This window comes from Oryx dammah, unplaced genomic scaffold (assembly GCF_014754425.2).
Source record: "Oryx dammah isolate SB20612 unplaced genomic scaffold, SCBI_Odam_1.1 HiC_scaffold_2, whole genome shotgun sequence".
Classification (NCBI taxonomy): domain Eukaryota; kingdom Metazoa; phylum Chordata; class Mammalia; order Artiodactyla; family Bovidae; genus Oryx; species Oryx dammah.
This window is the reverse complement of record NW_024070186.1, coordinates 114,899,682-114,971,770: the sequence shown is the minus strand read 5'-3', so window position 1 is coordinate 114,971,770 and position 72,089 is coordinate 114,899,682.

The following is a 72,089-nucleotide window of genomic DNA, read 5'->3' as shown; positions in this document are numbered from 1 at the left end:
AGCTCAGCTACCAGGGAAGCCCAGCTTGGTTTATAGGCTCTCCCAAATTTTAATGTAAGACTTGCCAGCTCATATGTGGCTATTAAAAATTTACCTGTTTACTCCATCGGGAAACAAGAGTTTATCCATTGTTTAGAAAAGTTTCTCTCTTGGTGAAAAATTTGTTTCTCCACCAATCATGCAAGCTAGCTAAGTTACCCTGGGAATGGAAATGGCCACAGGTACTACTCACCTTGAAAGGTCTTATTTACTTTAAGAAATTTATTTATTTGTACTTTTTATATAGTGCCAGACTTTAGGGTCCTTAAATATCCATTAAAAAATATCATTTCATCTTCTGTTTTCTCACTGGGAGAGTGATGGTCTTTTATGACTTTCTATGTGTAACTAGTAGGACTTGCCAGGTCAGTGGTTAAAAATTCACCTACCAATGCAGGGGCCTCAGGTGACACAGGTTTCTCCCTTGGGTTGGGAAGATCCCCTGGATAATGAAATGGCATCTCACTCCAGTATTCTTTTTTTTAATATAAATTCATTTATTTTAATTGGAGGCTAATCACTTTACAGTATTGTATTGGTTTTGCCATACATCAACATGAATCCGCCACGGGTGTACATGTGTTCCCCATCCTGAACCCCCCTTCCACCTCCCTCCCCATCCCATCCTTCTGGGTCGTCCCAGTGCACCAGCCCCGAGCATCCTGTATCATGCATTGAACCTGGACTGGTGATTCATTTCATATGATATTATACATGTTTCAATGCCATTCTCCCAAATCATCCCACCTTCTCCCTCTCCCACAGTGTCCAAAGGACTGTTCTATACATCTATGTCTCTTCTGCTGTCTCGCATACAGGGTTATCGTTACCATCTTTCTAAATTCCATATATATACCTTAGTATACTGTATTGGTGTTTTTCTTTCTGGCTTACTCTTGATAGAATAATCCCATGGACAGAGGAGCCTGGCAGGCTACAGTCTATGGGCTCACAATGAGTTGGACACGACTGAGCACACAGGCATGTGTAACCAACCAGTAGTGGAAGATCTATAATGTGCTTCCAAACACAAGATTTGATATGGTCAGAGAACATTGTTTCTCTTTATTTTCAAAACATTTTGTACTTTGCATGAGTGCTTCTTCTTATTTTCTAAGTTATTATTTACACTATGATTTCAAGTCCTTCTATTTCAGTCCTACAGTAGCCCATTCTGCATTTCTAGGTTAATGTAATGCCCCACTAATAATTTTCCTCTCCTGATGATTGGCATAGTTTATTTCAGAATTATTTACATTTTCCATATGCAAATAGAAATAAAAGAGTATCTAAAATTTTATGCATATGAAGTTGCATAAGTATCTTTCTTTGCACTTTTACTATTCATCTTTACAATATTCAAATATACTATATATTATTATACAATGGAGGCTGGCAATTTAGTGTATATTTATGTATTATAATATTCCTTTTAATCTGTTAATATGTTTCCTCTATACTTTAGTCACTTAAACAGCAAAAAGACAATGAAAATGTAGCGACTGGTCTTATTCCTCAGTACTTTTTCTCCTTGTATGCATAGAATTTTCTGATGTTGGAAGGCAGTAATTCCAAAGAACAATTAAATAGTGGATCTTGACTCACTAGAGTGATGAAAAAAAAAGTGTGAAAGTGAAAGTCATTCAGTCGTGTCCAACTCTTTGTGACCCCATGGTCTATACAGTCCATGGAATTCTCCAGTCCAGAATACTGGAGTGGGTAGCCTTTCCCTTCTCCAGGAGATCTTCCCAACCCCAGGATCAAACCCAGGTCTCCAGGATTGCAGGCAGATTCTTTACCAGGTGAGCTACAAGGGAAGCCCAAGAGTACTGGAGTGGGTAGCCTATCCTTTCCCCAGCAGATCTTTCTGACCCAGGAATTGAACTGGGGTCTCCTGCATTGCAGGAGGGTTCTTTACCAGCAAAGCTATCACAGAGTCCCTTAAATATAACTGAGTCAGTCTTGCTAGAATACTAGAATGGGTAGCCCTTCTCCAGGGGATCTTCCCACCCCAGGGACTGAACCCAGGTCTCCCGCATTATGGGCGGATTCTTTACCAGCTGAGCCATGAGGTGGTTTGTGTTTTCCAATATTGGATCTTAATTTCATGCTAAGTTGTACTTCTTGATTCAGTATCCAACAGCTAAATAATGGAGACCACCTAGTTGAAAGCATATAGTCAAAACCTGCAAACTGAATCAAAACCTCATATATGAGACAAAGATAAGTTATTTTTTAGGCAAAGTAAGTTATTGAGGAAAAATTTTATTTTTTAATAAGGAAGAAACAGTAAATTCTAAAGTGTGAAAAGTTGGAGGAAGAAAGAAATTGAGTGGAAGAAATCAAATAGACATTAAGTAAGTGTTAAGAGTGAGAGGGAAAACAGAAGTTAACTGAAAAGATGGTCAAAACTAGGTGATGAAAAGTTGATGTAAAATGCTTGGAACCCTAAACCAAACTTACTGGCATGCACTGGTGACCAATATCACATACACAAAAAATATACTTCACGTCTTTATTGCTAGCTGCTGCTTATAAGAGTTGTTTCACTGTTGTTCAAAGAAAATTCTCCCAATGTGTCCAAAGCATCCTATAATGGCTGAAATAATTACTTTGAAAATCAGAGTACTTGTGACTTCTGGTTGTATATCTTCCATGGTAAAAATAGATAAACCAGTGTGGTTCAAATTGATTGTATTTTTTAAAGAAGGAAAAAGCTCTCTCTGTAGAAGACTGCACAGACACAGGATTAACTACAATTCTAATGATCTTTCATAGATATTGTGTATGAAACTGTAGACTCAGATATTTTAAAAAAATAATAATATGTGTCATCTATACAGTTGATACCAAGATATACTATTTCCTTTCCACTTCATTTTTTGCGGTCATAAAATTAGGGTTGAATGGTACAAAGTTTGTATAAATAAAATAAGGAACAGAAAAAATGCACAACTACATACATATTGAATTTATCAATTTCCTGGCAAAAAGTCATGGCATTAAAACATTAAGACAACCATATACTTGAATTTCTTGCCCCTCCCAAATGAGATGACATTTATCGTCACTGATCTCAGTAAAAGAATTTTAAGCCAAAAAGTGTGGTCCACTCTGTCTAAAACCTCGTCTATGAAGAGACAGTGTAATAGACAAAGGGAAGAGACGTAGACACAAAAGGTGCAGTATAGGAGATATATAGTTTAGATATCATACAGTGAACTTTATAGTCTACTCTGTCCAAAACCTTGTTTGTGAAGAGAAAATGTAATAGACAAAGGGAAGATCTAGAATCAAAGAAGATGCAATATAGGAGATATATGGCTTAGATATCATATAGTGAACTTTATTTGACTTTAGTATTTCTTAAAACTGCCTTTGAAAACCAGAGGAAGAGGGTAACATTTGCCAAGTTTTATTATTGGATTAAAGATATACGCATTGATGGGCTATAGAACATGAAAAATCTGTAGCAGATATTATGCCATTTAATATTTAATGACCCTGTGAGTTGTTCATTATTCCCATGTCACAGATTAGAAAACTGAGGTTCACACTGAAAAGTGCTAGAGCCAGTTTTGAAGTCATACATTCCTGCTCACATCTTATATTCTTGCCACCATAATATGTGTCTTTCTATAAGTCTGTATAAAATTTCAAAGCAGGCTACAATTTTAATTCTATTCTATTCAGACTTATTAGAACTGGCTCTACATTAAGAAAGCTTATAGAAATTTTCTTGCTTAAATATATAGCTAATTGGTTGTATATAGTTCACGATTCTCAAATAGCTTAGAATTTTAAATTATTGAGTCATATTCCAAAATTGCTTTAAAATGATTCAGTATAACAGTGATTTATATTTAATATATTTCCTTCCAGATATGGAAAAATGTCTTCTTAGCTAGCTAACTCTTTTACATAAACCACAACAAGCAGATAAAAATTACCTAATAATTGTCCTAAATTGTTATAGGTTTGCTGAATTTAAAAAATCAGTATCGACAACTGGCAATTGTTCTAACATCTTAAAACTCTTAAATTAAAAACAACCTATGATCAGATGCATTCATATACTTTGTATTGTGTCCCTCACCCACAGGAACACCAGTCAAAGGGAAATAAATAATAGTGTTCTAAGCAGAAAGAAAAACATAAAAACAAAGCTCAAAAGTAAGGAAACTGTCTCAAGATTGTTTCATTTCCTAAAGTGTCAGCTGTCATATATTCTGATTGTCACCCTAATGCTGTCAAATAAATTTTGTCATTCAGATTCAAGCATTTAAATATTGGAAGAGTCCAGTGAATTTATCTATCTTTAGATTCATTTATCTTTACCCATATAAGAATTATTCACATTTTCAGATAAAATGCCAGTTTTACTATGTAATCAACTTTTTTCTGGTTTTATTTCATGAGTGGTATTATATTAGGAATTGGAGAAAGGAGAAAAGGGAATTTCACAGATGTTTCAGGATATTTTTAATAAGGCTTTGATTTAGAAATATTTTAATTAAAAAATGGTGCCAGTGAGGAGACTTAAATGCAGAATGTGTAAAAGGTTGTTCTGAAAATTATTGACACTTACTTGCAGGACAGGGAAGCCTTGTGCGCTGCAGTCCATGGAGTCACAAAGTCAGACACAACTGAGTTACTGAACAATACGCAGAGGGCCCAAGAATCCTCATTCTAGATTTCTATACATAATAGAAAGTTTAGAATCATCAGGAGCTAGGGTCTGCTTTGAGGAAATATATAATCTTATTAAGATCTCTTATAATCACTATTTTGCTGATGCTAATTTTTAATTTGATTGATATTTTTAATTCCTATCTTCACCACACTACACAATATAACAGATTATGTTATAGCCTGATAGAAATGATACAGGAAAAAAGTCTGGATTTCTCACATCCTCTGTAACTCTCTGAGTTTACTCAGTATTTCTTAATTTGATTAATGACTGTGACATGAGGTATACATGATATTGTATAAATATCATAATCACTAGATAGCTTTGAAGTTAATTTAACAAAACTGAGTTTCTATAAAAATTTGATAAAATATCGCTGTTTTTACAATTTAAGTGATCTTTCAAGTGTACATAATATTGAGTCCTATTTATGTAGGTTCTTTGTGGCAGTTATGTTTTAAAAATGAGCAATTTTCTAACAATAGAATTTGTTTTTCTAGAATAAGAAGTAGGAAAAGGAACTGATTTAAGTTATATGACTTCAAATTTGATGAAGTTAAATGATCAAAAGTTGATATTAGATTACAGTAAAGCATCTGTCTACAATGTTGGAGACCTGGGTTCGATCCCTGGGTCGGGAAGATCCGTTGGAGAAGGAAATGGCAATCCACTCCAGTGCTATTGCCTGGAAAATTCCGTAGACAGAGGAGCCTGATAGGTTGCAGTCCATGGGGTCACAAAGAGTTGGACACGACTGAGCGACTTCACTTTCACTTTCTTTATATTCATGATTCTTAGCAGAGAATTTACTTTACAATATCAGTGGTAATTTTATCATTGCAGAGACTTCTTCATGTATAATTTACCCAGGTTTTGCTTCAATTTAAAAACCAGTCCTCTAGTTGCATTTTCTGTGAAAAAGGAGAATGACTTCACAATAAAACTTCAGTTAAAAGGCAACTTTACACTTAAATAAAATTTTATTCTGATATTATAACAAATGTAAATAACATCTGATATTATTATTTATTCATTTCAATATTCTGGACCAACTCAGTACTTCTGTGTCACTTTCCATTCTTCTGATGTGGAATCAAAAAGTGTACATACTGCTGTACTTTTTTAAAACAGAAAAAAACCTTATTTTATAAGCCTGCTACACTTTTATATTTATATTATTTAAATTATTTTTGTATTCTGAGACAGCCTAAAGACAAGCTACATTTTGTTAGGTAAAATTAATGAGACAATTAAAACTTTTAAATAGCAGATTATGTAACTCCACTAGTTATATCGTAATTTTAGGTGTTATTTAGATATTTGAACAGTTAATTATTTAAAAACTTCTGAACTGTGGAACATCAATCCATTTTCACAAAATCTCATTTTAAAACCTTTTTCTATAATCAAGAATAGATCTGCTTAACCCCCCTTACCCCTCCTTACCCCCACTGCATAACGCCTTTTTGTATTTCTTTTTCTCTACCATCAGCATTTTGTTTTAAATTTGGCATGAGCTTATTGTCTTAACCACACACTCTCATGAAATAAAATCTTATTTCAAACCAGAGAACACAATATATAACACAGTATAACACAATACATTCCATTACTAAACGAAATCTCCAGATTAGTTTAGAATGGGGCATGTTTAATCATCTCTATATTCCAGGACATCCTGCTGTGATATAAACAGATATATTTTAAGTAGTAAAGAAGAGTTATACTTTCCTTTTGCTGTCATAAAAGCTTAACTTATTTTTACAAAATAGAAGACAAGTCATGAAGAAATATGTGACATCTTAAATATACTAAATTACTAATCTTCTGCTGGCCAGTTTATTCAGTACTCTCTGATGTGGAGTGAAGGTTTGAATCTCTTCCTTAAGAGAAACAGTGATCAAAATGATAGCTGGAGAGAAACATGTTATCACACCCACCACTTGCTCTTTCAAAAACACAGAAAGGGAAAAAGTTTCCTCACTCAAAACTTGCATTCGTTTTCAACTGCATAGACCCCCAAATACATGTTGTAGGAAATGTAGAAGAGGATCCAGCACAGTCCATGATTCTGCCTGCGTATACTAAGAACTGGGAAAGAGAGAGAAATGACACTCCTCTGGACCCAAGGGATGCATCTCTTTTTTGAGACTTCGAAACGGAATATAATCCTGACCTTGAAGGGGCAGCTTATTTACCACATCATTCTATGTTCTCAGAGGGGGAAAAAAAGTATGAATTTAATTACATCCTTGTCAAGATGTAATTCCATCTCAAAAATTAATTTTCGGTGCTTTGGAGTTATTGCACATTGAAAATATTGTCACACAAAAAACATGGGTGGCTGTCATAAACATTTTGAAAGTATTGACCTTACATATCTTCATCTGCACAACTATTGATTTTTTTCTGTCTTTATTTTGACATTTCATATGATTTCATCTAACATTCATCACTGTAGAAATGTTAGGTTTAAGGGTGTGCTTTTATTGTTTGGGTAGAGCAATCATAGAACCAGTTTACTACTTATCTATTAGAAGCAGTAGGCTGGATTCATCGATGCTGAAATGGTTCAGCGTCAACTTATTTTTCTAGAGGTTTCCAGGTTGCTCTTTTTTTTTTCCTCCTGAGATGTGAATTGGGTTGTCACTTTGGATATTAGATGTCAATAATTCATTAACTAGGCTCTAAAACACTAAACCCACGAATATTCTTAATTGAGGACTTTGTTAAATATAAATGATACAACTGTTAATACAGTTTCTGTTTGTTGGGAAGGTGATGTGGAGCACTAATACATTTCCAAATACCAATTATTCAATACATAATCAGAAATCAGTATTTTAGTTCAGTTTTATTATATAAATGTTTTGTTTTATCCAAATTTTCAGACTAGATTCTTCATGTTGTTTTCCTCCGGCCCCATGGGAGATAAATGGCTTTTTAAAATACTCTGAATGGCATCTGTAACCAAAATATCATCTGAAAATATGTATTTCTCTTTCACTTGGGTAGCTTTCTTAAAATGAATTTGCAATGTGTTAAAAAATAAACCAAGGACTTCAATTGAGCAGGGAATAATTTATGTGTAAATAGGCTGACTTTTATTAGTATAAAAACTGGAAGAAAAGTCAACAAATTACTTGTGTTACTATAGACTAGTTTCAGACCAGCCAACAGCATGTAGAAATTATATTTTTCAGGCAGAACCAGCTGTATAATTTGCAAGGCTCAGTGCAAAATGAAAACATGGAGACCTTTGTTCAAAATTAGTAAGAATTTCAACAACGGCAAACATTAAACGCAAGAACTTTTGTAAGTGTTGGACTCTGTTTCTGAATAGACTGCATGCCATTAAACTAGCTCTGTTTTTAGGTCCTATTCACGAAAGTTTAACTTTCTAATTCCATTTGTTAATGAAGAAAACTTGACCTCCTAACACTATAGTTTTCTTTTCCAAGAAAGCAAACTTGAACTGAGATAATCCATATTCAGGTTCAATAAAATACCATTAGGTAAATAAATTTTTTTAAATGATTCATTGCTAAAGCATGCGAAGTGTTACTTTGCTTGATTATTTGTTTTTAGTCTCTGAATTAGAAATATGTTTTTAATTTTTTATTGCTAGCTAAAGTAAAAGCAAAATAAATATATAAGTAAATTCCACTTAATCATTCTTATGATAACATTTCCAGTTTATAGATGATAAATCCAGAAGCTTCAGGTATCTCTCCATCTGTCAGCTGATTTGCAGAGAAAATTACTGTTAATGAAAATGGCAGTGCACACAAGGTGATCTTTAGAAGTTACCCACTATTCTCAAAATGACGTTGCTTTCCATGGCAAATAAGAAACTGTTATCTGGGTTTCATGGGCTCAAACAATTGCTATCAAAGCAGTAATAACTGATTTAAAAGGAAAGAAAGTGTTACAATATGACTCTGTCTCATTTATTAATGGAAACATTTTTCTGTTGGCCAAAAAAATTACGGCAAGAGGTATTATGCTATAAAATACATTGTAAAATTTGTAACATATAATTCTTGAATTCTAAGTGTTTGCAATGATTTAAAATGAAGTCACTGTAATAAAATGCAATTATATTTTAGTGGCATGTAAGTTTTTTTCTTTCAGTTGAATAGAAAAACTAAGATTTTTTGAGTCTTTAATGTTTTAATTATAGTATTTGATTCTGTGAAGAACAATTCTACTAATGAGAGCTGGCCTTCATAATGACATTCCTCGTTGTATTATTTAACTAATCAGATTTTTCCTTTAGTCTCAGCATTTACTTGCCTTTATATATTCAAAGCAGATGCTCTTATCCTAGCATGTGTATTAATATTAATTGAAGTTATTCAGGTGGATGACAAAGAAAATTAGACCCCTCAGGGTATCATCTTCCCTTGTAGTTTTTAAAAAAGCTTTCAAGAGCTGCGTGTATAAATTTGAACAAAATACTCTATCCCACGTGCCGCTATAGATTTATTAATAAGCTTTTGATCATGCAACTGAGAATGCCCGTGATAAAATATATGCGTTATAAAAGGTTCACATGATGAAATGGGTTTATAAAAAGAAATTTACATAAATTCTGAAATATAATTTTGACTATAAAATTATAAGAAAAATGTTTACTAGGTTTATTAATTTTGTTGAGAAAAATTGTATTCTGGCAGAAGAAGGATATACAAGATGGAGTTAAAGTACTTGTTGTTGTTGTTCAGTTGCTAGGTCATATCTGACTCTTTGGGACCCCATGGACTGCAGCACGCCAGGTTCCCCTGTCTTCCGCTATCTCCTGGAGTTTGCTCAAATTCATGAACATTGAGCTGGTGATGCTATCTTACCATCTCATCCTCTGCCGCCCCTTCTCCTTTTGCCTTCAGTCTTTCCCACATTAGGATTTTTTCCAGTGAGTCAGCTCTTCTCATTGGGTAACCAAAGTATTGGAGCTTCAGTTTCAGCATCAGTCCTTCCAGTGAATATTCAGAATTGATTTCCTTTAGTGTTGACTGGTTTGATCTCCTTGAAGATATTTGCATATATGAAAGAAAAAAATATGTAGGTAAAAATGCCTATCAATGAACTGGTATGAGTTAAGTTTGGAATAAAGTATATATACTTGAGAATGAGGGATGGAGGAGTATTGGGAAGTAAAAACTCACTGGTTTAGTTGGGTGTCAGACCATCATATTTATATAAATCAATACCCAGATATGTTTCTTAATCATGGGACTTTCAAAAAAACACTTTGTCTATGGAATTTGTGAAGCATTTAAAATCTTTTGTACTCTGTGGAAGAGAAACTTGAGATCTCTCCTCCAAAGTATGGATTTAATTCTATATTCAAATTCATAGGTAAAAAATCTTCACGGATGTCTGCTGAAATTGCAAAATATAAATGGTATCTGTTACGTTCAGCAGAATAAAACTAAAAAGAAAATTTTTCTCCCAACAGTACCACAGGGAGGAATACATACAGTTTCAAAGCACAGGATAAATTACTGATGACAATATTTTAGTAGAAATATGAAAAGCTGTAATAGAACTGAGAAACAGTGTAGCAATTGAAAATTATTCTTAAAATTATCAGATTGAGAAGGATACTGAGGAAATGTAAGTCTAAAGTCATTTCTTGCTTGCTTACTCTATGAACTGAAACAGTTTCTTAGATATAAAGAAGAAAATGCACGTTCTGTTGACTGATCCTCCATAGTAAACAAAAAGTTTCATCAGTTCCCCCAAATGTTTTAATCCAGTTCCACTGAATACCTCTACCTATATTTTCCAGTCTGTCCTCTCATACTTTTCCCTTCTTCCTTTTTCTGCTTCCTCCCTCTCTGCTCATGTATACTGCCATTTCTCTCATCTGCACAGACTCTGACTCTATAGAAATTTTGAGGGACCACTCATATACCACCCCAATTTCCAAGACTTTCCTGAACCTCTCAAATCAAGGGGATATCCCTTCCTCTGAATATCCTTGTTTTTGTTCAGTTTCTAAGTTGTGTCTGACTCTTTGAGATTCCCATGAACTGCAGAACACTAGGCCAAAGTGTTGGAGCTTCAGCTTCAGCATCTGTCCTTCCAATGAATATTCAAGGTTAATTTCCTTTAGGATTGACTGGTTTAATCTCCTTGCAGTCCAAGCGACTCTCAAGAGTCTTCTCCAGCACCACGCCTTGAAAGCATCAGTTCTTCTACACTCAGCCTTCTTTATGGTCCAACTCTCACATTCGTACATGACTACTGGATATCAGTCAAATTGGGCTCACACTAAAGGGCCCACACTAAAAGCCTCATTTTAATATATTCACCTCCTTAAATGCCCTATTTCCAAATATATTCAATTCTGAAGTACTCAAATTTCAACATATGACTTGGGGTGCCAGGGGTACGTTTCATCCATGAAAAGTACATAAAACAGTACTTGGCGTATAATACTTAGTGAATTTGGGTGTTGGTGGTGCTATTTCTTTCATCACACTTGTTCCTTTGGCTTCTGATCATTTGGGGTATTTTTATCTTATTCTGCCAGTGAATATGTGTTTTTCCTTATAATCTAAAGATAATTTCAAATTTGGCTTACTATGACCACCACCCTCCCTATACCTGTTTTCCTTAAATGCAATTTTGCCTGTTAACCTGACTATAAATATTTCATTATGCTATCATATTTATTTGAAATTTATGCTTCCAGAAATCTCTTATATTCTCAAATCTTCATATTAAAAATTTTATTGTTTTAACTTACAAAGCATTTTCCATTACCACAAAACAATTCAAGAGATAAAAATAACTGAAGTATAAGAGGTTCAGCAGTTTGATAGAAATGTGTATATCATTAATACACATTTAATAATATCATATATATATTGCATATATGTTATACTATATGAAAAAGACTACTACTATTCTGAGCTAATAGTAGTACTGAATGGTACTAAGTGGTAAAGTACTGAAAGGTAGTTTACCCAAGACTCACTATATTCAGAATAATTTGTCACTCTTAGAGAATCCCAGGTGGCACAGAAATTGAAGAAATAAATTCATAGAGTTTTGTGATTTTAAAATATTCACATGGAATTTTCTTAAGTTATAACTGTGTCCAATGACTGAATTTTATTTAATGTACAGACAGGAAAGGCAACTGCTGCGGGTAGCTTTTTGCAGAATTTTGTACAATTTAGAGTTCTCTGGCTTTGACACTATAAATCAGCCATCTTTTTTTTCTTATTTTCAGTATATCATATTAACCAATATAAACCTTACATTTTTACTGTTTATAAATGATTCTAGCTAGCAGAGTAGTGATCAAGCAAGGGGAAAAAAGAATTAATCAGGAAAATAATCTGACCAAAATATGAAAATACACATCTTCAGAGATTTAACTGCCCACAGCACATTTCTGAAGAAAAGTAAATTAAGTATCCTCCCTTAGAAACACTTAGAACTTAAGAAGCTTAAACTTCTATAACTTGAGGCATAAACGTGAGTTCTTTATAGAAGTTTCAGTTTTTTAGTCTTCAGTGAAGCAAATGGTATTGGTAGAAATTGGAAGAACACATCATGGAACAGCCAAAACCTTTTTCACAGCAAATGACAAAATAATTTTAGATATATTCTTGAACTGGTGTAATTGTAGAAGAAAGCATTGGAAATCTGATGAGATTTCTAAGAAATATGATTTGCCTCATTGCAGATCCTCTGAAATTAATGTGAGAAATGTCTTTATTTGCATTAAAATTGCCCAATCAATCCACTGATGCACCTTAGCACAATGTTGTGTATCAAAACTTTATGAATTGAAACAAGAACTTATATTAGTAATTTCCCTATTACAGAGTAGCTTTTCAGTGCCAAGTGAAGAGTCATTCTTCCAAATACTGCTAATGACACTCTTGCCATCAGACTATCAGACTGCTTTTTATGCAGAAGATTGAGCCTACAAAAGCTTCTCATTGTCACTTTAAAATTCAGCTACATTTTGAATAAACCAGAAAAGTTCACTGCTAAAAGTAATAAGCAGTATATTACATTATAAAATATAAAAATGCTTTGTGATGCAACCAACACTTTCCTCTATTTTATATTTAATAACTGTAAGTTTGCATATTAAGTGCAATTTGTCTATATCTTCCTAAAAAATAATTCAGCAATTGCCTTCTTTGAAAAGCGTTTCCAGATTCACTTTGCACATATTCACACAAATAAAGATTCCATTGTTAATAGGTGTTTTCCTTTTGTTTTTAAACATGAAGTGAAAATGAAAACAAATATGAACTACCTTACCATTTACATGCAGTATGTCTTAATGTAAACAGAGAAAATAAGTGATGACTATGAAGAGTTCCGAGTTTATTTTGTAATTATTCATTTTCCATTGAATAAAAACATTAAACTCATTACATGTTAACATAAATTATATTTTTAAAGAAACATAGCAATTTTTCCAAAATAAAGGTTTACTGAGGAGTGTAAACTTGGTATGTATTTTAATTGATGTTTCTATTGAAATTACTATAATTTACATGAAATTATAAGGGATAATACAGAGTGGTTCTTTTATAATCCTTACATACTTTATCCATTTTTTACTCAATGGGAACATTTTGTAAAACTAAAGTTTAGTATCATAACCAGGATATTGACATTAATCTAACAATTTTATTCCGCTTCTTCACTTTTACTTGTCCTTATTTGGCATGTGTGTGTGTGTTTATGTATACATGTGTGTTCTGTAGAATCTTAGCATCTGGGTAGGTTTCTGTAACAAGATTCTGAAAAATACTAATCCTGCAAGAATCCTTTGTTTTGTTCTTTTATAATCACAACCACTTCTCTCCATCCCTTTTCCTCTGGCAAATATTAATCTCACTTCTATTTCAAGAAATTTAATCTTTTTAAAATAGTATGTAAATGGAATTATACCATGTGTAACCTTTTGAGACTAGTTTTTTCATTCAGCATAATTTCCCCTGGAGATTCATCCAGTTGTATCAATACTATATTGCCTTTTACTGCTCAGTTATATTTCATGGTATGTATGTATCTCAGTTTATCTTACCACTCATCTGTGGAAAAATATCTTGCTGATTCCATTTTTAGCTATTAAACATAAAACTACAATGTACATTCATGTACAGGTTTTGGTGATTGCAGCCATGAAATTAAAAGACGCTTACTCCTTGGAAGTAAAGTTATGACCAACCTAGATGGCATATTCAAAAGCAGAGACATTACTTTGCCAACAAAGGTCCGTCTATTCGAGGCTATGGTTTTTCCAGTGGTCATGTATGGATGTGAGAGTTGAACTGTAAAGAAAGCTGAGTGCCGAAGAATCGATGCTTTTGAACTGTGGTGTTGGAGAAGACTCTTGAGAGTTCCTTGGACTGCAAGGAGATCCAATCAGTCCATCCTAAAGGAGATCAGTCCTGGGTGTTCATTGGAAGGACTGATACTTTTGCCACCTCATGCGAAGAGTTGACTCATTGGAAAAGACTCTGATGCTGGGAGGGATTGGGGGCAGGAGGAGAAGGGGACAACAGAGGATGAGATGGCTGGATGGCATCACTGACTCGATGGACGTGGGTTTGGGTAGGCTCCAGGAGTTGGTGATGGACAGGGAGGCCTGGCGTGCTTTGATTCATGGGATCACAAAGACTCGGACATGACTGAGCGACTGAACTGAAGTGAACTGAACTGAACTCTTCATTTCTCTGGGATAAATACCCAGAGTGAGATTTCTGGGCCTTACAGTAATTTCATGCTTAGATATATAAGAAACTGCCAAACTGACTTCCAGAGTGCCTATACCATAATACATTTCCCCAGATAGAATAAAGTTGACCCAGTTTCTCTGAATCCTTGTGTTTGATGTCGTAATTTTTTTTTTAACCTTACATTATGTGTAGCTGTACATTGTTGTGGTTTTAATTTGCATTCTCCTAATGCCAGACATTCTGGAATGTGAAGTCTAGTGGGCCTTAGAAAGCATCACTACAAACAAAGCTAGTGGAGGTGATGGAATTCCAGTTGAGTTATTTCACATCCTGAAAGATGTTGCTGTGAAAGTGCTGCACTCAATATGCCAGCAAATTGGGAAAACTCAGCAGTGGCCACAGGATTGGAAAAACTCAGTTTTCATTCCAATTCCAAAGAAAGGCAATGCAAAAGAATGCTTAAACTACCGCACAATTGCACTCATCTCACATGCTAGTAAAGTAATGCTCAAAATTCCCCAAGCCAGTCTTCAGCAATACATGAACCATGAACTTCCTGATGTTCAAGCTGGTTTTAGAAAAGGCAGAGGAACCAGAGATCAAATTGCCAACATCCGCTGGATCATGGAAAAAGCAAAGCAACAGAGTTCCAAAAAAAATCTATTTCTGCTTTATTGACTATGCCAAAGCCTTTGACTGTGTGGATCACAATAAACTGTGGAAAATTCTGAAAGAGATGGGAATACCAGACTATCTGACCTGCCTCTTGAGAAATCTGTATGCAGGTCAGGAAGCAACAGTTAGAACTAGACATGAATATACAATGGAGTAAAGACAATCTCTTTAACAAGTGGTTTTGGGAAAACTGGTCAACCACTTGTAAAAGAATGAAACTACATCACTTTCTAACACCGCACACAAAGATAGACTCAAAATGGATTAAAGATCTAAATGTAAGACCAGAAACTATAAAACTCCTAGAGGAGAACGTAGGCAAAACACTCTCTGACATAAACCACAGCAGGATCCTCTATGATCCACCTCCCAGAATTCTGGAAATAAAAGCAAAAATAAACAAATGGGACCTAATTAAAATTAAAAGCTTCTGCACAACAAAGGAAAACATAAGCAAAGTGAAAAGACAGCCTTCCGAATGGGAGAAAATAATAGCAAATGAAGCAACTGACAAACAACTAATCTCAAAAATATACAAGCAACTCCTGCAGCTCAATTCCAGAAAAATAAACGACCCAATCAAAAAATGGGCCAAAGAACTAAATAGACATTTCTCCAAAGAAGACATACAGATGGCTAACAAACACATGAAAAGATGCTCAACATCACTCATTATTAGAGAAATGCAAATCAAAACCACAATGAGGTACCACTTCACACCAGTCAGAATGTCTGGGATCCAAAAATCTGCAAGCAATAAATGCTGGAGAGGATGTGGAGAGAAGGGAACCCTCCTACACTGTCGGTGGGAATGCAAACTAGTACAGCCACTATGGAGAACAGTGTGGAGATTCCTTAAAAAATTACAAATAGAACTGCCTTATGACCCAGCAATCCCACTGCTGGGCATACACACCGAGGAAACCAGAATTGAAAGAGACACGTGTACCCCCAGTGTTCATCGCAGCACTGTTTATAATAGCCAGGACATGGAAACAACCTAGATGTCCATCAGCAGATGAATGGATAAGAAAGCAGTGGTACATATACACAATGGAGTATTACTCAGCCGTTAAAAAGAATACATTTGAATCAGTTCTGATGAGATGGATGAAACTGGAGCCGATTATACACAGTGAAGTAAGCCAGAAAGAAAAACACCAATACAGTATTCTAACACATATATATGGAATTTAGAAAGATGGCAAAGATGACCCTGTATGCAGGACAGCAAAAAAGACACAGATGTGTATAGTGGACTTTTGGACTCAGAGGGAGAGGGAGAAGGTGAGATGATTTGGGAGAATGGCATTGAAACATGTATAATATCATGTAAGAATCAAATCGCCAGTCTATGTCCGATGCAGGATACGGCATGCTTGGGGCTGGTACACGGGGATGACCCAGAGAGATGTTGTGGCGAGGGGGGTGGGAGGGGGGTTCATGTTTGGGAACGCATGTACACCCGTGGTGGATTCATGTCAATGTATGGCAAAACCAGTACAGAATTGTAAAGTAAAATAAAAAATAAATAATAAAATTTAAAAAAAAAAAGAACTACACATGGAACAACAGACTGGTTCCAAATAGGAAAAGGAGTACGTCAAGGCTGTCTATTGTCACCTGCTTATTTAACTTATATGCAGAGTACATCATGAGAAACACTGGACTGGAAGAAACACAAGCTGGAATCAAGATTGCTGGGAGAAATATCCATAACCTCAGATATGCAGATGACACCACCCTTATGGCAGACAGTGAAGAGGAATTAAAAAGCCTCTTAATGAAAGTGAAAGAGGAGAGTGAAAAAGTTAGCTTAAAGCTCAACATTCAGAAAATGAAGATCATGGCATCCGGTCCCATCACTTCATGGCAAATAGATGGGAAAACAGTGGAAACAATGTCAGACTTTATTTTGGGGGGCTCCAAAATCACTGCAGATGGTGATTACAGCCATAAAATTAAAAGATGCTTACTCCTTAGAAGAAAAGTTATAACCAACCTAGATAGTATATTCATTTTTTTAAATTTATTTATTTATTTATTTTTAATTTTTACTTTACAATTCTGTATTGGTTTTGGCATAGATTGACATGAATCCACCACAGGTGTACATGCGTTCCCAAACATGAACCCCCCTCCCTCCCCCCTCCCCATAGATAGTATATTCAAAAACAGAGACATTACTTTGCCGACTAAGGTCCATCTAGTCAAGGCTATGGTTTTTCCTGTGGTCATGTATGGATGTGAGAGTTGGACTGTGAAGAAGGCAGAGAGCCAAAGAATTGATGCTTTTGAACTGTGGTGTTGGAGAAGACTGTTGAGAGTCCCTTGGACTTCAAGGAGATCCAACCAGTCCATTCTGAAGGAGATCAGCCCTGGGATTTCTTTGGAAGGAATGATGCTAACGCTGAAGCTCCAGTACTTTGGCCACCTCATGCAAAGAGTTGACTCACTGGAAAAGACTCTGATGCTGGGAGGGATTGGGGGCAGGAGGAGAAGGGAACGACAGAGGATGAGATGGCTGAATGGCATCACGGACTCGATGGATGTGAGTCTGAGTGAACTCCAGGAGTTGGTGATGGACAAGGAGGCCTGGCGTGCTGTGATTCATGAGGTCGCAAAGAGTCAGACATGACTGAGTGACTGAACTGAACTGAATGGCTAATGATGTTGAACATCATTTCATTTGCCTACATACAGATGTACCATCTGTATATCCTTTTTGGCAAAGTGTCTCTCATGTTCTTTTTGCATTTTCTAATTTAATGTTTGTTTTTTTGCTAATGAGTTTTGAGAGTTCTTCATATATTCAAAATACTACTTGTTTGTGAGATATGTAATTTGCAAATACATATCTTCTTCCAGTTTGTAGCTTGACTTTTCATCCTCAGGATATGAGCTTTCACAGAGCAAGTGCTTAATTTTGTTGAGGTCTACTTTATCAATTTTCCTTTTCAAATCATGCTTTGGGATCAAGTCTGAGAATTCATTTATGAGTCTTAGATCCTAAATATTTTCTACTATACTTTTTGCTAAAAAATCTCATATTTTATACTTAAGTAGATTTATACATTCCTTGTTTGTAACTCAGTTTGAGTTGGTGCTTTTGTTGAGGTTCATTTGCGGGTAGCAGTAAAAGTGTCCACTTGTTTCAGTGTCATTTGTTGAAAAACTATATATACGTCTCCACTGAATTACTTTTGAACTTTTGTCAAAAATCTTGAACACATTTGGATGCGTCTATTTCTGAATTCTCTATACTTTTCATTGATTTGATTTATATGTCTACATTTTCTCCAGTGCCACCCCCATCCTTATTATTATGCTACAGAGTAAGCCTTATTATCAGGTAGATAGTTTCTTGTTCTTTATTTCTCTTTATCAGTACTGTTTGATATATTATGGTGTCTGTACCTTTGAATTTTAGACTAAGCTTGTCTGTCTACAAAGAAGGATTCCCAGGTGGTGCTGTGGTAAAGAATCCTCCTTCCACTGCAGGAGATTTGGGTTCAATCCCTGAGTTGAGATGATTCCCTGGAGGAGGAAATGGCAACCCACTCTGGTATTCTTGCCAGGAGAATCCCATGGACAAAAGGAGCCTGACTGCACTCTGTGGGATCACAGAGTCAGACATGACTGGGCACACACATACAGACGTGTCTACAAAGAAGTGTGCTGGGATTTTTGTAGAGATTGTATTAATCCTATTGACCAATTTGGGAAGAATTGACATCTTTACTATATTGAGTCTTCCAGTCTACGAGTATATCTCTCTATTTATGTCTTCTTTATTTTCTTTTTTCAACACACATGTATTATTAAGTGTATACGTAACCATTTCATTTTATTTGGAGCAATTATGAATTGTTTTTGATTTCTGTTTTCACATATTCCTTGTTAATAGATATGCAGTTGATTTATATGTGTTGATTTTGTATGCTGCAGATTTGAACTTAGTTATTAGTTATAGGAGAGGATTTTGTGTATATTTCTTAACAATTCTTTATGGATACAACTATGCCATCTGCAACCAGAGTTAGTTGCATTTCTTCCTTTTCATTCCAAATGGCTTTTATCTCTTTCTGTTGCCATATAGCAGTGGCAAAATTTTCTTGTACTATTTGAATAAGGGTGCTGAGATAGACATCCCTCCTTTCTTTCTGATCTTGTGGGGGAAGCATTACATTTTTCACCATTAATTGTGATGTTATCTGTATATTTTCATAGGTGTTCTTTAGTAAGTTTGAGTAATTACCCTCTATTCCTATCTTCTGAATGTTTTTGTTATAAGAGGATGTTGGGGTTTTTTAAATGCTTTTTCTGTTTTGATTGATCACATTATATTAATTCTTTAAGTCATTGATGTAGTGGATTGCAATGATTGACTTTCAGATGTTAAACCAATCTTTTCTACAAGGACTATAACTCCCACTTGATTACGTGTATGCGTCTTTTAACACATTGCTGAATTTGTGTTGCTAATACTATACTGAGTTTTTTTGTTTTTCTTTTTTTCATTCAAGTTCATGAGAGATTGGTTTTATTTTTTATTTTGTCTGGTTTTGGCCTCATGAAATGAATTGGAAAGTGTTTCCTTCTCTTCTGGAAGAAGAGATTTTTCTGAAACCTTTATGTAAAATTATTCTTATTTATTTAGTTTTTGGTGGAATTCTCCAGTAAAACCATTTGGGTCTGGAGAGTTATTTTACGGAAATTTTAAATTCTTGTTTTTGTTGTTCATTTGCTAAGATGTGTCCAATTCTTTGTGATGTCATTAATTGTAGCACACTAGGCTTCCCTTTCCTCCACTATCTCCTGAAGTTTATTCAAACCCTTGTTCATTGAATTAGTAATACCATGCAACCATCCCATCATCTGTCGCTCCCTTTTCCTCCTGCCCTCAATCTCTCCCAGCATCAAGGTCTATTCCAATGAGTCCATTCTTCACATCAGGTGGCCAAAGTATTAGAGCTTCAGCTTCAACATCAGTACTTCCAGTGAATATTCAGGACTCATTTCCTTTAGGACTGACTGGTTGGATCTCCTTGCTGATGCTCAAGAGTGTTCTCCAGCACCATAATTCAAAAGCATCAATTCTTCAGAACTCAGCAATCTTTAGGTCCAGCTGTTACATCCATACTTGACTAAAACTTCAAAACCATAGCTTTGAAATTTTAAATCATTAAACATTTGTAATGGTTAAAGGGTCTTCAGATTGTTTTAACTTGGTTGAGAACACCATGAACAGTATGAAAAGGCAAAAAGACAGGACACTAGAAGATGAACTCCCTAGATCAGTAGGTGCCCAATATGCTACTAAAGATCAGTGGAGAAATAACTCAGAAAGAATGAAGGGACAGAGCCAAAGAAACAACAACACCCAGTTGTATGTGGATTTGACTAGTAATAGAAGCAAAGTCCAGTCCTGTAAAGAGCAATATTGCATTGGAATCTGGAATGTTAGGTCCAAGGCAAATTGGAAGTGGTCAAACAGGAGATGACAAGAGTGGACATTGATGTTTTAGGAATCAGCGAACTAAAATGGGTGAATTTAACTCAGATGACCACCATATCTACTACTGTGGGCAAGAATGCCTTAGAAGAAATGGAGTAGTCATCATAGTCAACAAAAGAGTCCGAAATGCAGTACTTGGATGCAATCTCAAAAATGACAGAATAATCTCTGTTCATTTCCAAGGCAAGCCAGTCAGTATCACAGTAATCCAAGTCTATGCCCTGACCAGTATGCTAAGAAGCTGAAGTTGAACAGTTCTATGAAGACCTACAAGACCTTCTAGAACAAACACCCAAAAAAGATGTCCTTTTCATTAAAGGGGACTGGAATGCAAAAGTAGGAAGTCAAGAAACACCTTGAATAACAGGAAAGTTTGGCCTTGGAGTACAGAATGCAGCAGGGCAAAGGCTAATAGAGTTTTGCCAAGAGAACACACTGGTCACAGCAAACGTCTTCCAACAACACAAGAGAAGACTCTACACATGGTGATCACCAGATGGCCAGTACTAAAATCAGACTGGTTATATTCTTTGCAGCCAAAGATGGAGAAGTTCTATACTGTCAGCAAAAACAAGACTGGGAACTGACTGTGGCTCAGATTATGAACCCCTCATTGCCAAATTCAGACTTACATTGAAGAAAGTAGGGAAAACCAAGAGACCATCCAGGTATGACCTAAATCGAATCCCTTATGATTATAGAGAGTAAGTGACAAATAGATTCAAGGGATTATATCTGATAGAGTGCCTGAAAATCTATGGATGGAGATTTGTGATATTATACAGGAGGCAGGGATCAAGACCATCCCCAAGAAAAAGAAAGGCAAAATGGTTGTCTGGGGAGGCCTTACAAATAGCTGTAAAAAGAAAAGAAGTGAAAGGCAAGGGAGAAGATGAAAGATATACCCATATGAATACAGAGGTCCAAAGAATAGCAAGGAGAGATAAGAAAGCCTTCCTCAGTGATCAACGCAAAGAAATGGAGGAAAACAATAGAATGGGAAAGACTAGAGATCTCTTCAAGAAAATTAGAGATACCAAGGGAACATTTCATGCAAAGATGGATACAATAAAGGACAGAAATGGTATGGACCTAACAGAAGCAGAAGATATTAAAAGAGGTGGCAAGAATACACAGAAGAACTATGCAAGAAAGATCTTCATGACCCAGATAATCACGATGGTATGACCACTCACCTAGAACCAGACATCCTGGAATGTGAAGTCAAGTGGGCCTTAGGAAACATCTCTACAAACAAAGCTAGTGGAGGTGATGGAATCCCAGTTGAGCTATTTCAAATCCTAAAAGATGATGCTGTAAAAGTGATGCACTCAATATGCCAGCAAATTTGGAAAACTCAGCAGTGTCCACGGGAGTGGAAAAGATCAGTTTTCATTCCAATCCCAAAGAAAAGCAATGCCAAAGAATGCTTAAACAATTGCACAGTTGTACTCATCTCACACACTAACATAATAATGCTCAAAATTCTCAAGCCAGGCTTCAACAGTACGTGAACTTTCAGATGTTCAAGCTGGATTTAGAAAAGGCAGAGAAACCGGACATCAAATTGAAAATAACCACTGGGTCATCAAAAAATCAAGAGAGTTCCAGGAAAACATCTATTTCTGCTTTATTGACTATGCCAAAGCCTTTGTGTGCATCACAACAAACTGTGGAAAATCCTGAAAGATGGGACTACCAGACCACCTGACCTGCCTCTTGAGAAATTTGTATCCAGTACAGGAAGCAACAGAACTGGACGTGAAACAACAAACTGATTCCAAATCGGGAAAGCAGTGTATCAAGGCTGCATATTGTCACCCTGCTTATTTAACTTCTATGCAGAGTACATCATGAGAAATGCTGTGCTGGAAGAAGAACAAGCTGGAATCAAGATTCCCAGGAGAAATATCAGTAACCTCAGATATGCAGATGACACCACCCTAATGGCAGAAAATGAAGAACAACTAAAAGAGCCTCTTGATGAAAGTGAAAGAGGAGAGTGAAAAAGTTGACTTAAAACTCACCATTCAGAAAACTAACATCATGGCATCACTTCATGGCAAATAGATGGGGAAACAGTGAAAACAATGAGAGACTTTTTTTTTCGGGGGGGGTGGTGGTGCTCCAAAATCACTGCAGATGGTGACTGCAGCCATGAAATTGAAAGATGCTTACTCCTTGGAAGAAAAGTTATGACCAACCTAGACATCGTATTATAAATCAGAGACATTACTTTGCCAACAAAGATCTGTCTAGTCAAAGCTATGGTTTTTCCAGTAGTCATTTATGGATGTGAGAATTGGACTATTAAAAAACAAGCTGAGCACTGAAGAATTGATGCTTTTGAACTGTGGTGTTGGAGAAGACTCTTGAGAGTCTCTTGGACTGCAAGGAGATCTAACCAGTCCACACTAAAGGAAATCAGTCCTGAATGTTCATTGGAAGGACTGATGCTTAAGTTGAAGCTCCAGTACTTTGGCCACCTGATGTGAAGAACTGAGTCATTGGAAAAGACCCTGATGGGGGAATGGGTTGAAGGCAGGCAGAGAAGGAGGCGACAGAGGATGAGATGGTTGGATGGCATCACTGATTCAATGCACATGAGTTTGAGTAGACTCTGGGAGTTGGTGAAGGACAGAGAGGTCTGGCGTGCTGCTGTCCATGGGGTCGCAAAGGGTTGGACATCACTGAGCAACTGAACTGTACTGAATTTCTGTGACTTGCATGACTTGAGTAACATATCTACTTCTAGACCATTCACTTAATCAATGGAATGGGCTGTGATGGACAATTCCACCAATATTGCATAGAGTGTGGAGGATGCTAGAGGGTACTCTTATAGGAGAAATGGGAGCAGGTATACTGGGCAGGTACAAACAAAAGACACTTCCCCAAGTTCCAGGCATGCTTTACATCTGTACACCTAAAAGTTCCAGCACTTAAATTATCAAAAATTACATTAGCTTGATGTCTGTCTGGCCCCTCATGCCTCCATCTCTTTTTCATGCCTGTCTATTATCTTCTTTAAATTCCTTTTTAGTTCATCCTGGAAAAAAGAAAACTGATAGTACCTGAGCATCCTTTCATCATATAATACTTCACAATGGTAATAGATTGAAGTATGTAACAACACAGACCCTGGACTCAGGTTAATCTGAGTTTATATCCTGACTCTGCCACTTACTCTCTTGATGACCTCAGACAAATTCCTTCATATCTCTGTAAAGCAGGGATGCAAATACCTACCTGAGGGTAATTATTAGGGTTAAAATATTTAAGGCATAGGGCATAGGACAAAATCAAACCTGAACTGCTATGAGCTCACCCAAGCCACAAAACAATAGGAGAAACAACACATGAAAGACAACAGTTCTCAGCTGGCTCCTGGATGCCCCATAGCTCATGACTCTGCCAACAGAAGAAGCCAAAGTCCTAAACTGAGTGATAAGGGCTATGAGGTGCACAGAGGCTTCACTGATGCCAGAGAAAGGTATCCAACAGAAGGCAGCTCTGGTAGCTTAGCTTACCTTCAGTTGTTTAGGAACCAAACCTCCAAGAAAAGTCAGTAGCTGGACCGGAGCCAGCTGGCTCGTCCTGGGGCCTGGAGTCTGTGTGCAACAGCAATAATCTAAATGTTTTCTCCAAATTAAAATTTAAAGTAGATAAAAGTTTTATGACATGAATATTTATAGTCTGTTAAGGAAAAGTGGGCCACAAGAGAAGACTCTTATTCCATGAAAGATATGCGTTAAATATTGAGGAGTTTTCCACTGGGGAAAACTGTTTTTCTGGCAGCTCCTGACCAAATCCTTCTGTGTATATAGATGGGCTTTTTGGCTCTTGTACTCTCACACCCACCCATAGATGGAATCATCCCTGTCACCACCACTGGAGCTCTGTTGGTTGGAATATGAACAGGTCAGAATCCAACTAAGTGACAAACTGAGTAGGAGGGGAGAGGCAGATTTAGTTTATTTAAGAGTTCAGTGCAGTCATCAAGGACCCAAATTCTTTCTCTCCAACTGATATCCTCAGCCTGTCAGCTTTTGCCCTTAAGCTTTTTTGTTCATGAACTGAAGATAACTGCAGCAACTCCAGTCATCACATTTTTACATAGCTATGTCCAAGGCCTAGAAGGAGAAAGTGGTTGTTTCCCTCATATCTTGGTCTGCCAGAACAAAATGCCACCATCCAGGTACTTTAAACGGTAGATATGTATTTTCTTACAATTCCAGAGGCTAGAAGTCCATGGTTAGATGCCAGCAACTTTGGTTTCTTGTGAGACCTTTCCTCATTTGTAGTTAGCCACCTTCTCACTGTAACAGCATGGCCTCTTCCCTAAGTTGATGTGGAGAGAAAGCTCTGATGTCCCTTCTTTAAGGCCACACCCTTATGATTTCACTTCACCCGTCCTGCCACCTTATAGGCTCTGTCTCCAAGGAGAGTCTCATTGTGATTGGGGCTTCAAATTATGAATTTGGGGGCAACACAGTTCAGTTACTATTACCTTCTTACTCATGTCCTTTATAAAGTGTGAGAAAAATCTTTCCCAGAAGCCCCAGTTTGACTTATCCTCACGTAAGTCATTATTAACTGGCAAGAAGAATACAATTGCCATGATCGTTTACCCCACTGTGAGTGGTCTCAAACTCCCCTTAAGCACCTGAATACCCAAGAACTGAGTGAAATCTCTGGGCATAGTGACTCATAAAAACAACTTGTAACTTTAGGAAGTCTTGTGCACTTAAAATTACTTGGGAAGAAGGCCTTCAGAAAACAATTTAAAAGAGCTAGCTCAACAGTTGGAGACTTGCCATGTTCTGGTGGTGTGCTTTCACACAAAAATATAATTGTAACATTAAATTAAAATTTTCCATTTTATAATTGCTTTGACTTGCCTTGATATTAAAACAATTAAAATTAATTTTAATAGCTATATATTGTCTTTCCCTAGATAAGAAACAGGAGGAGGGGGGATTTGATGAAGTGGTCAAAAGATACAAACTTCCACTTTTAAAATAAATAAATACAAGGAATGTAATGTACAACATGATAAGTATAATTAACGCTTGTCAGGCATATCCCCTGGAGAAGGAAATGGCATCCCACCCCAATACTCTTGCCTGGAGAATCCCATGGATAGAGGAGCCTGGTGGGCTACAGTCAATGGGGTTGCAAAGAGCCAGACACAGCTTAGCAACTAAATAAAAGCAAATGTTGTTTGCTTTTGAAATGAAAGATAAATGAAAGATAAAAGAACAAATCCTAAGAGTTTTCATCACAAGGAAAATTTCCTAATAATTAAATTATTTTTCCTAATAATTAAATTATTTTCCTGTTTCTTTAATGTTCTTGTTGTATGTATGAATGAATGAATGTTAATGTTGTATGTATGAATGAATGAATACAAGGTTACCTCTACTAAGTTCTCATTCCAGAAACAAATATTCGGGTAAATGAGTCATTTATAGACTAAATTCTTAAAGTACAGTTGTTAGTCATTGCCTTTCACAAGCTTTAGTGACATGGCAACTTCTTTGCTAAAAGTTTACATGCTTTTTGAAGTGCTTGATCAGTTGAAAAGACTTTTCATAAACTGTGGTGTTTCTGAAATAAATTTCTATAGCAACCATAGTTTTCACTTTTAAGAATTGAATTTTAATTGAATCTTTTTGAAAGCCATATATTAAGATATGCTTTCTTTGAGTAAAGAAGCATTAATTTACAAACATCTAATCTTATCTGAGTTTCTAATAATTTACAGTACCAATGGAACTACTGTCCTTTGTTTAATGCACTGATAAACTTTTTAAACTTAATTTTTGAACAATCATAGTTTTGTGTTTGTATGTGAGAAAATTATTTTATATAGATATTTAAGATTAAAAAGTAAGATAGCATGAAAATAACAGTATAGAATAGGATAGTATATGGTTCCTTATAAAGAATGAAATAACATAAGCCAAATATTATTTCTAAAATTCTACATCTATCCTTAGAAAATATAAACCTGAAAATAAGGTTTACCCTGATATTTCATTGAAAATTCAGTTGACTGTGATATCCATGCACTGACTTCAGTCTAATTATTTGATTTTATTATGATTTTATTTTTTTAGTCTAACTCCAAAGTTTAAGACTGAGTGAATATGCATGCATATTAAAACTTGGCAAAATAAATACTAGATCTTTCTAAATTTAATCTTATTTTCTTCCAAGTTATTTAAAAACAAGCTTAATTCCTCATGTGAAATAGAGTAGAATTTTTTTTTTTTATGTATTAACTTTTTCAGATCACTTGAGAATCATTAATATACTTGAAAAGGTAATTTATCATTATCATACGCAAAAAGCATATATTAAGCAACTAATTGTGCATAACTAGGCTGAGTCCAAATTTCATAAATGTAATTTATGAAATTACATACATACAGGAAGCTAAACAATTAGATTAAAAATTAAATATATTGATAGCAGAAAAGTATTTATCATACAGTGATCAAAGGTATAATCTATTAAGTTTTTCAGATGCTAAGTAAGAGAGCCAGAGATCCTGGAAGAGTACACAATGGGATGGGAATCAGATAGTAATCATAGGTGGTTTTTTTTTTTTTCCTTTGATGGAACAGTATTTATAGACATGATGGAGTGGACCTGGCCTTCCTTTTGTGTTTTAGTTACAGTGGTAATATAAATTTACCAAATAGACAATTATCACAAATAGTTAAAATATCTTACCAAATGAGTTACACATTTCAGTAGGCTTCTTTTCTTTCCTTTTTTTTTTTTTTTTTGGTACTTTCCTAACTATATAGTGCTTCTTTACTGCCTATAAATTAATTTTTATATCCTAACATTTATTTGTACTTATCTGAATATTAAAGCATATTTCCCATCTCTGCTCCATGTAGCCTTAAAATTGATATTGGTATAAGTTTCTATGCATTATTAAAATCTACTCTCAGTTTATTTTATATCAAAATTCCATTTTACCCATATAAAAGTCTTTAATAAAAAATGAGTAATATTACCTTTGATCTGGATTTCAGTTTTTGAAAATATCAGAGGTCTATTATATGAAATGAAAAGAATCACAGTTCAGGTCCATGACAAAGCTTTTGAGTAAGACTAACTTCAAGTGTGTGAGTAATGCTTTGACCATTCCAGATATACATATTTTTCTCTTCAAGCTAATCACAACCGCTCACACATGCCATTGTCAGCATCATCAACCAGTATTTATGAAGGCAGAAATGTAGAGCACTGTGCAAAACAATAATAAGTCAGGGTAACAGGTAATACCTTATACAAGGTATTTACAGTTTTATATATGCACTTCCCTTGTGGTTTCAGAGTTTTATAAAAATAAAGGAATGAGTCATGAAGAGAAAGCATAAAAATTGTGGCAGACACAATTGCGTGTCTACCACAAAGCCATCTTTTTTTCTTACCAATATAAACACAATTTGTTCAGGCAGTAATGTGCCCATCCCCAAGGGAATATATATCTTTGCCTAAACTAGTTCTTTCAGTGAAACTTTTGAGAAAGTTTTAATTGAACATGACGTTCATGGGTATTAGTCTTGGCCCCCACAATTCAAGTTCAACGTTATACCCCAGACACAGTGACAATTAAAAAATAATAGTGCTCTCAAAGTTTTCCAAATAGCACTTAGGGAGTAGTATCAATCCTAGTTGAGAAATACTCATCTAAATCAATCATGGTAATCCTGTCCTCCTTTGCCAGTTTTTGGTCTAAAAGCAGCCAAATGACCTAGTTCTCACTGATACTATGTCAAGGTAATTGTAATGAATTGCCTCAGGGAAATTTTTTGCTTCCTGGTAAAAGATATAGAGTTAGGAAAAGACCTTTGCCTTGTCCCTTCTACCCTTCCAGCTTTGGCTACTATTAGAAAAGGATGGGTTACCTGGAATATTAAACCAATGGTTTTATTATTCTGATCAAAAAGCCTCACTATACAAGCTTTCATTCTGAGAATGGTGAAACAGAAGGATGAACATTTCTAAGCCCTAGAATACATTGTTGAATTGATGAAACATACTGAGAAGATGTGTAAAGGTTTTTATTACTTAAGGCTTAGTCAAATCATCTGTTATCTCAAATTAACATAATTGAAAAGATCTGCCCAAAGCATTTTTTATATTGAATCTTTTCTTATGTAACTTATGTGTATATTATTTTACAGATATAGTGACTCCAAGAAAAGAATTGTAGAAAGGAGGGGATAGAGCTGATTGATATTGTTATATGGCAGGAACCAACACAACATTGTAAAGCAATTATCTTCCAATAAAAATAAAATAAAATAAAACTATTCATTTTATTGTTTTATGAGCATAATATTTTTATATACAGTGAGTACACCTTAAAGGACACATTAGACGATGTTTCAGCACACATTCAGTCTAATTCCCACCATTTGCTTCATATTTTATTATAACAACATCTTCAATTGGCACAGCTTCTGTCTGAACACTTCCATGATGTAGAAGCTAATAACCTCCAAGGCATCCCATTCCATTTTTGGACAGCTGTCATCATTGGAAAATGTGCTTCAGTCCATTCCAAATATGGCTCCCTATTGTTTCCCCAACATTAGTTCTGTGCTCAATGCCTTATAGGAAAGAAAAAAACATCTAATCTCTCATTTCCTGCTAACAGGTTCTAATTAGGCAAGGTTAGCAATAGGAAGACAAGGATAACCTGTGGGATAAAACTGAAATATGAGATGTCGGAGAATCCCGACCTGGCATATACAGGCCTTGCTAAGTGGCCTTGTACATCTCCTGGTAAGCCTACTTGGCTTTCAACTCACCATCCATTCACTGCCCTTTTATTGTCATTAAACCTGCTATCCTCAAGCTCTAAAAATGAGCAACACACTGCATATGTTCATAACTCTTTTACTAGGGACCAAAAAAGTGGCAGGAGTCCATCCTTCTGTTTGTGCCAAAGTGCAGTTTGTCGATTGAAAGATGTTAGTTGATGCAGTGAGAATGAGCTGGGATATCTCATTTGGCATGCCAACCTAGCTCTTACACAGTTATTTCAAATTTTTAAAATAGACTGTGGCCAACTTTCAACTCAGAGGTGACCTAGATCAGGTTACTTAATGCTTATAAAATAGTGACTAAATCTATAATCAAACAAATCCTAAATCCTGAGAAATATCCATGTGATTTTCAAGTAAAAGAGATTTGTTAGGCTTTCTTTTGTTTCTAACAACAGAATATTATTAGATATCCCAGAGAGATATATTAACTCTTGTCAGTTTGGGAAAAAATTATGTATTAAGTTTTACCATGTTTAAATTTTTGGAAAGATGTAGTTTGAGGAAAATCACTAATAAAAACAAATCTATTAAAACACTTTTCTCCATTTCTGAAATGACTCTGTTTTCAATGACAGATAGAGGCAGCTTACTCTGATGAGTTTAAAATCAAAAATAAAGTATATTTTTACTTTGAAGTAATTAAAGTAGCTATTCTAGGATAAGAAAATAACTCAAAATAATTAGAACATTATTATATATGATACAACCTGTGTGTTTTTCCTGGAAAGAAGGTTAACATGTTAGTAGTAGAAGAAAGCCTTTTTTGTTCATAATGTCTGCAAGTTGGGCTGTGAGGAGTGGGAAAGAGGAGTGGAAGATGGGAGTCAATTACCAATTTGCTCATTACCAAGGTAATGTAACTATTATCTCTTATATTGATTTGTCCTTACAAAGATGTACCACTACATATGAAAGAAATAATTGGTAATAAATATCACCCTCAGTATGAGGGTGAAAGTGTTACTCACTCAGAGGTGTCTGACTCACTCTTTGCCACCCCATGGGCTGTGATTCTCCAAGCTCCTCTCTCCATTCAATTCTCTAAGCAAGAATACTGGAGTAGGTGGCCATTCCCTTCTCCAGGGGCTCTTCTAGACCCAGGGATCAAACCTGGGTCTTCCACAGTGCAGGCAGATTTTTTTAATCATCTGAGCCACCAGGGAATCCCCAACTCTCAGTATGGTCAGAAGAGATCATGTAAAGTAATACAAAGATCTAGAAGTCTATGCTAGACCATCAGGAGTCCAATGGTCAGATACAGAGCAAATAAATTTAATTGTTCTAACTTTTCTAATACACTAAAAGTTTGTGCAAATAGTGTCTGTCTTATTCAATACTTCACACATATTATGAGAATTGTGTCCCTTAAAAAAACACTCTATCTAATAAAGAAAGGAATGAGTAAGAACAATGTGCATTGCTAATTTGGATTTTAGGTTAGCAGGAAGAATTTCTGCCTCTGTATAATAGCTGAGTAGCTTCTATTTGACCAGTTGTTCTACAGATAACTATTGTAAACTCTGCATAAAATATTAAAAACAAAATCTAATATTACTCAAAAGACTTGAGAGCTACCGAAAGGAGACAGATATTTGGGAGGGCTGACACCTGGAGGAAGAGAACAGCCCTGGGCAAGTTGCCATTTTTACAGTTTTTGCTTGTGATCACTCCCGAGGCTGTACCGTCATAAGTACCTAAATTGGGAGAGAAAAAAAAAACACTGTCTTACTAGTGTACAGAACCAGAAGACATGTTTGAAACAACAATAATTGGAAAATGAAGGGTGAGAAATGCCATGGAGGAGAGAGCACAGATGGGAAGCCCTAAATTATGTGTGTAAACTCTACCCTAATCGCTGGTTGATTCTGGAACTGTATTTATGAGAGCATATTCTAACAACTAGTCTAAGGCAAAATGAACTATTTTGAGATTTCAGTTATTCCCACCAAAAAAAGAGAAGGTTTGCAGTTCAAATTCAATCAATCATTTTATCTATTTCAAATAACAATCAGCATGTTCAAATGAACAAAACAAAATCTAGTCTACTATTTATCATTTGCAGTTGTCAGGATGCAATCCAAAATGATGTGCCATGAAAAGTATAGGAATATGTAGCTCAAAAATAAAAAAATCAATTAATGGAGGCAATCTAAAATGACCCAGATTTTGAAATTAACAGATAAGCAAAATGAGATATTCCTATAATAATTATGTTCAAGAAAGTAAAAAGCCCAGTAGAAATTATAGATAGAAAAGGAAAAACAGTCAGTTCAGTCGCTCAGTCATGTCCAACCCTTTGAGACCCCATGGACTACAACACGCCAGGCCTCCCTGTCCGTCACTAAGTCCAGAAGTTTACTCAAACTCATGTCCATTGAGTCAGTGATGCCATCCAACCGTCTCATCCTCTGTTGTCCCCTTCTCCTCCTGCCTTGAACCTTTCCCAGCATCAGGGTCTTTTCCAATGAGTCAGTTCTCTGCATCAGGTGGCCAAAGTATTGGAGCTTCAAATTCAGCATCAGTCCTTCCAATGAATATTCTGGACTGATTTCCTTTAGGATGGACAGGTTTGATCTCCTTGCTGTCCAAGGGACTCTCAAGACTCTTCTCCAACACCACAGTTCAACAGCATCAATTCTTCAGCACTCAGCTTTCTTTAGAGTCCAACTCTTTAGAGTCCAACTCTCACATCCATACATGACTACTGGAAAAACCATAGACTTGCCTAGAAGGACCTTGTTGGCAAAGTAGTGTCTCTGCTTTTTAATATACTGTCTACGTTGGTCATAACGTTTCTTCCAAGGACTAAACATCTTTTAATTTCATGGCTGCAGTCACCATCTGCAGTGATTTTGGAGCCCCAAAATAAAGTCTGTCACTGTTTCCACTGTTTCCCCCATCAATTTGCCATGAAGTGATGGGACCAGATGCCATAATCTTCATTTTCTGAATGTTGAGTTTTAAATCAACTTTTTAACTCTCCTCTTTTACTTTCATCAAGAGGCTCTTTAGTTTTTCCTTGCTTTCTGCCATAAGGGTGGTGTCATCTGCATATCTGAGGTTATTGATATTTCTCCTGGCAATCTTGATTCCAGCTTGTGCTTCTTCCAGCCCAGCGTTTCTCATGATGTACTCTGCATATAAGTTAAATAAGCAGGGTGACAATATACAGCCTTCACGTACTCCTTTTCCTATTTGGAACCAGTCTGTTGTTCCATGTCCAGTTCTAACTGTTGCTTCCTGACGTGCATACAGGTTTCTCAAGAGGCTGGTCATGTGGTCTGGTATTCCCATCTGTATGAATTTTGAAATTCACTGGATGGATTTAACAGGAGATTCAAAATGACAGAAGAGTTAGTGAACTTGAAAAAGATGTTGTTCAAAAGATGTTGTTCCAAGCTCTAGAATAGAAAAAAGATAAGTTTTTAAAAGGACAGTTACCTCAGAACCTTGAATCTTGGGAGGAAAGGGGAAAGAACAGAAATAAGTGAAAAAATAAAGGCAAAAAAATCTCTCAAATGAAGCAAAAAACCTAAATTTAAATACTCATGATCATCAACAAACTCCTAGCAGAAAAAAAATACAAAAAAAAAGCCAATCCTTGGCACATTGTAGTCAAACTATGTCCCCCCAAAATAGAAAACCTTAGAACACTGGAGAAAATATACTGGGCTATAAAACAAGTGTCAGTAAATTTAGGTGGATTGAAATGGTGTAGCAGATACTCTCTGACTAAATCAGGACTAAATTAGAAATCACTAACAATGAGATATTCAGAAGAAAATGATTATGTGGAAATCATACAATACGCTTTAAGTGATTTAAAGAAGTATTGAGGGAATTGCAGAATATTTGCAAATAAACACAGACATACCTTGGAGATATTGCAAGTTTGGTTTCAGAACACTGAAGTAAAGTGAATATCACAATAAAATGAGTCACAAGAATTTTTTGGTTTTCCAGAGCATATGAAAGTTTCTTTTTGCTATACTGTATTATATCAAATGTGCAGTAGCATTATGTATGAAAAAAAATTACGTGGTGGTGGTGCTTAGTCAGTCAGTCATATTCAGCTCTTTGCAACCTCATAGACTGTAGCCTGCCAGGTTCCTCTGTCCATGGGATTATTTCAGTAAAAATACTGGGATCGGTTGCCATTTCCTTCTCCAGGGAACATGTCTTAATTTAAAAATATATTATTACTAAAAATTGCTAACCATCAAGTCATAATTTTTTTTTGCTGGTGGGGTATATTGCCTTGATGTTGATGGCTGCTGACTGATCAGGGTGGTGGTTGCTGCTGGTTGAGATGGTTGTGGTAATTTCTTAAAAATGAAGTTTCCTACATTAATTGCCTTTTTTCTTTCATGAGCAATTTCTCTAGGATATGCAATGCTAGTGGTAGCATTTTACCCAGAGTAGAACTTCTTTGAGAATTCGGGTCAATTATCTTAAACCTTAACACTGCTTTATTAAGTAAGTTTATATAATACTCTAAATCCTTTGTTGTCATTCAACAATCTTCACAACATCTTCACCAGGAGTAGATTCCATCTCAAGAAACCACTTTCTTTGCTCATTTATAAGAAGCAACTCCTCATCCATAAAAGTCTTACCGTAAGATTGCAGCAATTTGGTCTCAGCCTCAGGCTTCATTTCCAGTTCTAGTTCTCTTGCTTTTCCTACCACATCTGCAGCTACTTCTTCCACTGAAATTTTGAACTCCCAGATGTTATCCATGAGGGTTGGAATCAAATTCTTCCAAATTTCTGTAAATGTAGATATTTTTTAACTCTACCCATGAAACAATAACATTCTTAATGGCATCTCGATGGTGAATCCTCTTCAGAAAATTTTCAATTTACTTTGCCCATATCATCAGAGGATTCACTATTTATGGCAGCTGTATCCTTATGGGATGTATTTCTTAACTACTGAGACTTGAAAGTTGAAACTACCCTTGACTCTTGGGCTACAGAATAGATATTGTGTGAATAGTCATGAAAACACTAATCATGTACATCTCCATCAGAACTTTAGGTAACCAGGTATGTTTGTCAATGAGCAAAAAATCTTTTTAAAGGAGCTTTTTTTCTTCTGAGAAGTAGGTCTCAACAGTAGGCATCAGATAATCAGTAAATCATATTATAAACAGATGTTCTGTCATCCATGCTTTGCTATTCCATTTATGTAGCACAGGCAGAGAAGATTTAGCATAATTCTTAAGGGCCCTAGGATTTTCAGAATAGTGAATGAGTATTAGCCTCAACTTAAAGTCACTTGCTACATTAGCTCCTAATAAGAGATTCAAGCTGTCCTTGAAAGCTTTGAAGCCAGACATTGACTTCTCCTCTCTAGCTATGAAAGTCCTAGAGGGCATCTTCTTCCAAAATAAGGCTGACTTGTCTACACTGAAAATCTGTTACTTAGTGCAGCCACCTTCATTAATTAGCTTGATTTTTTTTCATAACTTGCTGCAGATTCTACATTACATCAGCACTTGCTGCTTCACCTTGTACTTTTATGTTTTAGAGACAGCTTCTTTCCTAAAACCTTATGAACTAACTTCTATTAACCTCTTCAGCAGCTGCCTTACCTTTCTCAGCCTTCATAGAATTGAAGAGAATTAGGGCCTTGCTCTTGATTAGGCTTTGGCTTAAGAGAATGTTGTGACTAGTTTGATCTTCTATCTAAATAACTAAAACTTTCTCCACGTCAACAATAGTTCTGTTTCACTTTCTGATCATTTGTGTATTCACTGGAGTAGCACTTTTAATTTCCTTCAAGAACTTTTTCTTCATTCACAGCTTGGCTAACTGCTTGGGCAGGAGGCCTAGATTTAACTTATCTTGGATTATGACTTGGTTTTCTCATTAAGCTTAGTCATTTCTAGCCTTTGATTTGAAATGAGAGACATATGACTGTTCATTTCACTTGAGCACTTAGGACAGTTAACAATACTATAATACCCTCTAAGTCAAATAATGTTGTTATCTCAGGGAATAATAAAGTCAAAAGAGAGGGAGAAAGAGAGGGAAATGGTCAGTCAGTGGAGAAGTCAGAACACACACATTTATTAAGTTTTCTGTGTTATATGGGCACAATTTGTGACACCCCAAAACAATTCCAATAGCAACATGGAAGATGGCGTGTGGTACATGCCCAGTCATTTCAGTTGTGTCTTATCACTGACTGCAAATCATCATAATAAGTAGAATAATTCAAAAGTTTGAAAATTGGGAGAATTACCAAATTGTGACACAGACACACAACGTGAGCAAATGATTTTTCAAAAATGTCACAACAGACTGGTTCAACACAGCAGGAAGACAGGTGATAAAGTGAAGTGCAATAAAACAAGCTATGCTTGCAATTCAGACACATCAAGCAAGAATTTGAGAAATATAACTAAAAGGCTTAGAGGGAAATGTAAAGTTTTTAATTGGTTATAGTATAAAAGAAGAAATGCCTAAATCAGTAAATTAATTTGAGCTAGAAAAGGATTATCAAAATAAAACCAATGCAAGTACAAATAAAGAACAATAAAGAAAAGAGCAGAATTCAGTTAAATAGAAACTAGAAACACAGTACAGTGTATTCAGAAAGCCAAAGCTAGTCATTTGAAAATGTCAGTGAAGTTGCTATACCACTCACAAGGCAGAGAAAAAGAGAGTGCAAGCAAGATGAAGGAGAGAAAACAAATTAAGAATATCATGCATGAAGGATGTATTATCATTACTGATCTAATAAGTACAAAGATGATAAAAATGAAATATTATGAGCAACTTTACACAAACTACATCCAACAATTTGGATGAAATGAGCAATTTCTGGAAAATTAGGCAGTTAACAGGGGATTAGATATGCAAATATTGGAGAATGAGGACAAAGCAGATGATTAAATGACCAGGAATGGGAAAAACTGAAAAGAGGGAAAAAAAAGAAACAAAAATCTCAGCATCTAAATTGAGAGCTGAGAAAATGCTAAAGTATTATTAGCTATTTTCTGCATTGGAGAAAATTAATATTTAATTCTTGCTGATAAAATCTACTGGTATAAACAGAAAATTGAGGAAGCTGCCTTGAAAACTCTCTTGGAAATTAGAGTTCCTCAGTTTCAAGTCACCCTCAAGTATGTTGCTGTCCTTTAGTTAAGTAGAAATTTTGGTTGTATGGTCAGAACTGATTTGACTGAAACTTCAGTGAGTTAAAGATGAAAAACTTTCAGAAATAAAACTTCTTCCAAAAAAACTTTATTTTCACTATTAAGAAGCCATGCAAATCATTCTTCATTACATATAATGACAAGTTCTACAAAGTTCTGCATTTATTTCTATATATGTGATCTGTTATTTTCTTTAATTTTTTTAGTCTTTATTTTTTATCAAATTATCAATTTGATAAATTATAAATTATCAAAGTATAATTGATTTACAATTCCATGTTAGTTTCAGGTGTACAGCAAAGTGACTCAGTTATCTGTACATATTTATTTTTTCAGATTATTGTCTCATAGGTTATTGCAGAATATTGAGTAGAGTTCTCTGTGCTATACAGGAGATGCTTGTTGTTACTTATTTTATATAGAGTAGTGTGTATATGTTAATCTCAAACTTCTAATGTATCCCTCCTCCCTTCCCCTTTGGTAACCATAAATTTCTTTTCTATTCTGTGGGTCTATTTCTGTTTTGTATACAGGTTCATTTGTATCATTTTATTAGGTTCCATATATAGGCAATATCACATGATATTTGTCTTTGTCTGGCTTACTTCACTTAGTATGAAAATCTCTGTGTCTATCCATGTTGCTGCCCATGGCATTATTTCATTCTTTTTATGACAAGTGTAAAAGCCATACAGTGAAATAGCTATACACTATTATGCCCATTTTTCAATTGGATTGTTTGTTTTTATATTGAGCTATGTGAACTGTTTGCATATTTTGGAGGTTAATCCCATGTTTGTCACATCGTTTGCAAATATTTCCACTCTTTGAAGTTCTTTTATTAGTTTTCTAGGTTGTATAACATTATCTCAGATGTAGCAGCTTAAAACAAAACCCATTTATTTTCTCAAATTTTATATGGATCAGAAGTCCACACACAACACAACTGTGTCCTCTGCTTACTGTCTCACAAGGTTGACGTCAAGGTGTTGGCTGAGCTGTGTTCCTTTTCAGAGTCTTTTTCCAAACTCACATCATTGTTGGCAAATTTCATTCCATTGTGGTTGTACAACTAAGGTATTCACTTCTCTGAGGGTCTGCTCTCTAACTCACACTGTAGCTGGTTAGTGTAACTTGAGAAAACATTTATTTAAAGATATATATATATCAGTTCAGTTCAGTTCAGTCGCTCAGTCATGTCTGACTCTTTGCAACTCCATTAATTGCAGCAGGCCAGGCCTCCCTGTCCGTCACCAACTCCCGGAGTTCACCCAAACTCTTGTCCATCAAGTTGGTGATTCCATCGAGCCATCTCATCCTCTGTCATCCCCTTCTCATCCTGCCCTCAATCCTTCCCATCATCAGAGTCTTTTCCAGTGAGTCAACTCATTTCAGCTTGTACATCTGAAAGTTGTCAGTTCACATACTATTGAAGCCTATCCTTGAAGGATTTTGAACATTACCTTGCTAGCATGTGAAATGAGCACAACTGTGCGGTAGTTTGAGCATTCTTTGGCATTGCCCTTCTTTGGGATTGGAATGAAAACCAACCTTTTCCAGTTCTGTGGCCACTGCTGTGTTTTCTGAATTTACTGGCATATTGAGTGTAGCAATTTAAAACCATTATCTTTTAGGAATTGAAGTAGCTCAACTGGATTCCATCACCTCCTCTAATTTTGTTCATAGCAATGCTTACTAAGACCCACTTGACTTCACATTCCAGGATGTCTGGCTTTAGGTGAGTGATCACACCATCATGGTTGTCTGAGTTATTAAGACCTTTTTTGTACAGTTCTTCTGTGTATTCTTGCCACCTCTTAATATCATCTGCTTCTGTTAGCTCCATACCATTTCTGTCCTTTATTGTGCCCATCTTTGCATGAAATGTTCCCTTTGTATCTCTAATTTTCTTGAAGAGGTCTCTAGTTTTTCCCATCCTATTGATTTCCTCTATTTCATTGCATTGTTCACTAAAGAATTGCTTTCTTACCTCCTTGCTCTTCTCTCTGCAACTCTGCATTCAAATGGGTATATCTTTCCCTTTCTCCTTTGCCTTTCACTTGTCTTCTTTTCTCAGCTGTTTGAATCTCACCATATATATGCTCTGACTTCATAGCTAGTGGTCCCACTAGCTATACTAAAATGCTTCCATGTATGCTTATATTGGCTCTTTTAGCTCAATGAAGCTCAGTAAGGAAGGATCTCTGTAGGAGACATTACTCAACTCTCTTCCATCAATAAGATGTGCCCTTTTGAGTTGTTTTCTCTATTTGGTTATTGTGATACACCATGCTGAGTCTTTTGTTTATGGGGAGCAATGATTGCTTCGTTGTTATTCATCTGGTAGGAGCCTCATTGTTTCTCTCTGTGAGCAACACAAAGATTTCATAGGTGCATCATTTTGGGCACAAACCAGGCAGCCTGTCTCATTAACGTGCTCACCCAGAGTTGCTGTAACTATCAGTAAGAAACTGTGTTAAATAAATGATTTTACTTTTTCACCTGCTAGGCTCTAATAGCATCCCCAAAGTAATCTTGGTCTAACAGCTTGAGTCTTTTCCAAAAATGATCAAGTGATCAATTCTTTTTAACAATAAGGGGTAAACTTCAGCACTGTGCAGAATTCCAGGTGCAGGAGCAGTTGCCATGAATAGAAGCAGAAATTTTTTAAAGTCATTACACTGTGTCTGAAAGAGACAAGGCAGGGTACCTAAAGTAAATCAGGCAGTTGATCTAAAAATATGTTTTTATTCATTCTGAAAATATTTCTTAAACATTTAACATTTTCCAGGCTGTGCTAGGCGCAGAAGATAAAGCAACACATAAGACTGGCATGGTCATAGCTTGCATCAAAAGTACATTTTTAGTAAAGGAGAGAGACAAATACAGATGAAATCATTTAATTATAATTTGATGGGAACTGTGATATAATAGAGCTTCCCTGGTGGCTCAGAGGTTGAAGCATTTGCCTGCAATGTGGGAGACAATTATGTGATATAATAGACTATTTCAGTGTGCAAGATAGCAAGTAGGTTGGAAAAATAGATGTGTCTCATTTTCATTGAAATTAATTCTTCTAAATAACTTACCATAGAGTTTGATAAAGATTTATGTATATAATTTGATGTTTAATATCATCAATGTGTTTTTTTTTTTGAGCACATCCACATGTATTTTTAAAAGAATTCATTTAAACTGTATATATATGACAAAATAATGATATATTACACCTCAAAAGTGTTTATGACAAATAAAACCCATCACATTGATGTTTATGATTAAAACTCAGGAAATGAGAAAGCTAAATTGTTATAGCACTTAATTATCATTTCACATTTATTATTTGTTTACACATTTTTAGAGCAAACAGTAATTTAAGAACAGGATTTATCTATTATGTTATGACAAGATTTCACTTTTACCACTTCTGATTTTTTATTTAATTTTGTAGTGTTATTATATTGTGTTAATTTTATTTAAAGGAGTTATATCTGGGCATTTGAAAAAATGTTGGTGTACTTTGTTTCCTGGTATTTTATGAAAATTACAGCAACAAACACCCTGTGGGTTAATTGAATCCACTGTTAAGCATTCACATGTTAATTAATTTTAAAGAAAGTCTAATGCATTATGCAAACCACCAAATCTAGGTGTCAATTTCATTTTTATTTTAATTAGATCATCCAATCTGTGAAGGTACTTATGGTCCAGTAAGTGAAGGAGAGGGAAGTGTGGAAGTTTATTAAGATTGCCATGATGCTTCTGGAAGAACAAAACCTACGTTTGAAATGGAAGTACTTCAGCTATTTATAGGATTCAAGAAGTCACCATGGTTATATTTGCATATTCTGCTTTTTGTATGAATGTATCTATTTAGCATAGGAATCCATAAATACCCCATATTGCCCCTGAAATATTTATCAGGAAAGTGTCAAGTTCTACAAAGACAAAAGTAAATTATTTCTGCAGGTTATCCAAGCTTATATTTTTTCCTAAAGTTATAGCAAACTTTTAAGCATCAGATTGAAATGTGAGTTTGTGGGACAATCCTTGGCCTGGGAATCAAGATACTAGGGTTTGTGTCTCATTATAAAATAATGGAGTAGGTTAAAAATTAACCTCAAAACTCTTTTAGAATGATGTTCTAGAGTCCACAGTGGGCATACAGACTTTTTTCCTTTTTCGATCCTTATACATTTTACTTATTTTTAAAAGCCCTGAATTAGCTATGGAAAACAGTATAGCAGCTTTCTAAAAATTAAAAATAGAATTACCATGTGATCCAGCAATTCTACTTCTAGGTTTATACACAAAAGAATTGAAAATACTAACAGATATTTGTATACCCATGTTCTTAGCAGCATTATTCACAGAAGCCAAAAAGTGGAAACAACTGAAGTGCTCACCAGCAAATGAATGGATAAACAAAATGTGGTCTGTACATACAATAGAATAGTATTCTGCCTTACATCAGAAAATATGATACATATCACAGCATGGATGAATCTTGAGGACATCTCTAAATAAAACCAGTCAAGTCACAAAAGGACAAATAGTGTGTGGTTGTATTATATGAGGTACCTAGAGTGTTCAAATTCAAAGAGAAAGTTGCCAGGGCTAGAAGAGGGGGAAATGAGGAAGTTATTGTTTAGTGGGCACATATTTTCAATTTGAGGAGATGAAAAAGTTTTGGGGGTTGGATGGTGATAATTGTGGCATGTGGCACATGAACTTGGGCAGATCTCGGGATATCAAGAGGCACAGGGAAGCCTGGGTGCTGCAGTCCATGGAGTCACAAAGAGTCAGACACAGCTGGGCGACTGAACAGCAAAGCAATGGTGGCACGGCAGCATGAGTGTACTTAATGTCATTGAAACATACACTTTTAAATGGTTAAAATAGTAGATTTATATGCATTTTACCACAATTTTAAAAAAACGCCTTGAACTGATAGAAATGTTTTGAGAAAAATTATTAAGATAATTATGAAGGAATATAAGATCCATCCTTATCCTTTGGGGAGATTGTATTTTAGTATGATATACCACGTGTTACTGAACAAATTTTTTGGAATCTAGTCTTCATTTTGCAGGTGGTGTAAATAATAGATTTTTTTCCCACTCTGTTTTAAGTATTTCAGAAGGCATCCACATTTGAGGTACAGGAAAAAATGACACAGGGCTATTTTTCATGTGATAAAGTTTCTTAGATTTATGCCACAACTAGCACATTTCAAAGGAAAATGCCATATTTATGATTAGGGTCATGTTTAAATAAAATGCAAAACAGTTACATATAAAACATAATTTATTTCTGTGCAACTCTGGAGTCTAGACTTTATCAGTTTAGTTCCGTTCAGACTTAATAAGAACCAACAACTGATAATTATTTGACTTTAGCAGAATCAAAGGCACTAATTCCTTCCTTAAAATGACCTTTTAAATGATATAAATTTATTTTGGCATTCATTTGTTGTTTAATTTTGAAAGTAAGTGGGCCTGATCTTCTGGAAATCACTTCAGAAGATTAATGAAGCACAAATTGAAGACTTGAGTTTGGGATGTTCATCTTAAACAGTCGTGAACAACTTTCCCATTCCAAGAAAATACCTTATCTCGGTTTGATGTAGGCTTTAAACAGAACAAGTTAACATTTTTAGGTTTCAGAGTTCCACTAAATACAAAGAAAAAAAAGAAAGTTATATGTTAACGAAACAAAATATTTTCAATATCTTGAAGACTAGAGCTACTAGACATTGATATGTACCAAGACATACTCTCTCATACCTTAGTCAGTAAAGAATCTGCCTGCAATGCCCCAGACCAGTTTTGATTCCTGGGTTGGGAAGATCCCCTGGAGAAGGAAATGGCAATCTATTCCAGTGTTCTCTGCTGGAGAATCCCATGGACAGAGGAGCCTAGCAGGCCACAGTCCTTGGGGTCTCAAGAGTAGGACATAATGTATCAATTAAACCACCACCACCTAAAATGGGCTTCCCTGGTGGCTCAGACTCAGAAGACATACTCATGGAAAATAAAAAATGTAAATACAGTGATTTTATAATGATTTAGAAGACAAATGACTATTTCTTACATTTAATGTTAAAAATCATAAAATAAGATGTCCATATTTTATGTTATTAAATATTTATTGAATATTTATGATTTACCAAGAAATTAGCTTATTCTGGGAATGCAAATATCCATAAGTTAAACACTGCCTTAGCATTAAAGGATAGAAGTTGTTAAAAACTGTGGTATCTTCAGGACACCAAAACATTCTGTAGGAACAGACAGAGGGAAACCAAATCCAGTCTAGTGATGTCCAGAAGCGTTAAATCTAGGCATAAACCTTAAAAAAATGGTTAAGATTCAACTATAAAAACTATATAAAAAATAATAAAAGGTAGGGAGATGGTTAAAGGTATTAAGGAATAGAAAAGAAATATGCTTTAAATGCCAGACTGGAGAAGATTCTTTTTTTAATGTAATTTTTATTTTATTTTGTTTTATTTGTTTTTAAATATAAATTTATTTATTTTAATCAGAGGCTAATTGCTTTACAATATTGTATTGGTTTTGCCATACATTGACATGAATCTGTCACGGGTGTACATGTGTTCCCCATCCATGAAAGAAAATAACCTACAGCCCAGATTACTGTACCCAGAAAGGATCTCATTCAAATATGAAGGAAAAATCAAAAGCTTTACAGACTAGCAAAAGCTGAGAGAATTCAGCACCACCAAACCAGCTCTCCAACAAATGCTAAAGGATCTTCTCTAGACGGGAAACACAGAAAGGGTGTATAAACTCGAACCCAAAACAATAAAGTAAATGGCAACGGATCATACTTATCAATAATTACCTTAACTGTAAATGGGTTGAATGCCCCAATCAAAAGACAAAAACTGGCCGAATGAATACAAAAACAAGACCCCTATATCTGTTGTCTGCAAGAGACCCACCTCGAAACAAGGGACACATACAGACTGAACGTGAAGGGCTAGAAAAAGATATTCCACGCAAATAGAGACCAAAAGAAAGCAGGAGTAGCAATACTCATATCAGATAAAATATACTTTATTTATTTATTTTTTTAGGAAACATCTTTTTTTTTTTTGTCTTAAAGGTTTTATTTTTATTTATTTTTAATTTTTACTTTATTTTACTTTACAATACTGTATTGGTTTTACCATACATTGACATGAATCTGCCATGGGTGTACATGAGTTCCCAATCCTGAACCCCCCTCCCACTTCCAACCCCATATCATCTCTCTGGATCATCCTGGTGCACCAGCCCCAAGCATCCTGTATCCCGTATCGAACATAGACTGGTGATTCGTTTCTTACATGATAGTATACATGTTTCAGTGCCATTCTCCCAAATCATCCCATCTTCTCCCTCTCCCTCAGAGTCCAGAAGTCCATTCTATACATCTGTGTCTCTTTTGCTGTCTCGCATACAGGGTTATCATTACCATCTTTCTAAATTCCATATATATACATATCAGATAAAATATACTTTAAAACAATGGCTGTGAAAAGAGACAAAGAATAACACTACATAATGATTAAAGGATCAATCCAAGAAGATATAATAACAATTATAAATATATATGCACCCAACATAGGAGCACCGCAATATGTAAGACAAATGCTAACAAGTATGAAAGGGGAAAGTAACAATAGCACAATAATAGTGGGAGACTTTAATACCCCACTCACACCTATGAATAGATCAACTAAACAGAAAATTAACAAGGAAACACAAACTTTAAATGATCCAATAGGCCAGTTAGACCTAATTGATATCTATAGGACGTTTCACCCAAAAACAATGAATTTCACCTTTTCCTCAAGCACACACAGAAACTTCTCAAGGATAGATCAAATCCTGGGCCATAAATCTAGCCTTGGTAAATTCAAAAACGTTGAAATCATTCCAAGCATCTTTCTACCACAATGCAGAAAGATTAGATCTCAATTACAGGAGAAAAACTATTAAAAATTCCAACATATGGAGGCTGAACAATACGCTGCTTAATAACCAACAAATCACAGAAGAAATCAAAAAAGAAATCAAAATATGCATAGAAATGAATAAAAATGAAAACACAACAACCCAAAACCTTGGACACTGTAAAAGCAGAACCTTCCCCTTACAGTGAAGATAGTGAAGGGAGATAGTGAAGGGAAAAGAAGCCTGGCGTACTACAGTCCATGGTGTCTCAAAGAGTCGGATATGACTGAGTAACTGAACAACAACAAATTTGTATGTGAATAAGTAAACTTGTTTAGTATTTACTTAGAACTGCTAAAATATGATACTGAGTTTATTTAGATACATTTTAAAGAATCTTAAAGGTATTCCTTTATTTGGAATAAAGAGATATTCCAAAGCCATTGAAAGCTCAGCAGTACATGAGGCTCAGGTTATATAATATTCTATTTTATTTCTTCTAAACACCACCCTGTCACATTTTAAATATTATGTTAGAAAAAATTACAGAGACATCTTAATGGGTTATATTTTTCACTCCTCAGTTTCTAGTAGTGGACACTAACTCCCTCCTGTATTTCTATGGTTTTCCTTTAAAGAATCCATGGCTTAATTAAAATAAAAGGTTGTTTGGGTGTTACTTGATTTGGTTGTGGTTGTAATTTTTTTTGTTGTTTTTTTCACCAGTAAAATCTGTTTTAATCATCCTTAGATAAGGGATTTTGTTTTGTTTTGCTTTTCTACAGCTTTGTTTTGTAAAGCAGAAAAGAATCTCACTCTTTGTGGGAAGTAATACTCATTCATTCAATGAGTATTGAATGAATACTCAATTGCTACAATCTGGATTCAAAGCCCACCATCAAAATGTCTCCCTCACAATAATTATGGAAAGATAGTGAAATCTCAGCTGGTTCTCTCTAAATCAGCCTGAGAAAATTCAGTATGGGATTATTTGGCTTACATTTAAAGGTCACTTTGATTTAAGGCCTTTCTAACTATAGAACTGTAGCCCACCAGGCTCATCTGTCCATGGCATTCTTGAGTCTAGAATAAGGGAATGGGTAGCCATTCCCTTCTCCAGGGGAATTTCCTGACCCAGGGTCTCCTGCATTGCAGGCAGATTCTTTACCATCTGAGTCACCAACTATAGAATCTCCACATTGTGATGTATTGATCTCTTATATTTCCATCTAAATCTAGATATTTCTGTCTTCCTGATCTTTCAGTATTCTAGGCAATTTCTCTTGTATAATAAGAGCAATATATTAGCTATAGCACTTTTATTAATTGGTTAATTAATTCAACAAATATTTATTCATCACCTACTGTGTAACAGGCAACATTCATGGTGCTCTTGTCGATGCACTGAATACATCCAGCAGGCAACAGTTTAAAACTTTGCAGTGATGGGATATTTAAAGTGATAGAGCTCTCTTTTAAAATTAAGCATTGGACTGAATAATTTACCTAACTAATGGAGAAGGTCCTGTGTTCTTATGTACATGTGTGGAAATGCTGTTTCTGAATACGTTTACTGTTAATAAGTAATCTAAGGCTGAAATTAATAACACACCATCATCTCACTACCCTGTGAAAACAGAGGGGGGATAAGCAATAATTAGACATGATATTAAGCAAACAATAAAAAGTGTGTTTGGAAAAACTAAACAAAGTAATAAATTGTGATTATGCAATGTTGTGGGGCTTCCCTGGTGGCTCAGTTGGTAAAGAATCTGCCTGCAATGCAAGAGACCCAGGTTCTATCCCTGAGTTGGAAAGAGTCCAGGGAGAAGGGAAATGGCTACCGACTCCAGTATTCTTGCCTGGAGAATTCCATGGACAGGGGAGCCTGGCGAGCTACAGTCCATGCGGTCATAAAGAATCAGACACAACTGAGTGACTAATACACATATATACACATGCAATTATGTAAGATATGCAAATTATTTTATTGTATGTCAGAAAACTTGGGTCACAGACTGTCTCTCACCATTGTTTAAAAACCATGGCCCTGAATTCCATGAGTTCTTTGAACTTCACTTCTTTGCTGTGAAATGAAAACAATAAGAGCTGACATTTACTAAGCACTTACCACATGCTAGCAACTACACTCAGTGCTTTAGAGGAATTGATTCATTGAGTCCTCACAACACCCCAGGAGAAGATATTGTTCTCTTTCTGTAGATGAAGAATAATGGTATGTAAATTGGAAACTTGACCAAAATAACACAATCAATGAGTGTGGACTGAGATTTGAACCTGGAAAGTCTTTCTCTAGAATCCATGGTTATTAACCTGTGAGTGCTTTTATAATGCCACATATGAAGTAATAAAAATGAAAGAGCTTTACAATCTATCGTGTTACAAACACTAACCTATAGTATTATTATTGTTAAAGTTTGAATGATGAATATGTTGCCTGTTCTCTGTGTGTGTGTGTGTGTGTGTGTGTGTGTGTGTGTGTGTGTGTGTGCTGCTGCTATGTCGCTTCAGTTGTGTCTGTCTCTGTGTGACCCCATAGACAGCAGCCCACCAGGCTCCCCCGTCCCTGGGATTCTCCAGGCAAGAACACTGGAGTGCGTTGCCATTTCCTTCTCCAATGCATGAAAGTGAAAAGTGAAAGGGAAGTCGCTCAGTCGTGTCTGACTCGTAGCCACCCCATGGACTGCAGCCCACCAGGCTCCTCCGTCCATGGGATTTTCCAGGCAAGGGTACTGGAGTGTGTAGTTATCTTTAAAGTGAATAGAGAGGAAGCTGACCTCCCAAACCAGCTAAAATTAGGTCACATGTTCAGATTTGACCTTCTAAACACTCTATGGGACAGCAGTGAGGAACTGAGGTCCCAGTATTTACTTCCATGGCAATGTTAAGAAAGGACGGTCCCTTTCTGTGATGATTTTTCTGGCCTGCAGTGTTCCAGGCAGCTTTTCTTGACTTTCCTTTGGTTTTCTGCTTAACTGCCTAACCCATCCCATTAGATGCAAGTACAGTAACAATTTGTCTTTTTTGTTTGTTTGGGGCTTTTGTTTGTTTCTGCCTCTGCATTATCCTTGTAGTTCCCCTACACTATTCGCACAACTTTGTAAGCAGTCCCTTTGATAAATTCTTCCAAATTTATCCCAATTTGAGTGTACCATCTGGTTCCTGTTGGGAACATAATTTGTATGGTATACTTGCTATTAGGAGGCATTTTGGGGGGTTTTCAGATAACACCAAAAATACAACTAGGTTAATACAACTACTAACCAAAACATATGTGTTAAACAAGAATAGCAATAAAAATATTCCTGTGAAAAATCTATCTCAGCTTTAGATATAGTCCTTTAAAATAATTAGTACATTTGAAGTACACGAGGCCAAAACCAGAAAGCAGTTGTAGCATGCCCGTGCATAACTAGAGCATGACTGTGATTTTTTTTCCTAGCGTACTTCTTTATGTAACAGAGCATTACTTTCACACTTCTTAAATAATTCATATATACCTTTGCAAGTTCAATGTGCTGACTTCAAAGCTCAAAATTTACATGTTCTCTGTTTGACAACATTACCATATGTTGGTAAACACTGAACTCATCTAGAATATTTTAAGCCTTTTTCTAATAATATTGGAAAGAATCAAATGCCAGAAACTACCTATTTTTCTGAGATAAATGTCAGTTAATCACAACCTGAAATACATTTTAATAAATGAGAGATTATATCATACCTGCTTCTATTAAAATATAGTGTTTGGACAGTTTTAAAACATTTACATATATATGTATACACACACATATGTATATATATCAAAATAAGTCAACAGTACTTCTACATGTGTAAATTTATGAACTTGAAAATATAAATGCCTATGCAAAGAAGGGTAGCATTTTTACTTTCATGAACAATTATTGCAAAGCTAGTATATTTTCTTTTTTACCTTATAAGCCTTATATATTAGTCAAAGGTAATATTTATAGGATTTAGATGTACAATCATTTTATTTATTAAAGAATTCAGCCTATTTCAGTGGTGGTATGTTTTCAGAATGAATTAATGAAATATAAAAGAAATATTTTTTAAAGTTTTCCAAATTCCAACTTCATTTGCTTGTTAATGTCTTTAAAAATCTCTAGAGAAGCATATACATAAGCATTCATTCATTCTTTTCTTTTTTTGCTTGTTTATTTTATTTTATTTTATTTATTTTTTTATTTACTTTACAATTCTGTATTGGTTTTGGTATACATTGACATGAATCCACCACGGGTGTACATGCTTTCCCAAACATGAACCCCCCTCCCACGCCCCTCCCCACAACATCTCTCTGGGTCATACCCGTGTACCAGCCCCAAGCAGGCCGTATCCTGCATCGGACATAGACTGGCAATTCGATTCTTACATGATATTATACATGTTTCAATGCCATTCTCCCAAATCATCTCACCCTCTCCCTCTCCCACTGAGTCCAAAAGTCCGCTATACACATCTGTGTCTTTTTTGCTGTCCTGCATACAGGGTCATCATTGCCATCTTGCTAAATTCCATATATATATGTTAGTATACTGTATTGGTGTTTTTCTTTCTGGCTTACTTCACTGTGTATAATCGGCTCCAGTTTCATCCATCTCATCAGAACTGATTCAAATGTATTCTTTTTAACGGCTGAGTAATACTCCATTGTGTATATGTACCACTGCTTTCTTATCCATTCATCTGCTGATGGACATCTAGGTTGTTTCCATGTCCTGGCTATTATAAACAGTGCTGCAATGAACATTGGGGTACATGTGTCTCTTTCAATTCTGGTTTCCTCGGTGTGTATGCCCAGCAGTGGGATTGCTGGGTCATAAGGCAGTTCTATTTGCAGTTTTTTAAGGAATCTCCACACTGTTCTCCATAGTGGCTGTACTAGTTTGCATTCCCACCGACAGTGTAGGAGGGTTCCCTTCTCTCCACACCCTCTCCAGCATTTATTGCTTGCAGATTTTTGGATCGCAGACATTCTGACTGGTGTGAAGTGGTACCTCATTGTGGTTTTGATTTGCATTTCTCTAATAATGAGTGATGTTGAGCATCTTTTCATGTGTTTGTTAGCCATCCATATGTCTTGTTTGGAGAAATGTCTATTTAGTTCCTTGGCCCATTTTTTGATTGGGTCATTTATTTTTCTGGAATTGAGCTGCAGGAGTTGCTTGTATATTTCTGAGATTAGTTGTTTGTCAGTTGCTTCATTTGCTATTATTTTCTCCCATTCGGAAGGCTGTCTTTTCACTTTGCTTATATTTTCCTTTGTTGTGCAGAAGCTTTTAATTTTAATTAGGTCCCATTTGTTTATTTTTGCTTTTATTTCCAGAATTCTGGGAGGTGGATCATAGAGGATCCTGCTGTGGTTTATGTCGGAGAGTGTTTTGCCTATGTTCTCCTCTAGGAGTTTTATAGTTTCTGGTCTTACATTTAGATCTTTAATCCATTTTGAGTTTATGTTTATGTGCGGTGTTAGAAAGTGATCTAGTTTCATTCTTTTACAAGTGGTTGACCAGTTTTCCCAAAACCACTTGTTAAAGAGATTGTCTATACTCTATTGTATAGTCTTGCCTGCCTCCTTTGTCAAAGATAAGGTGTCCATATGTGTGTGGATTTATCTCTGGGCTTTCTATTTTGTTCCATTGATCTATATTTCTGTCTTTGTGCCAATACCATACTGTCTTGATGACTGTGGCTTTGTAGCAGAGCCTGAAGTCAGGCAAGTTGATTCCTCCAGTTCCATTCTTCTTTCTCAAGATTGCTTTGGCTATTCGAGGTTTTTTGTATTTCCATACAAATCTTGAAATTATTTGTTCTAGTTCTGTGAAAAATATCGCTGGTAGCTTGATAGGGATTGCATTGAATTTGTAAATTGCTTTGGGTAGTATACTCATTTTCACTATATTGATTCTTCCGATCCATGAACATGGTATATCTCTCCATCTATTAGTGTCCTCTTTGATTTCTTTCATCAGTGTTTTATAGTTTTCTATATATAGGTCTTTAGTTTCTTTAGGTAGATATATTCCTAAGTATTTTAATCTTTTTGTTGCAATGGTGAATGGAATTGTTTCCTTAATTTCTTTTTCTACTTTCTCATTATTAGTGTATAGGATTGCAAGGGATTTCTGTGTGTTGATTTTATATCCTGCAACTTTACTATATTCATTAATTAGCTCTAGTAATTTTCTGGTAGAGTCTTTAGGGTTTTCTATGTAGAGGATCATGTCATCTGCAAAGAGTGAGAGTTTAACTTCTTTTCCAATTTGGATTCCTTTTATTTCTTTTTCTGCTCTGATTGCTGTGGCTAAAACTTCCAGAACTATGTTGAATAGTAGTGGTGAAAGTGGGCACCCTTGTCTTGTTCCTGACTTTAGGGGAAATGCTTTCAATTTTTCACCATTGAGGATAATGTTTGCTGTGGGTTTGTCATATATAGTTTTTATTATGTTGAGGTATGTTCCTTCTATTCCTGCTTTCTGGAGAATTTTTATCATAAATGGATGTTGAATTTTGTCAAAGGCCTTCTCTGCATCTATTGAGATAATCATATGGCTTTTATTTTTCAATTTGTTAATGTGGTGAATTACATTGATTGATTTGCGGATATTGAAGAATCCTTGCATCCCTGGGATAAAGCCCACTTGGTCATGGTGTATGATCTTTTTAATGTGTTGTTGGATTCTGATTGCTAGAATTTTGTTGAAGATTTTTGCATCTATGTTCATCAGTGATATTGGCCTGTAGTTTTCTTTTTTTGTAGTATCTTTGTCAGGTTTTGGTATTAGGGTGATGGTGGCCTCATAGAATGAGTTTGGAAGTTTCCCTTCCTCTGCAATTTTCTGGAAGAGTTTGAGTAGGATAGGTGTTAACTCTTCTCGAAATTTTTGGTAGAATTCAGCTGTGAAGCCGTCTGGACCTGGGCTTTTGTTTGCTGGAAGATTTCTGATTACAGTTTCTTTTTCCGTGCTTGTGATGGGTCTGTTAAGATTATCTATTTATTTCTTCCTGGTTCAGTTTTGGAAAATTGTACTTTTCTAAGAATTTGTCCATTTCTTCCACGTTGTCCATTTTATTGGCATATAATTGCTGATAGTAGTCTCTTAACTCTACACCTAAAGCAACTAGAAAAGGAAGAATTGGAGAACCCCAGAGTTAGCAGAATGATGTATGGCAAAACCAATACAGAATTGTAAAGTAAAATAAAAAATAAATAAATTAAAAAAAAAATTAGGGCAGAAATAAATGCAAAAGAAACAAAAGAGACCATAGCAAAAATCAACAAAGCCAAAAGCTGGTTCTTTGAAAGGATAAATAAAATTGACAGACCATTAGCCAGACTCATCAAGAAGCACAGAGAGAAAAATCAAATCAATAAAATTAGAAATGAAAATGGAGAGATCATAACAGACAACACAGAAATACAAAGGATCATAAGAGACTACTATCAGCAATCATTCATTCTTTAGACATAGATGTATTCAGTTCAGTTCAGTTTACTTTAGTCACTCAGTTGTGTCCGACTCTTTGCGACCCCATGAATCGCAGTACGCCAGGCTTCCCTGTCCATCACCAACTCCTGGAGTTCACTCAAACTCATATCCATTGAGTCAGTGATGCCATCCAGCCATCTCATCCTCTGTTGCCCCCTTTTCCTCCTGCCCCCAATCCCTCCCAGCATCAGAGTCTTTTCCAATGAGTCATCTCTTCACATGAGGTGGCCAAAGTACTGGACTTTCAGCTTTAGCATCATTCCTTCCAAAGAAAACCCAGGACTGATCTCCTTTAGAATGGACTGGTTGGATCTCCTTGCAGTCCAAGGACTCTCCAAGAGTCTTCTCCAACACCACAGTTCAAAAGCATCAATTCTTCAGTGCTCAGCTTTCTTCACAGTCCAACTCTTACATCCATACATGACCACTGGAAAAACCATAGCCTTGACTAGATGGACCTTTGTTGACAAAGTAATGTCTCTGCTTTTGAATATACTATCTAGGTTGGTCATAACTTTCCTTCCAAGGAGTAAGCGTCTTTTAATTTCATGGCTGCAGTCACCATCTGCAGTGATTTTGGAGCCCCCAAAAAAATAAAGTCTGACACTGTTTCCACTGTTTCCCCATCTATTTCCCATGAAGTGATGTATTAGATGCTTAGTATTTTCCAGGCACAACCCAGGTGCTTGGAATAAAAATCACTATATTTGGGTGTGAAAACATACAAAATAAGTAAATAAGTGATAGCTATTTACTCATGATTACTACTATAAGGAAAATAACCTAGTTGCTATGAAAGATATGCCCAGTCACTATGTTATGTCCGACTTTTTGCAACCCTATATAATGTAGCTCTCCAGGCTCCTCTGTCCATGGGATTCTCCAGGCTAGAATACTGGAGTGGGTTGCCATTTCCTCCTCCAGGGGATCTTCCTGACCTAGAAATCAAACCCACGTCTCCAGTGTCTCCTGCACTGGTAGGCATGTTATTTGCCACTGAGCCACCAGGGACCTATTTCAGATAAAGAAGTCAAAGAAAGTCTCTTTAAAGAATTGATATTTAAACTGCCATCAGAAGGATGAGGATAAGCAAGAATGTGAACACTTTTCCAAAAACAAGAAAGAGCAGATGGCTCTGAGCTGAGAAAAGAGTTTTCCACATCTTGACAGAGGATGTTTGTAGCTGGACTATAGTGAATGAGGGAGCAAAGCTTAGTGATGTAATGATGAAATTTGGAGTTCCTAGGAGCCAGAGCGTGCAAGTGAGAAGTTCGGATTATATTTTAAGTTATTTCTGGAAGACACTGAAAGTTTTCAAACAGTAACTGAAACTGACTTACCTTTTTGAAAGAGTGTCTGGCTGCCCTGTGGGGAAAAGATTGGATGAGGTCAAGCGTGAAAGGAAAGAATTAGAATAGTGCAGCCAATGTTGTTTGGACTGGTGTGGTGCCAATGGGAATGGAGAGAAGTGAATAGAATCAAGGTATATTTTAAAAGTAAAGCTGGCCGGACTTGCTCATGATCGTTTGGTGGGTATGAGAGATCTAGGAAAAAGGAGGCATCATAATTGACTTTCAAGTTTCTATCTTTAGCAACTGGGTAAATGGTGGTTCTAGTCACTGATATGGGCAAGACTAGGGACCATCAGATAATGGCCAACCCGGCCTAGGTGTCTGGCACCAGCTTTGTGCCTTTAATCCAATATGGTTTTCATTTTGACTTCCATTCCTTGCTCCTTGGATCTCCTTGTTTGATGTGACCTATGAGTCCTACTGATTGACACAGTAATCCATTTCATGGCCAGCTTTAATTTCTGTTTTTAAAACATTTATATACTAAGAATCAATATATGTCCCTCCTGTATTTTGTTGGCTGTAAATGATATCTAGAGTTACAGTCTCAGTTATTTACTGTATTTTGCAGTATGTTACTTTTTTCCCAAGCTGTTAATATACTTCAACAGGATACCAGGTGAAAAAAATTAAAATTTTCAGTCTTCTATTCTCTCCATAAGGATAGTAGCTTTATGAAAGCAGGGACCATATATACCATTTCAGTGTCCACAGTGCCTAAAAATAAGAGACAAATGACTGTTGGTTTGAAATTTACAGCAAAGCATTACAGTAATCCCTTCACCCTCCACCTCCCCCTATTTTCCGTCGTATGGTGTTTACAGCTGCTATGGTAGCAAACTCAGCCAAATTGAGATTTGGAGCTTGTAATATGTTACTTGGATTCTTCCAAGGCATACTTTCCATCTCAAAACTCTCAGTATTCCTAAAAATTAGCACAGGAAGAAATATTAATATTTTTTCATCTATTCATGTATTCATTCATCTAGCATATAAAATGCTGACCATGATCTAGCATATAAAATGCTGACCATGTGCCAATCTTAGGACTATATATGTGAATAAGAGAAAATTCTTAACCCTGAAAAGTTCATAGTATAACATGGAAAATATATAGTCCCAATATATTTGTCTGCTACTTTTTTTTTTTCTGCCACTCTTGTATAACTGCTGCTATATTATGACTGTATCCAACAAGGTAGATGTACTTAGTAATTTGCATACCATATAAGGCCAAAGTATATACAAAGTGAACTTCAGGGTCCTTAGAAGCCAGTGTTTATTAAATACTAACTGATATCACTGTAATAGTTTAAATGTTATGGAATCTAAAGGAAAGGAAGACATATATAGTGGTTATTATTCATTAATAATAAGGGGTCTTTATTATTAGATTTAACATGGCAGTTTGCATAACTTTATATATTATAAGTGGACATTTTTTCACTTTTACCTGTGCTAAGCATTGTGCTTTGTGTATTCAAACCATTGTCTGCTTTACATCTTTGGAAAAATACTGTAAGGATGCAATTATAATTACCACTTCTCAGAGAGAATCTAAAGTTCAGAGAGTTTGAATAAGTTGTATAAGATCATGTAGCTAATGAGAGATGAGGCTGAAATGTAAGGCAAGCATGTCTGGAACTGGAATGTAAGGCAGTCATCTGATTTATTTCATCTGTTAGATGTTAGAGAATTATAATTCCTTCTATTTCTGGGAACATGAATAAGGGTGGGAGATGAAAAGCTTGATCTCATCCATAGCTGAATTTTACTGTAGCTAACTGTTTACTCCATGCAAGAAGATTCATTGTTATCTGAGGGATTCATGGGTCCTAACACCTTTTCATTATAAATATCAAACTTAGCATAGCATTTCAGCTAATTTGTTTTATGTAAAAGGTATGTTAAGTTCGGACTTTATGTCAGTTTTAAATTTGACTCTTAAAAGTAAGCATCAAGATGTAGGAAAGGGAAGCTTCCATACATTGTTCAGGAACAAATAAATTGGTATAATTACTTTGGAGAGCAAAATAATAGGAAGATGCATGTATACTTCATACAAATCCATTTCTGCTTTCATTCACACTTTAAAGAGATATTCATATGTATTCAAAGAGATTTGGGCAGAGATGTTCAGTGCAGCACTGGTTTCAATAGCAGTAATTTTTTAAAAGACCTACAATTTTATTAATAAAGGAATAAGTAAATAACTTTTGGTATAGTCATGTGATGGAATATTAAACATCTGTTAAAAGTGAATGGACCAGAAGTACATACATTGGCATAGATAAATTTAGAAATTTAGAAAATGAAACATTGAATTAAATGCATAACACACATAAAATAATTCATTTAAATAACATTGAATATCACTCCAAACAGGATTATATAGCCTTATACTACATTTCATACTATACTATATTATAAATAGTACAATATATACTATTGTTACATAGCACAAGGGTTTATTATGCATATTAAGTTTATACATATGCTTACAGTACTTATACAGACTGGTTCCAAATTGGTAAAGGAGTACATCAAACTGTATATTGTCACCCTGCTTATTTAACTTGTATGCAGAGTACATCATGTGAAATGCCAGACTGGATGAAGCACAAGCTGGAATCAAGACTGCCAGAAAAAATATCAATAACCTCAGATACGAAGATGACATCACCCTTATGGCAGAAAGCAAAAAAGAACTAAAGAGCCTCTTGATGAAAGTGAAAGAGGGGAGTGAAAAAGTTGGCTTAAAACTAAACATTCAGAAACATCCAGTCCCATCACTTTATGGCAAATAAATGGGGAAACAATAGAAACAGTTGAGAGACTTTATTTTTTGGAGCTCCAAAATCACTGTAGATGGTGACTTTAGCCATGAAATTAAAAGACACTTGCTCCTTGGAAGAAAAGCTGTGACCAACCTATACAGCATATTAAAAAACAGAGACATTACTTTGCCTACAAAGATCCATCTAGTTCAAAGCTATGGTTTTCCAATAGTCATGTATGGATGTGAGAGTTGGTTTGAATACCAAGGATTGATCCTTTTGAACTGTGATGTTGGAGAAGACTCTTGAGGGTCCCTTGGACTGCAAAGAGATCAAACCATTCAATCTTAAAGGAAATCAGTCCAGAATATTCATTGGAAGGACTGATGCTGAAGTTGAAGCTCCAGTACTTTGACCACCTGATGCAAAGAACTGACTCCTTGGAAAGGACCCTGATGCTAGGAAAGATTGAAGGCAAGAGGAGTAGGGGATGACAGAGGATGAAATGGTTGGATGGCATCACTGATTTGATGAACATGATTTTGAGCAAGCTCTGGGAGTTAGTGATGGACAAGGAAGCCTGGTGTGCTGCAGTCCATGGGGGTAGCAAAGAGTCGGACATGACTGAGCAACTGAACTGAACTGAATAGTAACGCATATGAAGATTTTGGGGGTAAAACACAAGAGAATCTGATTAAGGAGATTATAAAAGGAATTTCTACTTGTCTGGAAGGTTGATTTGTTTTGTTTTTAATTACACAAAAAAAGATGAAAACCAAATCCTTCAATTTTCCTGTTTTTTTTTTAATTAGGTGATAATATATGTTCATCATAGTATTGTACTTTTGTATTTTTGTGAAATTTCATAATAATCAGTCAGCTTGCCTTGAAATTATATTCTTAAGAGCATTTCTGTTATTTAGATTATAAAAGAGATTTGTCTATTTTTTTAGTGATTTTTTTATGAAATGTAACTTTGGAATGAAAAGTATGTTTCCAATCCTTCTTTGAAATGTACATTTTTGTAATTTAAATGTCCAAAAAAAATTAAAAACACACATTTTGGATTCAATATAGTTTTTCATCCTTTGTGCAGCTTAGAAAACTCACCATGTCTCTGATCTCACATTTCAGCCTTGTGATGGCAGCTTAGTCATAAAATATCAATCACAACAACAGGACGTGGGAATAAGCTGGTGACATTCCTCTTTTCCGATGAGTCAGTAGTTGAAACATTTGTAAGTTCCCAGCTACTGTGATCACATCCATTTCTTGTTAATAAGGAAAGTAAGTCATTTTAAATTAGAATATTATTTCACAAGTCATTAACTTTTGAAGTCAGAAAATTGATCCAAGAATGGCTTGTTATTTGAATTCATCAGCCACAAACTAACTATTCAGCCTTTTAGGAAGTAATACTTGTGAAAAGAAATAGTGCTTTTGAGTTATTGTAATGTGATTTGAAAGATAGAAATGATCGTTTTTAAAAGAAAATGCCATTTGATTCTGAACTTATCTTTTATTACTATCTTGCTTTATATCACTAAGACTATATATTGTACTCAATTTTAAAAGTCATTACAATTATCTCATTTTATACCCTTGTGTAATGCAAACTTATTTTTTCTCTACAGGAAATTATTTTTTCTGTTTTTTAAAATAAATCAGCTGTGTTTTTTTTCTGTGTAAAATTATTGAAAAACAATTTATATGAAGCATTTGTTGGATATACAGTTCTTAAAAAAATGTTTTTTGGAGGAAGGTGTTATTTCACTGTGAGATCCATTGCTTTTGTTTTACACTAGAGGTAAAACTTTTCAAAGCTTTCTAAGACACTAAAATATGTTCTCTAATTTTATTTTCCTTTCTTAGGGAAGTAACAGCTTATGAACTTCTGTTTTTCTCAATACTTCCTGTATTCTAGGCTCATTATACATTTTAAAAGACTCCAGTAAATGTTGACAAGTTCCAAACCTCATGTACTTCCTCACTATTTCCAAATTAATCCCTCCCTCCAGCTTCTCACATTCATAAGTGCTATCGCAATTCTCCCAGTTGCCCAGACTCAAAATCTCTCCTACCCTTTTGTATCTTTCACCTTTCACATCCTCAATCTTACCTACCAGTCAGAAATCAGTTACCAAAGGAACCGTCCTGTTTCTGTACCTCTCCTTACCACTCTTTCCCAGGCCTCCGTGCCTCAAAGCTGGGTTATTGCAATAGTTCTAAAGATTCTCTCTGATGCTATCTTTCCTCGTCTTGACAATCCGCGCACATTGCTACTTTTCTTTTCCTCCAATATACACTCAACCCACTCCAGTATTCTTGCTGGAAAAAATTCCATAGACAGAGGAGCTTGGCGGGGTACAGTCCATGGGGTTGCAGAGAGTCAGACAGGACTGAGCACACATGTGTAATATACACTATTGAGTTTAGATATTTACTCTGTTCTTTAGTGCTATTTACAACTTCTTGTTTTATGACTTTGGAGACTTTTCATGGTCTTGGTCAATTCTTATTAGACCTAATGCTTTTTTTTTTTTTTTTTAATTGGAGGATGATTGCTTTACCATATTGTCTTGTTTTCTGCCGTACGTCAACATGAATCAGTCAAAGGTGGGCATATGTCCCCTCCCGTGTGAGCCTCCCTCCCTCCCTTCCTGCTCCTCTAAATTGTCACAGGGCACTGAGGTGAGTTCCTTGCATCATACAACAAATTCTCACTATCTATTTTACATATGGTAAAGTGTATTTTTCAAGCTACTCTCAATTCACACCCTCTCCTTCCCCAGCTGTTCTCCATGTCTGTGCCTCTATTACTGCCCTACAAGTAGGTTTGTCAGTACTCTTTTTCTAGATTCCATATATATGCATTAATATGTGATATTTTTATTTCTCTTTTTTAATAGTTTACTCTGTGTAACAGTATAGATCACCTACAATATGCTAAGACCATGCAGGCACTAGACACACAACAGTGACAAGGCTAATTTTTATTGTACCTTTTTAGTCTATTTTTGTTCCTCCACAAAGTAAGAGGTATTTTTCTTTTCCCAAAAACCTTAGGCTTTCTACATGCAATGGTCATCCTGTTACATAGCCTTTATTTTTCTCTTTGCACAAGCAAAGGGAGTGTATTTTTGAAAATAGTTGTTATAATCAATAAGCTAGCCCCTCCCTTCTATGTTTCTGATTTAAGATTGGTCTCTTTAGCATCACTGAGAAAATGCTAGGAGGAATTTACTGAATTCCTTGATTATTACTGTATTAAACCTTGTAGTTAAATTGTAACTTCATCACATTTTATTCCCATAAAATCCTGGGTCAGGATGAGAAGGAGGGAGGGACTAAGGTAGCAAAAGCTACTGAGTAAAATTTATTGAATACACATTTTCTTCTGTTTTTTATTTATTTAAGCCACAAAGCAAATTAATCAGTTTTTTATAACCGTAACTATGAAGAATTAAGGGCATGACCTAAGGAAAAAAGGATGATCAGTGTATATCTGAGGCAATATTTCTCTAATTTCCTAAGAAAATATGAGTATCATGTTAATAAATATTGTTTTAAAATATCTGAACCCTTACTGCAAATATAAAATTATATTTGTAAAAATTAGCAATGCAATACTATTCAACAGCTAAGATGAACAAACTACTAATATATACACCAACATGGATGAATCTCAATTTGTTTTGCCCCCCACCAAAAAATACAAAAAAGACTGAATACTATATGAATCATTTACATACAAATATAGAAAATGCAATCTAACCTATATTGAGAGAAAGTGGATCGGTAGTTGTCTGGGACAGTTGTGGGGAAGCAAGAGATTGCAAATAGTGCAAAAGGAATCTTTTGCTGGTAATAAAAATATCCAGTATCTTGATGGTTTATCAGTGTATACTATGTCAAAACTCATCAAATTGCACAATGTGAGTACATACAGTTAATTCTATATAAGGCATACAATAATGAAGGGAAAGATTAAATTTTAATGTTTCACTATTTTAATATTATAGGGAGATACTGAAATAAATACAATCCAAATTTTCCCCCAAAGGTACTAACTTTAGTAAAACATAAGCATGGTGTCTACTTTATGCATGAAAGCCCTTATATTAATCATAATTGTTTAAAAATCCTGGTTTGATGATTTTAACATCCCTCTGGTATCTAGTTCTGATGCTTACTCTGTCTCATCAACTTGTGTGTGTGTTTTTCTTTTGCCTTTTGGCTTGCCTTGTAATTTTTTCTTAATAGATAAACATTAATTGTCAGATTAAAGGAACTGCTATAAATAGGTCTTTGGTAATGTGGTGGTGAGGTGAGGGAGAGGGGAAGTGTGCTGTTGTCCCGTGATTAGGTCTCAGCCACTTAGTGAGGCTTTGCCTCTGGCCTGTGAACTTCACATGTATTCTCAGCGGGTTTTTTTTTTTTTTTTTTTTCCTCCATTCACAGCTAGAACAGGATGACTTGAATGGGCTGGGGTTGATTATTTATTTTCCCCAAGCCAGTTAGACTGTGATAATACGTGAGCAGATTAGGCTCTGGTTAACTACTTGCCCCTTGGGGCAGGTCTTATTAAAAACAAAGTGTTGTGGAATATTTAAAATGGTTCCTTTTCTTCTACAACTGCCTGAAGAATGAGGGAGCTTTTCTCCAGTTTTTACTGTAAGAACCTGGAGGTAAAATCCACAAAGTATGGGGGTTCTTCTATCACTGGTAGCCCCGAGTTTTTAACTTTCCAGAGCTGTCCACGTTGGGTCTACAGCAATTTGTCAATTACAAGTCAGGTTTCCTACCCCAACAGTGGTTTCCACAGCAGATTCTGTTCTTGTGTCTCTGCTCCAATAAGCCAGGACTTGCTGTAGTTGCCTGTCTTTCTAATTCAAAAGCAGTCATTTGCCTTCTGAATTCATCTCTTTTATGATTCTAAGAAGAGTTGTTGATTTTTCAGTCTGTTCAGATTATTGCTTATTTTTAGGATGGAGTGGTGACTTCCCAGCTCCTTACATGTGGGACCAGACCCACTGTTTATTTTGATTCAGTATTAAGTCTGAACTGGAATATTGGTGAATCATTTCTGCCTGATGTGGGCACCTTTTTTGGACAATGAGACTTTTTTCAACACTGTTACTTTCTACATTGACTGAGGAATTTACGCTCATCAGAAAATCAGGAAGTAAGAAAAATAATGGCAAAGAATGATGAATTATGCTGGTGGTGGTTTGAAGGAGATAAGAGTATAAGTAACAATTGATTATGGAGATTTTATATTATCAGGGTATCAAAAACTCAGGTATGGGGATAGAAGAATATTTAGTAGAATTGTATATGATAAAATTATCTAGAATCTGAAAAATTAAGCATACCCTTCTGTGGTCCAGCTCTAAGTCTAAGTAAATGACACTGGGACCGACATGGATAAAAGTGGGACAAAGACAATTCTCCTGTCATATGTATTACCTAAGCTCAGACTGAAGAGATTTCCTTCATTTGAAAGACATCTCATGTGACCAATTAAGAATATTCAGAATCAAGCAAAAGAATGTTAATATAGATGATTAGGAGGAAGTTCCGGAGAAGGCAACGGCACCCCACTCCAGTACTCTTGCCTGGAAAATCCCATGGACGGAGGAGCCTGGTAGGCTGCAGTCCATGGGGTCGCTAAGAATCGGACACAACTGAGCAACTTGACTTTCACGTTTCACTTTCATGCATTGGAGAAGGAAACAGCAACCCACTCCAGTGTTCTTGCCTGGAGAATCCCAGGGACGGGGGAGCCTGGTGGGCTGCCGTCTCTGGGGTCGCACAGAGTCGGACACAACTCAAGTGACTTAGCAGCAGCAGCAGGAGGAAGTTTAGACTTCTTAAATTAGAGACATAAAAAAATGTTTATGATTTAAAAAGTATGGGGTTTGAACTCATGAGAGGGAAAACCATAAAGTGAAAAAAAAAATTGACAATATACTAACACATATATGTGGAATTTAGAAAGATGGTAATGATAACCCTATATGCGAGACAGCAAAAGAGACACAGATGTAAAGAACAGACTTTTGGACTATGTGGGAGAGGGAGAGGGTGGGATGATTTGGGAGAATGGCATTGAAATGTATACTATCATGTAAGAAACGAATTGCTAGTCTAGGTTTGATACAGGATACAGGATGCTTGGGGCTGGTGCACTGGGATGACCCAGAGAGATGATATGGGGAGGGTGGTGGGCGGGGGGTTCAGGGTTGGGAATGCATGTACACCCGTGGTGGATTCATGCCAATGTATGGCAAAACCAGTACAGTATTATAAAGTAAAAAAATAAAATTTAAATTAAAAAAAATGGATATGTAATGAGAGGTAGATATACTAATTTAAGATATAAAAAAATATGTGATAAGGAATAATGAAAGTTCACATAACAGGAAATGGAGAAATAACAAACCAAATTAATAATGTTGCAGACACATTTTAAAAGTCAATTCATCACTTTTAGGAATAGAAAACTTATTAAAGTGGTGAGACAGGAGTCCATGAAAAGATAGAGAGTAAGATAGATGTATTTTAGGCATTACCCAGAAGAGGTCATTGAAGACAGACATAATCTAATAGTTGTCACAAAATGTAAAACCTGATCTACAGAATTAAAAGATCTTCTCATTTATATTGCCTGGATATAATCTGGAAACATGTTTTGGGTATATCTACCTTTTTACTTGAACACAAGGATTTTTAAAACATATATCTTGAAGGTTCTGTGACAATAAAAATAATTGTTGACAACATTAATCAGATTATAGTCCAAATAAGGCTTACCTGGTGTCTCAGCAGTAAACAATCTGCCTACAATGCACAAGCCACAGGAGATGTGGGTTCAATACCTGAGTCAGGAAGGTCCCCTGGAGGAGGGCACGGCAACCCACTTCAGTATTCTTGCCTGGAGAACACAAGGACGGAGGAGCCTGGGGGGCTACCTTCCATAGGGTCACAGAGAGTCAAACCCTACTAAAATGACTTAGCACGGCACTGCAGAGTCAGAATAAATCCGAGAAGGTACTCTCTACGTATGGACTTCTTTACCCTCTGCAGTCACTGCCCACTTTAAGAAATACATGTACACATGTAGTCATGTGCATGAAATTATGCTCACAAATGAAGGAAATTCACAGTCTGCTGGAAAAACATCCCTAGAAATTCTCAGCCTTCAAAGTTCATTAGATGTTGAGGGGGATATATAAACTTTTATACCCAGATAAGTCACATTTCTTATGTGAGAGAAAGTTCAAGAGCAACCCATATCCTCTTATAGGAGAAAAGAACTGACTGACATATTTCATCTATGAAGTGAATCAAATACAAAAACTCACATGGACTAGTCACAGAGTATTTAAGAGGGGGAATTAGTCCAAGAATTTATAATGAAAATATAATCCCACTTATTTACATAGAAAATATCTATCTTAGTAATATCATAATAGTGAACATTTGCAAGCTTCCTTTTTAAATGTACAATCTGAAATCTCTCATCTCCCAGATGGTAAAGCAACATATGCTTCATAACTTACTGCAGTCTCAAAAATTACTACCTAACCATGTGTTAGTTTTATTTTGGCATAGTTTTATTTCATTCATGATTTTAAAGGCAACTTCTTCATATAGATGCTTTATCTTTTCAGTCTAGTGATTTGTCTTTTCAAGACTGTGACATTTATCTTCCACAATTTATTATTACTTTTAGACAATGTTGGCTTTAATACGACATAGTGAAATGGACCCTCTGGTCCCTGTGGCTCTTTCCCATCCTCCGCCATGTGCTCAGCCTGCTGTTTTCTGTGGGAAAACTTTAACCAAACAATAACTTTTATTAGAGAAGTAAGAAAATGAAGAAATGAAGGAAAATAGCCAAATGAGACCAAATAATAATAGATAGTCATTAAGCAAATCGAAGAACATTGAATTCCTCCTCAAGGACTATCTATAATATTTTGAGCCATATCCTTTGAGCTGTCTTATGGATACTAAAGGGTTTCCCCATGGCTCAGTGGTGAAGAATCCACCTACAATTCAGGAGACATAGGTTTGATCCCTGGGTCAGGAAGATTCCCCTGGAGAAGGGCATGGCAACCCATTCAGGTATTCTTGCCTGGAGAATCCCATGGACAGAGGAACCTGAAGGGCTGCAGTCCATGGAGTCGCCAAGAGTCGGACACAAGTGAGCAACTAAGCAGGTGCACACGTGAATAAACTTCCACCAGGTGGAAAAAGTTGACAGTATGATGACTGGACTATAACCGTGACATAAGCTGCCAAAATTTTGAGAACTGACTTCAAAGAAATGGGAACAGACAAACCCTGCAATTAAATATTGGGTTGGCCAAAATGTTCATTTGGGCTTTTCCATAACATTTTGGCATTTTACTGAAAAACATTTTGGCCAACCCAATAGAATGCTCAAACTACTGCACAATTGCCCTCATCTCACACGCTAGTAAAGTAATACTCAAAATTCTCCAAGCCAGGCTTCAACAGTACGTGAACCATGAACTTCCAGATGTTCAAGCTGGTTTTAGAAAAGGCACAGGAACCAGAGATCAAATTGCCAACATCTGTTGTATCATCAAAAAAGCAAGAGAGTTCCATAAAAACATCTATTTCTGCGTTATTGACTATGCCAAAGCCTTTGACTGTGTTTCCACAACAAACTGTGGAAAATTCTGAAAGAGATGGGAATATCAGACCACCTGACCTGCCTCTTGAGGAACCTGTATGCAGGTCAAGAAGCAACAGTTAGAACTGGACATGGAACAACAGATCAGTTCCAAATCAGGAAAGGAGTACATCAAGGCTATATATTGTCACCCTGCTTATTTAACTTCTATGCAGAGTACATCATGAGAAATGCTGGGCTGGAGGAAGCACAAGCTGGAATCAAGATTGCCAGGAGAAATATCAATAACCTCAGATATACAGATGACACCAACTTATGGCAGAAAGCTAAGAAGAACTAAAGAGCCTCTTGATGAAAGTGAAAGAGGAGAGTGAAAAAGTTGGCTTAAAGCTCAACATTCAGCAGACAAAGATCATGGCATCTGGTCCCATCACTTCATGGCAAATAGATGGGGAAACAGTGGAAACAGTGGCAGATTTTAGTTTGGGGGGACTCCAAAGTCACTGCAGATGGTGACTTTAGCCATAAAATTAAAAGACATTTACTCCTTGGAAGGAAAGTTGTGACCAACCTAGACAGCATACTAAAAAGCAGAGACATTACTTTGCCTACAAAAGTCTGTCTAGTCAAGGCTATGGTTTTTCCAGTAGTCATGTATGGATGTGAGTTGGACTATAAAGAAAGCTGAACACCGAAGAATTGATGCTTTTGAACTGTGGTGTTGGCGACGACTCTTGAGATTCCCCTTGACTGCAAGGAGATCTAACCAGTCCATCCTAAAGGAAATCAGTCCTGAATTTTCATTAGAAGGACTGATGTTTAAGCTGAAAGTCCAATATTTTGGCTACCTGATGCAAAGAACTGACTCATTTGAAAAGACCCTGATGCTGGGAAAGGTTGAAGGCAGGAGGAGAAGGGGACACCAGAGGATGAGATGGTTGGATGGCATCACCACATCAATGGACATGAGTTTGAGGTACTCCGGGAGTTGGTGATGGATAGGGAGACCTGGTATGCTGCAGTCCATGGGGTCACAAAGAGTCAAACACGACTGAGAGACTTAACTGTACTGAACTGAAATAATATATACTTAAAGCAACTAAGGTGAAGCTGATCAGAGCACTGCATGACTAATTTCAAGATAACTATCAGAGCCTACTGTGTTGTTTCTACATGTAGCCCCCCCTATCTCTATGAAAGCTCTTGCCCACTGATTGTCAGTGGGGGCAGTCAGCCTTTAGACAGGAGTCTACCTTCCCGACCCACGCCAGTTGCTGACCTCTGAAATAAAAGAAGCTTTCCTTTCCACCTCCCTGGCCTCTGTATTGGCTTTGGAGCAGCCAGCAGCCAGACACCGACTTTCGGTAACAGCTTTTTGGCGCCCAATGTGAGGCTATGCTCCCATGACATCTGGCTCCTCTGGGTTTTCCAGAGCCAACGGCTGAAGCAACATGCCAAGATGGTTGCGATGAGCCAGCCGCTCATGGCTAGCTGGCCCCAAGAAGGGTATTTTGAGGGACACTCATATCAGCTGCAGAAACCATTTGTTTTGGGGATCCTCCAGGTTTCTCCCCCGCTCAGCACTGGCTGCTGACACGCTTTTCTTTGGTGAAAAAGAGACATGCATCTGGATGAGCTGACGAGCTCCAAGACCCAGCAAGTCCACCAGTGTGAACCTGGGCAAATCTCTTTTGAGCACAAAGCACTACTGGGGCCTTTTGCCAATTGCTTCTGTTGACTGTCTGCCACTGAGCACTGTTTGTGAATGAAAAGTGCTATTTGGGCATTTTTGCCAGTTGGTTCTGCTGTGCACCTGGATGTCGAGGACCCTTTGTGGAAATGCTTGTTCCAGACTCCGTTACTGGTTATTCCCTCAGCAGGTTTGCAACAGTTCTGTCTTTCGGTGCGTGAATGCATATTCTATTTATGCAATTGGTATCTTTGTTGTCTTTTGTACAATGGGAAATTCAAGCTCAATTCATTAGGAAAAAAACTCTATAAGATTACAGTTAAAGCAAAAGAAAGATGAGTTTTTAAACAATGTATGATAATTCTATGCTTCAGACTCAAGAGGGTTAAGATGAAACTCTTAAAACTCCAATACTGGTTCTTTATGCATATGCAGTTAAAGAAAACTAGTGTGATAAAATGTTGTTTTCAGAATTCTAACTCTGAGAGAACAAAAATACACCTAGGAGAAAGCTTGAAGTGAGCTCTTATCATGTCCTTAAAATACAAATACAGCCCACTTTACCCGAGACTTCAGTTTTGGGTTAATTAGTAGAACTTCAGAAGATGTTTGGGTTCATTAAACATGCATCATCTATCATGTTAAAGAGAAATTATACTATGAAAAAAGTATGTTTTTAGAGGTTAAAAGTTTGCCAATTAGAAAATGTTGGTGTAGCAGTTCAATTACTTCTTTCTTGGTTTTGTTAGTGTCATTTAAGTTAAAATTTGTAATATGTGATTAAAGCTACTAAAATGATAAGGAAAACATTTTAGTGTGTAAAGCAGGTAGGATATGTATTACTGGTGAAACAAGGTATAAATACGGAAATATTTTTGTTGAGAAAAAAAGCAAAATAATTTTGCCCTAGATCTGCTTGCTTATGTATGGGGAAAAATAACGGATAAATTAATATGGATCCAGGTTGTGATAAAAAGTTTATGAAAAATTACTTTGGAGAAAAAAATGTGCGTTGTCAGGATTAAGATTAGACTTAATTAAATAAATGAACTTTGTTGTAAATAGCAAGCTTATACAAGACTGGAATTTGGTTTTCTTTTTTCCTGTTAAGAACACAAAATTTTCCTGGAATATTGAGCTGCTTTTGATAAAAGGTTATTTCTTTCTCTAACTTTCAGTATTCCAGAGGGCCTCTAGGCACTTTAGAAAAAAAATATTTAAGTAACTAGAATTATTTGGTATGTTAAATTATATGAAAAAATTGATAACTTTTGATCATACTGATCAACTGGGTAAGAAATTTTAAAATTCTAACAGAGCTATTGTTTTACTTCAAACAATATTTTTGACCCCAGTGTTCTGATGGAAAAGAAATTGTCTAGTGAAATTATCACAGAGTCTGATGTATATCACTGCTGGCTCTAAGTTTACTGCTGAAAGCACATGTACAATGCTTATGTGGCAATTGGGTATAAGTGATAAAATATATAGCCTTTAAAATATTTCCCCATCAGCATACCTCTGTACTTGTTTGTTTTGTCTGATCAGTTTTCCCGTAGTGTTGATAACTAGACCAACATATATACAAAAAGCAGGTCTAGGACCAAGGGATGTGAATGGACGCAGAACAGGCAACTGAGCCATTCTGGCAATGCTGGGAAAATATATTGTTTATCAGTGCTGTCTATGAAAACATTTATGATTAAAAAGGGAAAGCGATGGAAGAAATAGTCACATATTGGGGTGTGGGGAAGTCATTCTGGCTTAAACATGATTTAATTTGAACTTTGAAAGTGGAAGTATTAGTCACTCAGTCATGGTCAACTCTCTGTAATGCCATGGATGGTAGCCTACCAGATTCTTCTGTCCATGGAAATTTTCAGGCAAGAATACTGGAGTGGGTTGCCATTTCCTTCTCCAGGGGATCTTCCTGACCCAAGCATTGAACCCAGGTCTCCTGAACTGCAGACAGATTCTTTACCACTGAGCGACCAGGGAAGCCCAATTTGAACTTTCAGTTCAGTTCAGTTCAGTCTCTCAGTCGTGTCCAACTCTTTGTGACCCCGTGAATCGCAGCACACCAGGCCTCCCTGTCTATCACCATCTCCCGGAGTTCACTCAAACTGACCATCGAGTCGGTGATGCCATCCAGCCATCTCATCCTCTGTCGTCCCCTTCTCCTCCTGCCTCTAATCCCTCCCAGAATCACAGTCTTTTCCAGCGAGTCAACTCTTCTCATGAGGTGGCCTAAGTACTGGAGTTTCAGCTTTAGCATCATTCCTTCCAAAGAACACCCAGGGCTGATCTCCTTTAGAATGGACTGTTTAAATTTGAACTTTGGACTAACCAAAATAGCTTATTTGTGCCCTGTTAAACATACATTGTACACTGCTTTAACCATTAAGGAAAAAAATTACATATAGAGAATATATATTTTCATTATTATCCTCATTGTAATATGTCCACTAATTTTAAAATGTTTGTCCAGGTATTATAGCAAAATAATCAAAGAGAGAGGTAATATAAAATACATTGTTCTAATATAAATTCTTGATGCTAAGCTTGGAACTTGAATTTATTTCCAACTCCGTGTCCATTCCAAAACCTATGCAGGACTATACTACTCTTTAGCAAGAAGTCACCAGAGAGGCCATCACCCCATTCCTTCAAAGAGATGACAAAAATTGGAACAGAAATATAACTATAACCGAGTTCCTCTGACAAGTTTATGATTAAATTTTCTTTCCAAAACTTGATCCCCTTCCTTGTTCTGTACCTGTCTCTCTTCAAGATTGAGGAGTATTAAGAAAAGTGAAAATTGAAATGGAACAGGGTCCTGTGGTCCTCCCTTCTCCTATGTCCTCAGTGTGCCTTTTGGTTGTAGGAAACTTTAATCAAACAATAAATTTAATTAAAGGAGTTAGAAAATGCAGAAACAAAGGAAAATGCTCAAATGAGACCAAATAATAATATTTAACAGTTTAGTCATTAAACAAAAGTCAGGGACTTTAAGTTCCTCCTCAGGGGCTATAGATAATATTCTGAACAGTATCCGCTGAGCTGCCTTATAGATACTTTGTGTTTTCCCTGATGGCTCCACAGGTAAGGAATCCACAGGACATGACTGAGTGACTAAACTTCACAGCAGAATTTAAATTAAAGAAACTTTAGTAGGGTGTGATCTGTGGTTTGTTTTTGTTGTTTTGTTGATCTTTTCACCATTTGGGGCCCAAAAGACTACTTAGCATGTGGCCTAAACTTCAGAAGCATTTATGAAGATAGTCTGTTCTCATTCAGATAAAGAAAACTAACTCACTCATTGTCTTATTGTGTTTTTTTGTTTTTTTTCTGTAGACACTTGGCTGTGTATTAGGACAAAAATAATATGTATTTACAAATAAAATAAATCAGAATTTGATTTTATATAATGTAAATGTCTAGAATGCTATTTAGAAATATTTATATTACATGAAATAGTATATGGATGATGAGCATGTTTTAAATGGAAGTCTGATAAGCATATCAGCAAAAGATTTAAATTACAGTAACCGATTGTGACATCCTTAGTAAATGCCAAGAAACATAGCTTTTACAGCAAGTTCATGGAAATACTCCGATTAAATATTCATGAATTCTCTACTAAAAGAAAAGTCTCTTATGGTCTTGTCTGACAGAGAATGACCTTTGCTTCAATGAGTTCCCATCTTTGCTGTAACTTAGTGTTCAGATACCCTGCTTAGATGAATAAAACATAGCATTTTGTTCTTTGTATTTAGTATATGTGATAATTAATAGAAAAGAAGACTTTGAGGCTTTAAAATGAAGTAAATGGGTTAAAAAAAGGCATTAAGAAATCTTTGAAGATCAATTTCTCAGCAGGAAATTTGTCAAAGCAATTAGGATCCACCCTGACTTGGCAAACACAGTAGTGTTCAATTGATGTGCTCTTTCACATAACTAAAGCATTTTTAACTTTAGTGATCTGTGCTAGTCATACAATCAGTCACCTGATGGTTCATATACATAGGAGTCAATGGCTCCGTTATGTGAAAAAGAACTTTATGATGATAATAAAGTCAGATATACTACAGTTTTTAATATGAAAACAAAACAAATAAGAAAGCATAAATTGGATAACTTTCAACCAGATATACTATAGATTCAATATAGATTCAATTTTGGTATTTGTGCTTCTCTTTTTAGTTTTTATTGTCCTTTAGAAGGAAGGTGCTATTATTTTCCACTGAGATATACTTAGAAAACATTAGCAGTTAACGTGGACAGGAAGTCATGTCCTGAAGATCTGAAAATTTGCTAAAACAACCATTCATTCCACCACACCCTCTGGGCAAATAAGGTATCACCTGGTCCAAAAGAAAGCACTACATTAATTTTTGTGGTCATAGAACACCAACAATGTATTTAATCAGTGATTTACTTAGTGGTATTGAAAGATTATTTAGGACTTCAGTGGATAGATATGTAGGGAATAAGGTATGGACTCATTATATTTTTATAATGATATCTTTATGGAAAGACGTGTAACACTTGATTCTAATGGAAACATTGACATCACGTGTCCCCGGAGAAGGCGTATTTGTGCCTTTGTTGTGAGAATTATATCTGTTTTCTGCCAAAGCTCTCTGACATATACTAGATACATCCAGAAACATTACAAAAAAGGGCATTACTCTTATTTGGTTAACATAAACTTGCAGAATTAAAACAAAAGGCCAAGTTCATATTATTGAAATTGTTCATTGAAAATGCATGCCCTGAAAATTAGATTCTAGCATGCTGGCTAGAATGAAGTGCCAGCGGGTGACATGAGATTTTTAAATGTTCCCTGGCATGCAATTAACAGGACCTAGAAAATTCCAATAAAGTATATATGTTTGAATAAATGTTTCAATTTCCTGGACTTACTTCAATATCAGCAGTCCCCAAAGTATTTCTACAGAGGATTACTACTGTGACATACTTTTAAAAAAGTGTTTCCTTGGTCAGTTGAGTTGAGGAAATATGCATGCTATATGATATTCTTTGCTACTTACAAAGCAGAACACATTCAAAGCTTTGATAATACCTTCAATAAGAAAACTTATTTGGCTTTTTTTCCCATCTAGTGTTCCCAAAATAGTACTTAAAACTACACAGATCTTTTCCTGTGCAATATTTATTGAAATCCTAAACATGTAATTTTCTGGAAGATTACTCCCAATGTAGCATTTACCAAAGATATTCAAATTTAATAAATATCCTTTGGGAACTACTTGCCACAAGTCTTTCATATATGAAGAAACATTTTGTTTTCTGCATGACTTTTTAGCATGTGGCATATGAAAGGTTTTCCTGGATTTGTGATGTTGACTATTGCAAAATCTTATAAGATTTATTAATGAAATGGCTCTTTTATAATAATAACAGTGT